The following is a 72,089-nucleotide window of genomic DNA, read 5'->3' as shown; positions in this document are numbered from 1 at the left end:
ACTCTCCCAAAGTTTGGACGTTAAAAGTTTGCCATACGTCGCACGCATGCGCGTAATCGTCGTCTGATATATTCCGGTCGTTCAATTTTGAATAAAACTGTTCTTTGGCTGGTAAATGTTTCTCCTCGAGCTTCTCCCAACTGTCTATGTATTCGTACGGGAAGACACCTTGCCTAGTCAATAACCGAAATTTGTTCAAGCTACTGCAGAATTTACGTGTTATTGTTTTTCGACAATCGTCCAGATACGATGATAATTTATCGAGGCTGCTAGGCATGAAACGGTACGAATCTATGAAACGGAACGTTACATCCGTTCCCTTAACGAATTTAGTGAAGGAAATGTACTTTTCTTTGTTGACAGGTAATAGTTTAACAGTACCTTCGAATGACGTACCCAGGGCTTTGATCAGAAAATGCGAATCGTAACCCGAAAGATTGTGGAATATCACTGGGATGGTGTGCGAATTTTGGTAATTTAGATTACAGCTGCGGTGAGCAGCACCACGGTACTTTCCTGTGAAATGACAGTGATCCCGATGTTTCACGTCTGCGAGCGTAAACGGTTTTTCACAAATATGACAGACCGCCGACAAATCAAATTCGTTGATCTGATTGAAATTTAGTGGTTCCATCGGTACAACAGTCTTGTAATATCCCTCTAACGAAAGTGCCAATTCCTTTAACTCGTTCACAAACCATTAGATGCAAGTTTCTCCACGATTAATTTTGAAATTTTGAAAGCGAATCGTCAAACGCGCAATGCAGATAGTAAGCTATACTATACGGAAGATGCTTCTGATAAATTGTTCTATTTTCCCCAAAACTTTCATGTGTGGGTTGCAGTAAACATTCGAGATCCGCGTAAATGCAGAATGGAACGGTTCCTTTGTGCTTGAAATTTTTGAATTTCAGTATTTTTTCCTCATCTGTAGGTAGAATAACTTTGGTTTTGTTCAAATTCATGCAATCAGCTCGGTGCTTCAACAAACATCTTTCGAAATTGAAATGAGACAGACACCTATCGCACAACCACGTCTGATGTGAGCGTTTGGAAATTTGGGAACTTGTCAATCGAGACAGATTTCGAATACAAGTGAAATGAAAGATTCTATTTTTTTCATAATTTACCATTTCATCATCATCGTCATCGTCAGTGGTTTCAGTTTCTATCGCCAAAAGATGAATTGTAGGTTTATCAGACTTATTCTGACTCAGGTGAATCGGTACTATTTCACTTTTTTTCCGATCACCTTGGTCTATACCGTAGACGTTAATTGAAAGTTTGTTGAGTTTCTCAAATTTTGAAATGGTGTTTTTGTCCAGAGACATAGGAAACGTTATACCATCATACCGTAGCACTGAGCTGAAATGTGGTTACGAAGTAATTTTACTGGGATTGTTGTTGTCGGCTGGGAACAGAGCTGCGGTGACCGACCAGAGGAAGCAATACGAGTCGCTGTTACGGATGTTGACGACAGCCTTCTTATCTTGAATATCTTTGGGTAGTGGTGTGTATGTGAAGACACCGCCTCGTAGTGGCACGTACTTGTTGATATTCACAGTCAAATTGATTATTTCGGTCAGCGACCAGCCCGAATCCTTTTCCTGGAAATCTTCCACCTTTTTCAACAAACGCTCCGTCGCGTTTTCGATGAACCATTCGCTGATATCCGTTGTCTGGAGGATGATTTCATTTCTCGTATTAAAAAATTTGATCTCTTCCACCGTGCGATCAACTTTTCTGAGTTCAAATTTACAAGCCAGGATAACGTTGGCTTTCAAGCTCCCGTCTTTCTTCAGAGCGTTTTTCAGTCTCGTCACAGCTAGTACCTTTGCGTCTTCTAGAAATCTCTCCACATCTTTATGCTTCAAATTGACGATGGATCCAGTTCGAATTCTACTCTCGAAAGCTGATTCCAAATCTTCCCACCGTACTCGATCGCTTCTTCGTCGGCTTCGTAATCCGTCACCCACTTTCTGCAATTGTTGAAATTTGACTGTCAACGATTTCAGAATTCCAATTGTAGTCAAAATTCTTGTCTTCTCCCCGATCGTTGAGGCGTTGTTGCGTAAGATTTTGTTCAAAAGCCTGATATTTTGGGTTCCGAGTCGAATCCATTTTGCAATTTCTGCCGGCGACGATTTTTCCGATAAAATCTTGAACGCCGATTCCATAATATCGATCAATCTCAAACACTTCGCGGATTCCATCTTGAGCTCTTTTCTCACGTATGCTTGACAGGTTGTGACGTAATGATCGTTTGCAGTGATGAGCGTCCTTTTTATAGGGCAGCTGTACGGATGCGCGCGCACCTTTTGGCATTCTAAGAGCGATAGTAACCCGACACCGCAGGCTCTGACCGCGACTATCGGTCGACCTTGGATATCAAACCGAGTAAGTGAAAAACAATTCAGCAGTCCTACCGTGGGAAAGGAATTCGGAGTGGTTCATGTTACACATCAGCAAATTCTCGGAACCATTAATTTTGGAATGTCACGTGGTTGATAAGGTGGGTAGACAAAACAATGCGTTCGACAAGTTTCGACGGCGAGCGGTATGCGGTCAAAGGATTTCGGTGCGACGTTGGGACAAACAATTTTCGGAACCATTAATTTTGGAATGTCACGTGGTTGATAAGGTGGGAAAGGAATGTGAGGTGGTTGACGTTACACGTCAGCAGTCCTACCGTGGGAAAGGAATTCGGAGTGGTTCATGTTACACATCAGCAGTCCTATCGTGGGACAGGCGAGCACTACAGACCTTCGGTCAGTAAGATTGTCAGTAAAACAGCACGATTTTGACCCTCGATCGATACAACTGTCGGTAAGATTGTAGGTAAAACAGCACGATTTTGACCCTCGATGGATACAACTGTCGGTAAGGTTGCACGGTTTCGACCTTCGGTACGGCAGACTGTGACGTCATCGCGGAAAAGGGTTTGAGTCGGAGCTGCGCGGAGCGGAGAAGGGTTTGAGTTTGAGCTGCGCGGAGCGGCTTGTGGGCTGCTGGGAGCAGCTCGGTCGGTAAAGAAGGTGTTTGTACTCAGAACCGGCCTTGCATATCTACTCGTATTGTTACTGCGAAATTTTCTGCTGAAACAAAAGCCGATTGGTATCTACTCGAACATTTCTTCATTCCCATTGTCTAGAGCATGGTTACAATACCGTTGAGTAAGAAACATGTGAATACACTCATATAACAGCGTTACGAATTCTATGTACAACTGTTATCTTAGTTTTTTTTCAATAAAATATTTTTCATCAATATCACCCGTTGATTCAGAACCTCTGTACTACTAGTTAAGAATTTATTTTATAAACGTCCAGGTTTCAACGTCGCACCGAAATCCTTTGATCGCAGATCGCTGAACGCCAAGTCGAAACACGTCGAACGATTCCAAGAATTGTTTGTCAGCCTCAAATCTGCGAATTCGTTCAGGGTCGTTGCATGAGCCTCCCAATGTCGTACCTCCCCCTCGAAACTTCTGGAAGCTCAACCTGACGCGTGCGAGGAGTCTCGATCGAACGTCCGAGGATTCACAGAGTACGCTCAAATGTCTGCAGATTTACGGAGTGCGCTTGGTAATGCTGTTACTCGATCCCACTTGATGAACATGGTAACAGAGAGAGCTTTTCATCTGGTAAGAGTTGGACGTAAGGTGACTGATAGCTAATTTCAAACACTTCTTACCGACGAAGAATGCACGAGGGATAAAAACTACGGCAATTTCGGAGATCTTTTACCGAAGATCATGGTCTGTTATTGAATCTTAGTGATCGGTCAATTATGTAAACGTATTTTTTGTTAACGTTTCGGCCCGGATATGGGCCCTCCTCAGAACGATTTATTTACTTAACTGTCAAGAACAACATAAATTTTTTATAATAAGAGTACAATCAGACATTAGATACTGTAGATGTAATACTCTTAGGGCTATTATATATTATTGGTTAGTGAGTACATTTTGATTAATTGAAAAAAAGATAGACTTAGAGTGTTATTTACCTTTTTTTTATAGTAAGCGGACTAAGATACAGTCGAATTCATAATTTACAATTTGTGGAGACAATGTTCTTTGAGTAACGGTAGTCATTGTCGCCTCCTCTGGTTGTTTAACGTGTAGGAGTTACAAGTTGGAAGTCATTAATTAAAAAGATTAAAAAACTATGTATCTTCACAGTCTATATGTCATTGTATTAAAAGGTTTTAAAGAAGGTCTTTTTAGCAGTAAAATTAGTTTGCACAATGTCCAAGAAGTGGAGCTGGGATCTTTATGACTATGTTCTCCATGTCTAACAAAAATTATTTTTGGTTGAACCGATTGGGTCAACTGGTGAATAACGACTGATGGGAGAAACAATTATAATCCAGAGTGAAGGTGAACCAAATATAAACAAATATACAGTAAAACAAAAAAATATTATGTGAAAAAATTATGTAGAAAAACTGTGCTATGAAGACAATAATTTTATGTGTCTAGTTAAGGTAAAACAATATGTGGTGTGTGGGCAGAGATTAGCGGTTTGTAAATATTACTTAAATGTTCAACATCTTGTCTAAGATTAACGGAATTGGTGTGTCCTACAATATTGCACATTTCTAGTAATAGTCTTTTATAATAATTAGGTTCTTCACAGAGGATGTTTGTATTGTCGTAGGTAAAAGTATGTTGTTTATTGGTCATATGTTTTGTTAGAGCAGTGTGACGTTCTTCAATCTCATGTACATTGCGTTGATGTTCTTTGATTCTGGTGTTTAGATGGCGGCCAGTTTGTCCGATATAAGCTTGGTTGCAATCATTGCAAGGTATTTTATACACAACATTGGATCGTTTGCCCTTGGGGATCCTATCTTTTCCCGTGTCAAAGACTATTTGTAAATCTTTTGAATTTTTTCCCACAAACTTGACATTATGTTTGGTAAATAGACGGTTCAATGACTCAAAGAGACCAGATACATATGGGATGGGAATAAATGTAGTAGCAAGTCTATTGTTGTCATCTGCGGGAGCAGAGTCAATATTATTGTCAAGTAAGTTGTTGATATGGGAGCGTCTCTTATTTATATGTTTGTGTAATAGGCCATGAGGATAATCATTCCATCTTAGTATATTATATATGAGTGATAGATTTTTTTCGTGGAATGCTGTACTTGAAAGTTTGATGGCTCGGTCAACGAGGTTAAAGATGGTGCCTATCTTGTAGGACATCGGGTGGTGGGAATTAAAATTCAAATATCTTTGAGACCAGGTTTTTTTGTGGAACCAATCTGTTTTGATATTATTGTTGTTGTGTATCAGCAATAAATCTAGGAAATTGATGGCGTTATTATCTTCTATTTCAATAGTGAATTGTAGTCGTGGATGATATCTGTTGAAAATATTCAGTGTGTAATCTATTTTTTCTTTAGGGACTGCAGTTAGAATATCGTCAACATATCGGAAATAGACGGGTATATCAAAATCTAGATTGCTAATGCATGACCTTTCTAAGTCTTCCATGACAAGATCTCACAGGATTGGAGAGAGAGGGGATCCCATGGGCAACCCGAATTGTTGTGCATACGTGTCATTGTTAAATTTGAAGATTTCCGAATCAAAACAAATTTTTAAAGCTTTATCTAGTTCACTAAGTGGAATTGGGATCTTTTCTTCTAGAGAAGCCCAACGGTTGTTTACTGCGTGCATAGCAAGGTCTGTCGGAACGTTGGTGAAAAGAGATATTACATCTAGCGATATTAGAGTATAGTTGTCTGGAATAATCAATGTTTTTATTGTTTCAACTAAAGTGAAGCTGTCTTTAACTCTGGAGGTGGGAGGTGTGATATTTGTGGTGAGCCATGAATTAATTAACTTGGATAAGGCATAAGTCGGGCTATTGACAAAGGAGACTATAATTTTTAATGGGACTTCATTGTGGATTTTAGGTAGCCCATATGCACGTGGGGGGGGACACTGTTGTAGGTAGAAATGCTTCTGTGTAAGTTTTTGTTTATTAATTTGGAGTTGAACCAATTGAACGTGAGTTTGTTCACCCTAGTTTGTAGGGAGTTGCAAAGGTCGTATCTAGCAATTCTGTAGGTGTTAGTATCCGAAAGCTGTTGCCGCATTTTGTTATTGTAAGAATCTCTATGCATGGCTACTGACGTATTGCCTTTATCCGCTTTTAAAAACATGATGTTCGGGTTGTTTTTTTTAAATACCATTGTATCACGAATTTTTTTGTCTGTAACTGAATTATTGTTGTTGTTTTTGGGGTACTTTGGGAAATTAAGAACTCTGTTAGTGAAATCTGATCTTACTTGGTTTCTTGAGTCAGTTGGAAAACTCGTTACTTTTGCTTCAAAATTGGAGATGAGGTTGAAGACAGGAAGATCACGATAATTATATGGACGTCCAAATTTATGACCAAGTTGTACTATTTCAGCAACATTTTCAGGAATAGGAGTGTCACTTAGATTTATTAACCAATTATTTTTTCCATTTGAAAGCAAAACTTTGTGGTTGTTAGAAGGTTTTTTTTGAGCAAGTAACATGGTGAATTTTTTGATATTACAATTTTTGATTACGATGAACTTATTGTTTAACATCCGATGTTGGGATTCAAAGAACTTTTTTCCTGAAGTACTCCCCAGTTTATGGTTGATTTGTTCTGTTAAGTTAATCAATATCTTTTCGGAATTGATAATATGTGTATGAACATCATTAATTTCTAAATTCAGTAGTGATATTTGGAAATTAGTTGCTAGTTGTTTAGCTTTGGTTTTAGATCTTGACAACTTAAAATTAATACTATCAAAGGTTGTCTTTGAGAAACTTAAATGTTTGGGCATTATTCCTTGTTTCGTACATCGAAGTAGAAAGATCCTGTGGTTCTTCATCCTCGACATTTTTTCAGCTATGCGGATCCAACGACGTAGATAGTCAGCTGTCACTTTCCCGTGTGAAAGCTCGATGTTGTGAATAAAGCCTATGTTCTCAGAAGTAATCCAATTTCAATATGATGGGTAGGAATTCTCGACCTCGTATTTAATCTGTTATTGAATCTTGGTGATCGGTCAATTATGTAAACGTATTTTGAACGCCCATGGGATCCCCTCTCTCTCCAATCCTGTCAGATCTTGTCATGGAAGACTTAGAAAGGTCATGCATTAGCAATCTAGATTTTGATATACCCGTCTATTTCCGATATGTTGACGATATTCTAACTGCAGTCCCTAAAGAAAAAATAGATTACACACTGAATATTTTCAACAGATATCATCCACGACTACAATTCACTATTGAAATAGAAGATAATAACGCCATCAATTTCCTAGATTTATTGCTGATACACAACAACAATAATATCAAAACAGATTGGTTCCACAAAAAAACCTGGTCTCAAAGATATTTGAATTTTAATTCCCACCACCCGATGTCCTACAAGATAGGCACCATCTTTAACCTCGTTGACCGAGCCATCAAACTTTCAAGTACAGCATTCCACGAAAAAAATCTATCACTCATATATAATATACTAAGATGGAATGATTATCCTCATGGCCTATTACACAAACATATAAATAAGAGACGCTCCCATATCAACAACTTACTTGACAATAATATTGACTCTGCTCCCGCAGATGACAACAATAGACTTGCTACTACATTTATTCCCATCCCATATGTATCTGGTCTCTTTGAGTCATTGAACCGTCTATTTACCAAACATAATGTCAAGTTTGTGGGAAAAAATTCAAAAGATTTACAAATAGTCTTTGACACGGGAAAAGATAGGATCCCCAAGGGCAAACGATCCAATGTTGTGTATAAAATACCTTGCAATGATTGCAACCAAGCTTATATCGGACAAACTGGCCGCCATCTAAACACCAGAATCAAAGAACATCAACGCAATGTACATGAGATTGAAGAACGTCACACTGCTCTAACAAAACATATGACCAATAAACAACATACTTTTACCTACGACAATACAAACATCCTCTGTGAAGAACCTAATTATTATAAAAGACTATTACTAGAAATGTGCAATATTGTAGGACACACCAATTCCGTTAATCTTAGACAAGATGTTGAACATTTAAGTAATATTTACAAACCGCTAATCTCTGCCCACACACCACATATTGTTTTACCTTAACTAGACACATAAAATTATTGTCTTCATAGCACAGTTTTTCTACATAATTTTTTCACATAATATTTTTTTGTTTTACTGTATATTTGTTTATATTTGGTTCACCTTCACTCTGGATTATAATTGTTTCTCCCATCAGTCGTTATTCACCAGTTGACCCAATCGGTTCAACCAAAAATAATTTTTGTTAGACATGGAGAACATAGTCATAAAGATCCCAGCTCCACTTCTTGGACATTGTGCAAACTAATTTTACTGCTAAAAAGACCTTCTTTAAAACCTTTTAATACAATGACATATAGACTGTGAAGATACATAGTTTTTTAATCTTTTTAATTAATGACTTCCAACTTGTAACTCCTACACGTTAAACAACCAGAGGAGGCGACAATGACTACCGTTACTCAAAGAACATTGTCTCCACAAATTGTAAATTATGAATTCGACTGTATCTTAGTCCGCTTACTATAAAAAAAAGGTAAATAACACTCTAAGTCTATCTTTTTTTCAATTAATCAAAATGTACTCACTAACCAATAATATATAATAGCCCTAAGAGTATTACATCTACAGTATCTAATGTCTGATTGTACTCTTATTATAAAAAATTTATGTTGTTCTTGACAGTTAAGTAAATAAATCGTTCTGAGGAGGGCCCATATCCGGGCCGAAACGTTAACAAAAAATACGTTTACATAATTGACCGATCACCAAGATTCAATAACAGATTAAATACGAGGTCGAGAATTCCTACCCATCGAAGATCATGGTCATTTGGGAGATTTTTTTAACGACGGTAGATAAGCAGAGCCTATTTTATCGTACGAGGGGTGCGGGGTAACCTTCAAGGATTTGCGTCTGGGGAAGCTTGCCGGTAAAGTAGGTGTTTGTATCCAGCATCCCCCTTGCTATACTACTGCCGGTTTTGAAAAGATCTGGAATGAAGAAGCCTGCACACAATGACTTAATGATTCTGACTTTCGTTTTACTTGATTCAACTATTATCGTATCTTTCTCAACAATCGTGCAACTATGGAAATTTGGTTTGGCAATAACAGCTCTAGCACCGTATCTTACATCCCATTCCGTGATGAGCCTGATATTTCTGTACTTCCTAACATTTTCTATTGTTTTGTCGAAATCTGCGGTATTCATTGGTTTAAAAAAGTTTTTTTTGAATTCGCTGATGGATTTTTTCCGTAAATCGGTATTCAAATTTATATAATTTTTGAGCAACGGTGTTTGCCGGAATTTAGGAACTTTGTGAATATTAACCAACCTTAAGCCTAATTGCAAACGTTGTTTCAAAACGCGATTATGAATAACATATTTTCGCTTGGAAAGTAGCCTGGTCGTTAATTTCGACAGTTTATTATTCGAAATCTAAGGTACGTAATGCTTCTGACACAGTGGTAAATCTTCATCTTCAAATCTTTAAGTACCAAGGTACGCTGTACATTTTCGTATTGACAGAATCACCCAAACTCATATGATATTTACAAACACGATAATAAGATGAGGATGGAGATAATAACGATGTTGTAACGATGCATGTTTGCGAAAAATCGTCACTTTGCACTCTTGAGAATGAACAATATTTAGTAAACCATGATGAATAACACATACTCCCACTTTGAAAAGCCAACTCCTACAAAAGTCATTCTATAATTGAGCAACAATACTTTTTTTTCTTGATGTTTTGTTATAATAACATTATTAACTCCAGCCTCATGTAATAAGCCAAAAAGTATTTCCTTTGTTTCAGCTTCATACGTAATAAAACCCTGTTTGTTTTTCGTTTTATGTTTCGCAGTCACCTGGCCCATTCTTATCCAACCGTTGATCTGTTAAACTGACTAACATTACGCTGCGGCATAACTAGGGCCTAATACAAAAGGACAGCTACTTGAAAATTGGCACTCTATGTATCAGTGACTCGAACTTCTGTCATTGACTTGTCAATTATTAACTCTATCTATCTATCCATCAGAAACAATAACCTTCTAGTAACAAGCATTAAGCGCTGACAACAATACTATTACTGAAAAACCACCTGTTAATATACGAAACAAACTACAGACTTTATAAACATATATAATTTTTGAACTACTGGTAAATTCGAAAAATTAACGACGGAGCCAGGAATCGAACCTGGTATCTAGCGATGCTTTACCGGAGCCTTACTCCACTAGACCACCTAGCCGCCCTGACTCTGATGTCGTTAATTCCTCTCATTACCAGTAAGTTCAAATTTGTTTTCTTGTGCTGTGATAGTATATGTGAATATAGAAAGTGTTCTTCCTCTTCGAGCACATTTGTAAGAATGTCTGAAAGTGTTTACATTTTGGTATCTTACGCTTCTTGGTGCGAAGCTCGTAAGACAGTCAATGACCGTCTAATATTGAAATGCGGATATGCATCATCAACATTAATATTAATCACGAGGTAATTTTCATTTTGTGAAACGTATATAATTTTTGAACTACTGGTAAATTCGAAAAATTAACGACGGAGCCAGGAATCGAACCTGGTATCTAGCGATGCTTTACCGGAGCCTTACTCCACTAGACCACCTAGCCGCCCTGACTCTGATGTCGTTAATTCCTCTCATTACCAGTAAGTTCAAATTTGTTTTCTTGTGCTGTGATAGTATATGTGAATATAGAAAGTGTTCTTCCTCTTCGAGCACATTTGTAAGAATGTCTGTAAGTGTTTACATTTTGGTATCTTACGCTTCTTGGTGCGAAGCTCGTAAGACAGTCAATGACCGTCTAATATTGAAATGCGGATATGCATCATCAACATTAATATTAATCACGAGGTAATTTTCATTTTGTGAAACGTATATAATTTTTGAACTACTGGTAAATTCGAAAAATTAACGACGGAGCCAGGAATCGAACCTGGTATCTAGCGATGCTTTACCGGAGCCTTACTCCACTAGACCACCTAGCCGCCCTGACTCTGATGTCGTTAATTCCTCTCATTACCAGTAAGTTCAAATTTGTTTTCTTGTGCTGTGATAGAATATGTGAATATAGAAAGTGTTCTTCCTCTTCGAGGACGACATCAGAGTCAGGGCGGCTAGGTGGTCTAGTGGAGTAAGGCTCCGGTAAAGCATCGCTAGATACCAGGTTCGATTCCTGGCTCCGTCGTTAATTTTTCGAATTTACCAGTAGTTCAAAAATTATATACGTTTCACAAAATGAAAATTACCTCGTGATTAATATTAATGTTGATGATGCATATCCGCATTTCAATATGAGACGGTCATTGACTGTCTTACGAGCTTCGCACCAAGAAGCGTAAGATACCAAAATGTAAACAGTTACAGACATTCTTACAAATGTGCTCGAAGAGGAAGAACACTTTCTATATTCACATATACTATCACAGCACAAGAAAACAAATTTGAACTTACTGGTAATGAGAGGAATTAACGACATCAGAGTCAGGGCGGCTAGGTGGTCTAGTGGAGTAAGGCTCCGGTAAAGCATCGCTGGATACCAGGTTCGATTCCTGGCTCCGTCGTTAATTTTTCGAATTCACCAGTAGTTCAAAAATTATATACGTTTCACAAAATGAAAATTACCTCGTGATTAATATTAATGTTGATGATGCATATCCGCATTTCAATATTAGACGGTCATTGACTGTCTTACGAGCTTCGCACCAAGAAGCGTAAGATACCAAAATGTAAACACTTACAGACATTCTTACAAATGTGCTCGAAGAGGAAGAACACTTTCTATATTCACATATACTATCACAGCACAAGAAAACAAATTTGAACTTACTGGTGATGAGAGGAATTAACGACATCAGAGTCAGGGCGGCTAGGTGGTCTAGTGGAGTAAGGCTCCGGTAAAGCATCGCTAGATACCAGGTTCGATTCCTGGCTCCGTCGTTAATTTTTCGAATTTACCAGTAGTTCAAAAATTATATACGTTTCACAAAATGAAAATTACCTCGTGATTAATATTAATGTTGATGATGCATATCCGCATTTCAATATTAGACGGTCATTGACTGTCTTACGAGCTTCGCACCAAGAAGCGTAAGATACCAAAATGTAAACACTTACAGACATTCTTACAAATGTGCTCGAAGAGGAAGAACACTTTCTATATTCACATATACTATCACAGCACAAGAAAACAAATTTGAACTTACTGGTAATGAGAGGAATTAACGACATCAGAGTCAAGGCGGCTAGGTGGTCTAGTGGAGTAAGGCTCCGGTAAAGCATCGCTAGATACCAGGTTCGATTCCTGGCTCCGTCGTTAATTTTTCGAATTTACCAGTAGTTCAAAAATTATATACGTTTCACAAAATGAAAATTACCTCGTGATTAATATTAATGTTGATGATGCATATCCGCATTTCAATATTAGACGGTTATTGACTGTCTTACGAGCTTCGCACCAAGAAGCGTAAGATACCAAAATGTAAACACTTACAGACATTCTTACAAATGTGCTCGAAGAGGAAGAACACTTTCTATATTCACATATACTATCACAGCACAAGAAAACAAATTTGAACTTACTGGTAATGAGAGGAATTAACGACATCAGAGTCAGGGCGGCTAGGTGGTCTAGTGGAGTAAGGCTCCGGTAAAGCATCGCTAGATACCAGGTTCGATTCCTGGCTCCGTCGTTAATTTTTCGAATTTACCAGTAGTTCAAAAATTATATACGTTTCACAAAATGAAAATTACCTCGTGATTAATATTAATGTTGATGATGCATATCCGCATTTCAATATTAGACGGTCATTGACTGTCTTACGAGCTTCGCACCAAGAAGCGTAAGATACCAAAATGTAAACACTTACAGACATTCTTACAAATGTGCTCGAAGAGGAAGAACACTTTCTATATTCACATATACTATCACAGCACAAGAAAACAAATTTGAACTTACTGGTAATGAGAGGAATTAACGACATCAGAGTCAGGGCGGCTAGGTGGTCTAGTGGAGTAAGGCTCTGGTAAAGCATCGCTAGATACCAGGTTCGATTCCTGGCTCCGTCGTTAATTTTTCGAATTTACCAGTAGTTCAAAAATTATATACGTTTCACAAAATGAAAATTACCTCGTGATTAATATTAATGTTGATGATGCATATCCGCATTTCAATATTAGACGGTCATTGACTGTCTTACGAGCTTCGCACCAAGAAGCGTAAGATACCAAAATGTAAACACTTACAGACATTCTTACAAATGTGCTCGAAGAGGAAGAACACTTTCTTTATTCATTTATAAACATATAATTGTAGTCAAATGCATGGCTCATCGAATGTTGTTTGTTTTGTATGTGTATTGTCTGTTGTTCTGACTGACATGTTCGTGACAGAAGTTTTGCTCAGTCATAACGAAAGCGAAAATTACGATGTGAATCAACTGGATCTTTTGAACGAAGAAGTTGAACCCCTATGAAATATGGTGAATGCCCCATTGAGAATTTGTGAATTTCTATGCGGATCGTGTGCCGTCTTTTGGAATCATATTTTTCAAGTATGTCTATCTGCTTTGAATGTTGCAGCACACAAGGCTGTAGCTAGCAGCATGAATTAGCATTCAAGATTCTAATGTTCATTCAAATAAGGTGGTGAAGTATGACGTTCAGAATGTGGTGAAATAATTAGAACTCCTAACTATTTTATAGCACCATGACGATAAAACTAAACTGCATTATTTTATTTCGAAAAAGTTAAACACGTTTGACTGCTTACTTCAGCTGCTACCCTAAGCTTCATTTGAAGTCATAGAGTTGAACTATAAAGTACCACAAAGTGACTATATTGTTATTAATCTATGCTCTCATATTTTTCTAAACTCTAAAATTGTTTCAGATATATGACGGTATCAAGTTGACTATTCTACCTTCTCTGGACCTCAATAGACATGTATCCAGTTGTATCAAAATTTTCAATTTAATCTTAACAGCACCTCAATGGACTTGAATAACTCTCAGATTCAGAAGTGAATCCTAAAATAAGACACGATGAATAGAAGTCAGTATTTCGTACAAACTATTGTTTGTCGATATTGACGTACATCACTCATCAATGACAATTATTTAATGCAATAAAATATTATAAAATAGCGTCTCCCAAATCTCAATGGAACAGAAATGTAATCTGCGGAGCCTGTTGATGTAAAATTGTACAAATAATTTGAGGGCAAAAGTGGGCGAATATTCCAATAGACTAACGTTAACATCAAGGTATTGTAAATGGCGTATTATATTATGCTAAAGATTTCGCGTTTCGACCAGAATACGTTGCTGGCTTTCAAGCAACTCAGCGCTACACGCTTCAATGTTTGGCACTTCACGCAGCACATTTCGACAACTAATATAACTTTACCAGCATGAATTCCATTTTCACTCAAGTAACGCTTATAATCAACGAAAATGGGCTCCAAACCCAATGCATTTCATCACCCACAATGTAAGCTCTATATTCTCATCAATTTCGTGTAACGTTAAAAACAATACTTTTGCTTACCTGTGCATGGTTCTATCAGGTACTGAACAAGCAGTAAAATGCTGCCCCGGACAAATAACTACCATCTGGAACTTTTAAATCACTTTCAGTTTAAGACATAAATTTTCCCCTATCCTGATAACACGAGGTTGGCATATAAAAATTGTAAAGAAATAACTTCGCATGTCTTGTTATACCGCGGGTCACCTCTTAATGTTTTGTAGATATAGAGAGATTATTTTGTACGAAAAAGTAAACGCATGATAGATGAGTCTCCATTTCATCTGCGTTAACAATCTGTCACCTTCGAAAAAAGGAATATTTTGGTGTCATGAAAAATATTTAATCACAATGGTATTAATCTACACAATCTTAGTGCAGTCCATATATATGTTGACTTACATTATTTACTTGCTCAGAACGGCGATTACAATTCTCGCAATGTTCTGAGCGTTTGCTCCAAATTTATGTTCGACCGGCAACATGATTACCAATCGGTATTCATGAACATTTCACGAATAATCAAGCGTCACAGTTGTTAACCGATCCGTTTGATTCGTTTATTCGAACGCGACACGGACCCGTAATCCATCGGTGATATCTCGAACAAATGTTTCACAAAACACAACATGAAATTGCATCTACTGCATCTTTTACTTTCGAATTTGCACGAATTCCCGAAATAACACATTATATCAAAGATCTTGCACCGTTGGTCTGAGCTTGCGACATGCATTATTAATTGATAAATTAGTGTTAAAAATTGAAGACTGCATAAAATAGGATTATTTACTGAAACTGACAAATGTTAGCTATACTTGTTGTGCTAGGCGGTTGAATAAAATGTTAAAAAAAAGAATTATTATTCACCTTGCAATGTATTCATTACTTGTTAGAAAATTGAGATACATTTTTGTGGTTACGGATTATGCCGTTCCGGCGCTGGATCAGCGAATTGAGGCTTGAAGGACCTCGGTCCGGCTACATCTAGGTAAGGTTGCCTGCAGTTTTCCTGATCCTGCATGCGAATGCAGGTCTTTCTATTGAACATCTCGACACAGTCTACAGACGCGTCATATGATCCGGTGCACTATACAAGTCTTCGAAAGATTACTGCCATATTATTAATATTTATGTACACGTGCGCAAATTGGATCAGCCGTATCACTATTTGCACTCTTATGATGGTCATAAGTCAAAACGTCCTTAACTACGTATGCTACATATCTGAACAGGTATGAAAGCGTGGTTCCCTTACAATTACTTTATTGTTTACTACGGTACAGCAGTATCATTCCCGCATACTCACAAAAAGTAACGAAATCTAGGCAAAAACATCTAAAATGTAAAGAAATCCGCCAAGTTATCGAAACCATATCACAATAAAAATTCAAGAACAACTTAGATATTGCCAGTCTCTGTCGTGAAATCAGGAAAGAACCCAAAGCCCTACGATCCCTCAGCACGTAGGTATACGTCGTGAAGTCGGACCTCGCTGTTTCGTGTAGTGATATGGAAACACCGTTCCATTCACCACGTACTTGGCGGGCACATTTTTGTTGAAAAGCAGTTATAAATCCCAAAGCAACAAGGAAATCATGGAGTTCAATCCATCGCATTAATTCGCGGAATATGACATAAGAATATAAACTGTACATGTTTTTACGGCGCGGGATAATATTTATTCAATCACGCCGAATACAAACTCGATGCTGTATGGAAACAGTATACTCGATTAAATGTTTGGCATAAGCAGCCAAAGCTTTAGTAAGTCCAATTCACTTGCCAATATCTTCTCCTTGCTAGCTAGCTGAAAAATATTTTAATTTTTATGAACCATGTTCAAAAATGCTTATGATAACGTGATAAAGGACAATCTAAGAATTGTATCGAGAGGAATTAATGGGTTCGCCGTGCGTAATGAGCACACGCCGTATGGAAGAAATCTCACAGGAAAGAATATGTGTGCAAAAAAGCGAATATATTTGGAATCGAAGACCTTATGTTAGAGTCTGGAGATTGACTATTATCATAGTAATATTCGCTGACTCCATGACGCAGCAATCTTATTTATTTGTGGACAAATGGTTAAACATTTGATGACTCAGATGACTGAATATTATATCGGCATCAGCCGTGTCAGGGTATATAAGGAGTGTGAACGTAACTTCGTTACAAAAAGTATACGTTTTCTGAAAATCGTTGCGTGCGAGTGTACGGGAGTGATGGGGTGCAGGCGCCGAAGCGCCAGCACGTATGTACACTCGTAAGCAACGGTTTTTGGACTGCAATCAACAACAAATGATTTTGAATAAGTGACTGAAGCGCACATATGCATTCCAAAATTGAAATTATACGATAATATTACTGTTCAAAGCTAACTAATCAATAGACTGAATCTCATGAAGTCCTCAATTCTATAAAATATGCAATTAAACTACAAGTGTACAAGACTCTGCGTGATGTTTCCAATGCTCCCCGCAAGATATCTACTTTGTTCCCCAGCCACTTTGTCAAACACCTATTTCTGCACGAGGCATTTTTTCAAATGCGAGAGAAGTTTCAAACAGCTATTCGAATTTGTACAAAAGGAGACACGCCCACCCTCCACCGAGCAAAAACCAACCAGCCAATGGTTTGTGGGGTGTACACCACGTGATGTGCAGGACAAAATGTAACGCGGCAACAGTATAAGCTGGGAAAATGTTCTCAAGAGCACGCTACCGGCTTTTTTATTGAACGATTTTTTTCTCGTCGCATATCCGACGCTAATATGGTTGGGGTATGCAGGCTTAGACCTGTTCGCCATAAAAAGTCATAAGCCCCAAAAACGGTATGTACACAAACGACCTGGTCAAGAATTGGCAAGACCAGATTTTTCTCCCCTCAAACGCCGCCCGCTAGCTGCTTTTTCGTTGACTGATTTTCCCATTGTTGAAAATATAAGTGAGAGAGGAGTAAATTGATATGTTTGCTCACACACCTCTCCCGTATAATCTATATCTGTCTCTTGTTGTTATCGCTCATAGAGCGAACGGTCATGTGATGTATACACACCGATACCTACACGCATACACTGCTGCGGGAAGCCGGGCAGTACTGTACAAGTGAAGGTTGTCTTCGCTCACAGTCGTATGATAGCCGTATATAAGTATGTATCCTATATTGAATATTCTTTCTACATATAATATAACTGAGTACTTTTACTTCCAAATATATGAAAATTCAACACCCATCACAAGCCCCATGCTGATTAGGGTTGGGGTGTGCAGGCTCAGACTTGTTTGTCATGCTGTCAGCGACAGCAGCAGTGGCAGCAGCAGCACACTGTGGTAATGGGCGCTAATATAGGCAATCCTGCAGGCGTACAGTGGGACGATGTTGATAGTGCTTTTGCCAGCCGGATCTGCACGGGGGTTGTCACAAATCTCAGGCATAAGAAGTTGTAGGCCTTTCTGGACGACTCGCAGCGGGTCATCGTTGAGCGATTGAGGCTGGTACTACGCTAGGGGGGAAATGTGAAGGTTAACCTCCCAATATCATGCTAATTTGAAAACACAAAGCACGACGGGATTGCGGAAGAAGTTGAAAGCTTCAACACCTCCAACACCTCGATCCTCCCCTCGAGCGATATAGACGATTAGTTTAGACACGCAAGGAACGATCTCTTTGTGAAGGTTGAAGATTTTGAACAACGCGATTCTGGGTGGAGCATGATCGAGATCCTCAATACTACTGTTAACATCAACCGGTATCAGCCTCTCGCTGCGGAGTTTTCGACATTCGTTGAGCTGCCCAAGGATATTCAGCGGAAGAGAGCGGTGGTAAACATGAAAAACGATGACGAAAGATGCCTTCTCTGGTCCATCAGTGCAGCCCTTCACCCAGTCAACACAAACACCGATAGGACTCACCACAATCATCGGTATATTTCCGAGTTGGACTGTACAGGTATCACATTCCCTGCTACTCTACAGGATGAGGAAAAATTTGAGAAATTGAATAATTTGCGAATCAATGTATACGGTGAAGAATCTCAAATTTTTACACGTCATGCAACATCGGAAAAAAGCGTAATCGTGCTAATTTATTTGAGTAAAAATTTGCATAACGTAAACATAAACACGATTCATCTTCTAATGGTTGGGAGTAATGACTGCCACGAAACTAATACGACTCGCGAGTTCACATCAAGATTCCACTTTGCTTGGATTAAAGATCTTTCCCGATTGGTGAGCAAACAATTGTCTGATAGTCAGCTATTTTTATGTGACAGATGTTTGCGTTACTTTACCGTGAAACACGCCTACGACAACCATCGATAAGATTGCATTATGTTAAATGAAGTACGTATGGAATTTTCCAAGTCTAAAGATTTGGCATTTTCAAATTTTCAAAACAAAGGTACCGTCCCATTTGTCGTTTACACCGACCTCGAATGCATATTAGAGTCTGTACCGGTTGATCAAATCCAAAATCACGTTTCAAACCATAAAACGTTTGAATTTCAAAACCATATCCCGCACAGTGTAGCGTACTATGTACATTGCCCGTACGATGAGACTTTATCGGAGTTCGACAGTAAACGCGGCGTTGATTGCATAGATGGGTTCATGCAGCAGCTTGAAGATTTATCGATTAAAGGAGAGTCACGCATCAAAAACATAATTCTGATGAAGTCTCTTACCCAAGTGCAACGCGATCGTTACATACGCGCAAAGAATTGTTATATTTGCGAACAGCCGTTTACTCCTGAGGAGAAAAAGTGTCACGGACACTGTCACTTTACGGGTAAATATCGTGGTCCTGCTCATAATCGGTGTGATTTGAATTTCACAGAGACGCATACGATTCCAATCGTTTTTCACGATTTGTCCGGTTACGATTCGCACTTTTTGATTAAATCCCTAGCGTCAACTTTTTCCGGTGAAATTACACTGCTGCCCATGAATAAGGAAAAATATATAACGTTCACAAAACGTGTTGATGGGACAGTGATGCACTTGAAATTCATCGATTCGTTTCGCTTTATGGCTAGCAGCATCGATAAACTTTCTTTATATTTGGATGATGCCGACAAACACATAACGCGTAAATTTTATAATAGTCCTACACAGTTTAGTTTGATGATCCGCAAAGGCGTTTTTCCCTATGAATACGTCGATTGTTGGAGGAAACTCGATGAAACGCGATTACCTGCAAAAAAGCATTTCTACTCACACCTATGTGATGCCAATATCTCAGACGCCGATTACGAGCACGCTAAAAATTTTTAGGGGGAATTTCATTTGGAGTCATCGGGGGGTTATTCAGATTTATATTTAAAGACTGATGTTCTTTTGCTTGCCGATATTTCTCAGAATTTCCGAGCCAGCTGCTTCACAACATACGATTTAAATCCGTTGTACTACTACACAGCGCCGAGACTTGCTTTTGACGCGATGCTCTAACATACTAGAGTAAATTTACAACTTTGAGACGACCCTGAAATGGTGTTATTTATCGAAAGGAGTATTCGAGGCGGTGTAGCACAATGTTCTAATCGACACGCTCGGGCCAATAACAAGTTCATGGGGAAAGATTTTGATCCTAGTAACGTGGAATTGTATCTCATGTATTTTGACGTAGACAATCTATACGGTGCGGCTATGAGTGCACATTTACCAATCGGTTCTTTCCAGTTGGAGCATAATCACATCGATATATCAACCCACCCGGACGATTCACCGACCCATTACATCCTGGAGGTGGATTTAGAATATCCTACAGAGCTTCACGAGGATCATAAAGATTTACCTCTATGCCCCGAGCATTTCAGTCCTCCGTTTGATGAAAACGCTGAACTCGTTACCACCCTTCACCCCAAAACAAAGTATATATTGCAATATAGAAATTAAAGGCAGTGTTTGAGTTTAGGATTGAAATTAATGAAAGTGCATAGAATTTTGAAGTTTGTACAATCTCCATGGCTCGAGCCTCACATTACTATCAACAACGACATGCGCAAGCAATCTAGGAACGAATTTGAGAAAAACTTTTATGAACTCATGAATAACGCGGTGGTTGGCAAGACTATGGAGAAGGTGCGAAATCACACAGATGTTAAATTACTCACAAAATGGGAGGGAAGAGGTAGTGCGAGACCGCTTATCACCCGAGCAAACTTTCACAGCTGCACCGTATTTGGCGCTGATATGGTTATCATTGAAATGAATCGTGTCTAAGTTCACTTCGCTAAGCCTAGATACATTGGCGCCGCAATCCTGGATCTATCCAAAATTATTCTCTACGATTTTCACTATAATCATATGAAAGCCAATTTTTTGAACAAACAAGCTAAATTGATGTACACCGAAACCGACAGCGTTATTTCTCAATTCAATGTGCCTTATATCTATGATATCATCAAACGTGATGTCGACGCAATGTTTGACACTTCTGACCGTCCTTCAGACAACGTGTGCGGTATTCCACTGAAAAACAAGAAACGCCTGGGTCTAATGAAGGATGAGAACAACGGAAAAATTCGGACCGAGTTCATCGGGTTACGAGCGAAACTGTACACATCTACCACCATGGGTGAGGACGAAACGAAACACATCAACGACATCAAAGTACGCAAATGTGCCAAGGGTGTCAAGAGTTCAACGTTGAACACATCTACGTTTGACGATTATAAGCGCTGTCTGTTAGCCTACAAAGAGTTGGCCCGTCCTTAATGCTTAATACATAGCAAGAAACATCAAGTTCGCATTGTCGTTCCAAAAAAATTGGCTCTGAGTTGGCAAGATCAAAAGCGGCAATTGATACCTGGGCAGACCGCCACCGTACCTTAGAGGTTTGTCGCCGCCCTCCAATAGCTATAGGATAGAACTGAGGGCGTAGAACCGTTGTAAATATTTGCGTTTGATGCCACTGACGATTCACCATCAGGCAGAAACGTTCCACCATTAATACGATATTGAACAGATTTGAAGTTTCAAATGTGAATTCATATACTTAACAATTATTTATTTATCATCAATATATTGAGCAATTATTCATATTTATTCGTTCACCACAGAAAAAAAGTTTTCAGAAAATGAAATGTGTAATAATCGTATGGAAAAATAGCAGATTATTATTATTATTATTGTAATTGTCATTGTCATTGTCATTGTCATTATTATTATTATCATTATTTGGCTGGTTCTCATAGTGTACGCGTTTTTCTTTGAGGTCGTAGTTTTTCTCAAGGTGTGTAAGTGGTTTGTGGTGAATGCAAATAAAACTGGTATCATCGTGATCGTGGAAATTTCCGGTTTATGCTGGTTATTGAAATATTGACTTCAAATTTTTGCTTATCGGAATAAACTTAGTTTCTTCTTGGTCTTTTGCGGCTAGGTTAGGTTAGCCGTGTAGTTTGCTTTGCGTCGGTTTGCAGAACGCTTTATTATCAAGAAGTGCCATCTATTGGTTCTGCTCAGAAGTTCTTATCAATATGACTAAGGTAACTTGTGCACTTTGCTATGAGTTCATCGACCTTTCCTCAAAGGGACCTACCACAGGGGTATCATGCAAGCATAGCTGTCGTACAGAATGTGTTGTTGTTGGACTGAGTGTTGAAAATGCGTGCGCTGCTCAAATTGAGCTACAAACAATGTGTCCAGTTTGTGACGTTACTGATAATAGAGTCGTCACATTATTAGAGTCAATTAACCAGAAGATGGATAGTTTTGGAAAACAGCTTACCAAAGTTGCTAACGAAGTTAAGTCACTTCGCGAGGACGTTACTAAGCTTACTGCTAATCAAACTGCTACTGATACTAAAGTTGAAACTATTTCTGCGCGGACTAATGTCTTCGAGAATCGCCTCGACGCCGTTTAATCGAATGCAGCTGAGTATAAGCTGTCAGCAGCTGATGAGGCTGTCCTTCTTCGTGCTGCTTGTGATCAGGTTGCTCATCAACTCGTCAGTGGGGTACCTGAGGTGGACGGTGAAGATGTCACGAAGCTGTCCACGTCTTTGATAGGAGTTCTTAATGCTGCGCTGGATAAAGATGAGCTTGTAGATGCCTTCAGGATCGGAAAAAGGCGCCGTGTTGCAGGATCACGTCGTAGCGGCCTTGTTGGGCCTCGCTCGGTCATCATGTCTTTAAAGAGCAAGGATACGTCCAAGAAACTAGTTGAAGCTAAAAAGGGTGAGCCGGATTCAAATGCGAAGCAGTTGGACCAATATCTGCCAGAAGCCAAGGTCTATGTTAATTTTCGTCAGCCAGCTCAGCTACATCAGCTCAGAGATCGTGTGTTAAGAGCGTTTTCTAATGTGGACCGTAAACATATTTGGTTCTCTGATTGAGCTGTTTTTTCTGAGAAAATCAATAGATGATCGGCCGGTAAAAATTCTATCTTCCACGGATTTGCAACAGCTTGCTATTCAACTATTTGGGTCTCTTCCAACGTCAATTGCTACTAATAACGATAACAATGGTGACCTTACGGTGGTAAACATCTGCTCACTTAATATTCAATCATTGATGGTGCATTTCTGCGAGTTTCAAGAGTTCTTCAGGGTAAACCCATACCATGCGATAGGAGTTGTCGAGACATGGTTTTGTGATGCGATATTGGACTGTCAAGCTGACTTACCGGGATTCACAATGCTGCGCATTGACCGTCATAGCAAGCGTGGAGGCGGAGTGGCTCTTTACGTGAGAAAGGAGCTCAATGCTCGCCTACTTAATTCATCAGCTGGAGCTGGAGAAGTTATATTGCCAGAGTATCTCATCCCAGAGGTACGGGGTTCGTCGCAATTTAAAATTCTGATTGCTATTGTTTATCGGCCGCCAAAAGCAGGCTATACAGTCTGGAGCACAATATCGTACGGTGCATAATTCCTAGATGCAGCATCAGGTGAGAATAGGAATTTCGACATTGCAATGTCAACCTGGTGCATTGAGATGCATTTGGCTCAGAATGCAGTTGAATTTTTTCACCACAAACGATGGTCGCCAGCCTCCTGGCACGCTTCTGGATAAGGTCTATGCATGAATCTGTGCAAAATAAGACTCTCAGGTGTTGCAGAAAGATAAGAAGATGAACGCTGCAGAGCTAACGAACACCTTGGCGCAAAACTTTGACTTCTAGTAACGTAACGTCGATCCTAAGGCTAGTGTCAACGTCAACAATCTACCATACCTGAGCCAGGCTCACCTGCTCTCGGACCTCTGTTACACACATTACTTTATCTTGAAACGTTCCTGACCTTTACTGAAATCATAACACGGTTTCCTTGTATGCGTGTGCGTGTGTGTGTTCATGTGTCGTACACGTACACAAGATTGACGCAGGTCATAACTGAACATGACATGAACAATGTCTTTGTTACGATCCGTCGCCATGCCGGCACTCAGCAATGATAGTGACGTTAGACATGCCTTTGCTTGAGGCAGCAAGTATGAACGTCCGATGTGTTCTCTGTATGCTGTAGTGTGAAGCGATGCTTGAGACACAATGTTATGTGATGTTGCACAAACATTATGAAACCTCCGTCATCTTGGTGAAAACCATAGTCACTTCTCTTATTCTGTGACCATAGCAGCCAAACTATTCCAAATACCTTATCTCGGGATATTACAATAACTACACGGGGTAGTTGCTATGTGATTTTGTAAATCCCGGTGGAATTATTCTTCTAGTCGGACGATAAGGTAAATGTAAAAATTTAGTTCCGTTGCAAAACGTGGATAACGGTAACCGTATCGCTCGGTATCAGCTCGGTCAGTGGTTTTCCAGTATGATATTAACGGGAATGTTGAAAAATTGAAAATATAATATCGTTCCGATGCGGAATGAAGATAACGATAGCTGTATCGCTCGGTATAAATGTTAGTGGTTGTTCATTATAATATTATTGAGAATTTCATGGAAGTTCAGAGCGTGTGCGATATGTGTGGTTTATAAATTAAAAAATAAGGAGAGGCAGTGGCACAGTGGTAATGGGCCCGGCTCCCACCCAGCGAGCCCGGGTTCGATTCCCGCCGACACCAATTGATTTTTCTAAGTGTCCCAAGCTGTACTCTCTGTGGTTCGGAACCCACGTTAAAAATGTAGGTCCATAGTGGATGATGGAAAACAGTGGAAATAAAGGAAAACAATAGAGGAAATAAAAGAACCATATAAAAACCCGAGAAGGGTATGCATGTAAAACTCCATTACTACTACTAAATTAAAAATAATGTCTACACGCGCGTTGCTATGTGCAACGGGCTTTCAGGCTTGCATTCTACAAAGTTGAGAAATCCGTTGCGAGCTCAACTTTTTGTATGTTGCGACGTGCTCTGTAACAGGCTGAAGCCACTGTTGATACGCCTGAGTAGAAATACATGATTTTTTCTTCAAAGATAGCGCACTCGTCGCAACTCGTTCCATTGGGTTACCGAGATCTCGATGCAGCCTTGGATAGTCACGTACGGTACGGTCTTATCGGTAGCTCGATGGTGCAGCCAAGCAAGCACGAAGCAGCGTGCAAGTTAATCTGCTTGTACGAAGTTTGAAAATTATATTATGCAATACTTCTTGGTATCATTGACATAGTATAAGCTGACGCGACACCGCGTCCAGTACGTATCCCAACTCACGAATCTACTTGGATGAGCTTAGGTCACGATCGGTCCGTTATCAGGCTGCATGTGCATTGAATGTGCGTCGGACCGACGTGTAAATGTAGGCGTTACGGTGCAACTTGTGCAACAGTTACTGCACTCTAATGGGTCCAGCGTAACGGCTAAGGAGTTGACATCGTTGCATGATAGATTTATGTCTCCTGATTCCAAAAGTATCACCTCCCCCGCTACCCCCGAGCCCTAACTTTGAAGTTACAGCCTGTAGTGCGCTCTTGTGTTGCACTGACTGTATCGATAACACGATGGTGCGGCCAAGACACGGAGCACCTGGCTGGCACACAAGGTTATCTTGTACGGAGTTCAAAAAAGTTAGCATGTCCAGACGTATGCACCTTGTAGTCCTCGATTACTGACCATATTAGGTACAAACTTTACTCCAGTTTAAAAACGAATAGATTACAAATCAACGTCAAGATTATAGGAAAACAATTGTAATCGGCATTACAGTTGATGTAGTTATGGTAAAATTAATCGTGGTTAGACCACAAGCAGGAAGGTTTGATTTTATTTTAAAATTAGCCTCCATTTACGTCAGTCAGTTAAAATTTTTCCTTTAAATATCCTGGTTTCGGTATCGCCAGGCCACTATATACAGGGTCAAAAAATTTCTCATTCCATACATATTAGTTCGAGAACCATCACAGACAGAAGACCTCGACATCAACGTTTATTCTCTATGTAAGTATCCAAAATTCAAATCAATTATATTATGCATTTTAATACTTCTGCACATTCCTTCCAGGGATGGAGCACCTCTTTAATAACTGAATTTCATATTTCGTTTCTTTCCATTTGCAGTTACTGGATTCCTGAATCGCACGTCGAGAAAAGCCTATAAAATATGGCGGAGGTGTTCGTAAGATGTGAGTATATCATTTCTTCAAACTCATATCAACGGTACGTCGACCAAGTTGTCGTGTGCGCCCTTCGGAACGTCTTGTAAGCTCCAACGAAATTAATGTTAATTTATCTATTTTCAGCCCACCAATCGCACTAAGTTAGAGAGGGACAAAACGACGGTCCACGAAGGGTTGACAACCGCGGGGATGGAATACTCCCTTTAATTATTTTATTTATCAGCTTATACATTGTATTCCTAGTGTGGACAATTTTTATGGTGAATAAAATATTACTGCCATACTTCTTGGTATCATTGACATGGAATAAGCTGACGCGACACTACGTCCAGTAAGCATCCCAACTCACGTATATACCTGTATGAGCTTAGGTCTAGATCGGTCCGCTAGCAGGCTGCATGTGCATTGAATGTGCATCGGACTGACGTGCAGATGTAGGCGTTACGCTGCAACTTGTGCAGCAGCTACTGCACACTGATAGGTCGAGCGAAACAGCTTAGGAGTCAACATCGATGCATAATAGAGTTGTGTCTTCTGATTTCAAAAATACCACCCCCCGCTACTCCAGAGCCCTAATTTTGAAGTTATAGCCCGTACGTTTTTGTGTAACTGACTGTATGTCCGTGTTTGAGAATGACTTTGCGCCTAAGATGGTTAGTTACAAATTGGTGTGTGTTCTTGGTGACTTCAATGCAGACCTTCCAGTCAATAACGACAAGGCGCTTAGGTTACGTGACTTTTTTGTCAGAACTGGCATGAGTATTGTTCCTCTTTAACACACTAATCACACTATGGATGCAGATACTTGGATTGACGTCTGTGCTGTCAGTCATCTGGCAGCTCATGACTCGTGGCGGCAGTCAGGTCAGCCTTTCCTGTCATCTCATGATCTGATTTACTTTTGGCTCAAGTATAATCATCCCAAATCTGAAAGGCGGTTGATAAAGTGTTTATCGTGGAAGGAAGCGGATTTTGCTGCAGCAACTGAGTTGGTTGCTGCAAGGTTGCATGAATCCGACGAGGATCAAGACAATTCGCTACAATCTGTTGACTCGCGACTAAGCAAGCTGAATAACTTGTTTAAGGACGTTGTAGATCAGTGTGTCCCCGTTCGTGAATTTATTCCTGAGCGAAGCTCAGATCCGTGGATTACGTGGGAGCTGCGTGAGGTCCGCAGACAGCGTGATAGGTACTATCGTCGGTTCAAAAGGAATGGTCATCGCCTTGCTTGGGAAGAATATGTTTCATTGCGTCGTGAAGCCCAGTCTCTTTGGAGAAAAAACCAAGCGAGTTACTTGCAAACAGTTTCCAATCGTGCGGGAAACACGAAGCAATTTTGGAGTGAAATGAACAGGCTCGGACTAACAGTGAAAGCTAGAAAATCGCGAGATGTGTTACGGTTTGGCATTGAAGAACTAAATGACTATTATGCTACTGTAGTTGATGGTAGGAAACATCCATCGCTTGACGAAGTAGTGGCTGGTTTGTCGAGACAAAGAGCAGGTGTGCTGTTTGACTTTGCTCGTGTTCGTGCTAGTAACATTATCGAGTGTGTCTCGGTTGGTACTTCGCGTGCAGAGGGAATTGATGGTCTCTCAACTCATATCCTGAAGACCTTTAAAGATTTGTTCGGGCCATTAATTGCTGATTTAGTGAATTTATCTTCAAACAGCGGGTACTATCCGACGCTATGGCGTTCGTCGCTTATCACACCGATACCTAAAACTCGTGGTCCGCAGTCTGTCGTAGAAATGCTTCCGATCTCAATACTTTGTGCAATGTCTAAGGTGTGTGAGCGTGTTGTGCTGGATCAAGTTGTTTGCTTTTTGAACGATTACAATGTCCTAGATTCGCGTCAAACCGGTTTCCGGCAAGGCATGGGTACGCAGACTGCTGTAGTTAAGGTTGTGGATGATGTGCGGTTTGGGATTGATAAACAGTTAGTCACTCTGGCGGTGTTTCTTGATCTAACCAAGGCATTTGATTTTGTTGATCATCTGCTTCTGTTGAGCAAACTCTATGAGCTTGGCTTCTCGCTTAAAGTCATTCGTTGGATGTATTGTTACTTGGCGGAAAGGAAGCATGCAGTGAGAGACAGTGATAAGGTGTCTACGTGGCGGAAGTATGTAACTGGTGTGCCTCGAGGTAGTGTCCTTGGCCTGTTGGTGTTCTCACTCTTTATCAATGAGCTTCCAAAGTGCTTGCGACTTTGCAGTCATCTTTCCTTTGCTGATGATCGTGTTGTTCATCTTACTTGCAAAGTTTCTGGACGAAGTAGTGCTATTGAGAAAATGAATGAGGACTGAGCAGCAGTAGCGGACTGGTGTCGTCAGAACAAGTTGAAAATCAATGCCTTAAAGACCAAAGCTATGGTTTTAGGCAGTGCGTTCAATGTGAATTCTATTCAGCCTGAGCAGATTCCAGCTTTAGTCCTCAGTGGTGAGGATATTCAGTATGTGGTCAGCATCAAGTATCTTGGTGTCATGCTTGATCCAAGGTTATCTTGGACCGATCAGGTTGCGAGAACATGAAGTTCTGCATCGAGGATACTGTATCGTCTTCGTCATTTAGTCAATGATCTGAACACCCACTCGAAACGGTAGCTTGTCACTAGCTTAGTCCTTCCAGTCTTCGATTACTGCGCGGTAGCGCTTACAAATTTGAATCTGAACCTTGAAAAGAAGTTAACAGTTGCATTGAACAATTGTGTAAGGTTTGTATTGCGTAAGAGGCTTGGGGAGCATACCAGTAGTCCTCGGATGGATCTCGGGTGGCTTTCGCCGTATAATCGCTGTTTATATCTGTTAGGATGTATATTCTATGGAATGTTGGTGTTAAATGAAAATGCTTTGCTGTATAAGCGTATCAGATTAAATCCAGTATTGCTCTGCATAGAGATAACAACCGGACTGATGCGCTCCTCGCACCAATTCCTTGCACGTCAATCTTGCAGCACTCGTTCCTAGTTGTTGGCACTACCTTTTGGAACTCTCTACCGCCAATTGTTACTACTTCGATGTCATTGCATGTGTTCAAAGCAGCTTGCTTCAATCATTTTATGGCAATTAAGCGAGCTGAAGTTGTGAGCGCGTTGGATTGATGTGCAGTTAGATGCTTGAGTCTAATTTGACTCCTGAATCTGTAAATCACTATTACGTGCTAATGTGCTTTTTTATTTGAGGTAGTCTAGTGCAATTCAAGCTTTATTATTTTGTTTTTTTGTGATTATTGACAAATGACGTTGACAGACCACACACATATATATTGTGACGTGGTATTTCGTACCCCGTCACTTTGTTTAATTATCGCATTCCCCTAGGTGCAGATATCGCTAAAAATAACAAGAGCACGTCTGAGGCCAATACTCCAAAAATGAACGACTAATTATCTTTAAGTTGAATTCTCTTTACTAAGCTCATTGTATGCTATTTTCTAATTCTGTAATGCTCTACGAGAACCATCTGCGAGACCTTCGCGTCAAGATACCAGGACACTGCCTGACAGGGGTCACGTACCAGCTCAACATCGACCACCACCGACTACAGACAAACGAATACCGCTGAAACCACTCCCGATGGATGCCTATCTAGTTGTCGAACAGGGTCGTGCGTGATGCACAAACAGCACCTCCAACTATTTGAGACTTATCGGCCAGGAGCCGAACCACGAACGAATGCTTCTACCGCTCGGATGCATCGTTAGGCGGCGTACAGGGCTGTGCGTCAAAAACACAACGAAGCCTCCCGTCGACGATACTTATCAGCCTGGAGCTGAACCGACCCTAACATCTACTAAGTCGTTGACTATCCAATAGAAGACGGTTTTCTCTTCACGAACCGTCTTATCGAAGGACTGCGGCGTGGAATAGGCTAATGATATGCTGACCACGTGGATCTGGTGGATCTAGTGTGGGGATCCGGGTTGAGGGCCATCACCACCAGATCGTTCCGGCATGAGGGCTTCGATGAGCGAGGGCCGGGATGCAGCGCCGACGAAATAGCTACAACGGGGAGTACCAGTAAAGCAAGGAGTGAGTTACAGTCTGTCGCAAGTCCAGGAGACCGGTGACGTAACATTGCCGCACACCTCAATATCGCAACACATGAGCAGTACTACCCCCCCCCCCCTCTCACCAACGATACCGCATAGCTGAAGGAAAATATCTCTCACCACCTTCCGACGTCCCGATACCCCGATACCTGTCGTCGAGGGAAAAGAAAAACGAGCGGCGAGGGATTATCGCCGCCTATCCGTGGACCAGGCCACGCGACCTGCTGGTCCAATTAAAATACCGCAAATTTGAGGAAGAATCACGTGATAGCAGCTCGACGAAAATCAGGATCATCGCTCATCTCGTCACTCTACGTTCAGTTACTAATAACAGCAGACGTGCTTTTAGTGACCGCTCTTTTAGTAACCGCTCTTTTAGTAACTCTACTATCAGTTTTGCAGTTGATCAATCTTACATTCAGCTTTCGTGAATCAGACTAGTGTCCTTGTCATCGCTAATTACCGCTACCTTATCGCATCCTCTCGCACCTGTTATATCTTCTTTTACGTAAGTGAGGTTCCTTTTCTATTTTGTGAAGCCACGAGATTACTTGCAATATATCCTACCTTTACCTTTATCTCTTGCTCTCTTTACCTTGCAGTTGGTCTGCTTGAGCCAATTGGGCTCGTATCTTTTCTCTTTATCTTGCAGTTGGTCTGCTTGAGCCACCTGGGCTCGTACCTTATTCTCTCTTATCTCTTACTTTGTCCCTTTCTCTGTCTTATTGCAAGTAACTTCGCGACTAGTTGACTATTATTTACGCATTGTAGTGACTACTGCTTATTTTATTATCTTTCTCTTATGGAAAATTTGAATGTCTAATATCGCTGTCTAGCAGCGCGTTCCGTTGAAGGATCAATTTTTATCTTAGCTACTGAGCATTGCTATTTTGTTATATTTTCTCTGATTAGTTTCTATCTGTCCCTTTACCTATTACCGCTGATTATCGTATCTTAGTGAGTGTACCGCGGGAGCGATCTTACATCGCTGCGCGGTCCCGCTCGTCGTTCATTTGACATTGGAGTATTGTGCCGTATCGCATAACATCTTTTTCACTATTTTCTTCGCTAATATCGCTGATCGTAGTTGTCCGTAGTCTATTTGGTTTGCCGTACGTTGCATATTAATTATCTTGAATATTGTTTGCCTTATCTTGAATTACCTTTTATCGTACCGAATATTATCTCTCTTTCTCTCGCACTTACCGCAAACTAGAGACTACGTATTATCTGTTATTCTCTATATCTTATAATAATTTTCTATTTGACCTGTCGCTTGAATTTACCTTGTAATTCATAATTCCCTGTTTGCGTATTTCTGATCATTCTGGTAATGTGATAACCATTACAATTGTTGTATTTCGCATGTGGTTATAATCGCTTCTCATATTTTATGATTTATTTGCTTACCGCTTAATTTAAGTACAGTATATCTTTTTCTGTTCTGCCCATCTATCATAAAACCGTGTTAATCATTACCTTTAGTATCGCGAGCTTGCGCATATTTCCCGCTTATTCGGAAAACGTTCGGTTATTTGTTAACTCTCTCGCTTAACCTTTCTCTGGCTGTAAATATTGTTAATTATCGCACTTATCGTAATTGTATCTCAATCTCTTCAGCTGCTTGTTGTCATTAAACTTATCGCTTCTTGCTTAATATATTTGACATTATTCCTGCTTCACCTGTTTCTTATTTCATCTATTGGATTCGACTCCGCCCCTCTACCATCATCTTGTCTCTCTGAGCGAACTGTGCAAAACCGTCGTAGAACCTGACCTTACCTTTATCTATTACCTTTACCTTTACCTTTGTCTTTTTCTCTAATTATCTATTTTTGACGCATGTTTGTCTGGCGCCCAACAATCGTATCTTTCTCCCTTAGTATCTCTCTCTCTATCTAATTATTCAGGTTAGTGACTGCGCCGTAGGGTAACCAATTATTGTTCTATCGTTTTACCCTCAACTTTATATAAGAAAATATTGGTTACAATATACATGTAAAAGAGAAACTCTTTCACCACACGGCTACCACGATAATAGCATAGACTCCCTTACCAACTGCTACACTGCTAGACTTGAAATCGAGAAATACAGCAGGTAGTAGAGACAGTCAAGGAACGTGGGAGAAGAAGCATCACTTTCGATTCCTTTTTATAGGTGAGGAACGAAACACTATTTATAACAAAACAACAATATCACTTCTCATTTAAATAAAATCCTTTTCATAGGCATCAAACTGCTCGATCTCTCTCTTGATTTCAACCGATGTGATTCCCATCATTACAAATCGAAAGTTTAAACTCTACACGATGACTACTCAATTTCACTTCTATGCGATAATGGAGGAAGCAGCAGGCAAGAAAACGAACGTGTACAAACTGAAATGGATACAATCAGTTGGCACGGAACTATACTACGAATTTCCAGAGGAACTGCAAAATCCAAACAAACACCCAGAGATCTGCACTATAAACAAGGTAAAAACAGTTTTATCTGCAATGAAAACTAGAGGAACATACCGTACATTCACGCTTACACTACCATCAGAGATAGCAACATTATACAGCGACGCCGAAGGCAATATAATGTATAAAGACAACTACCTGCAAGCAACAACGACCCCGGAATATGACATGAAAACTACGGAAAAAGAAAAGGAGGAGAATATATCAACGTTGGTACGACAAATAATCCTCGCTACAAGAAAAGGAGAAATGTCGACGCCAACAAGAAACTTAAGGAAAGTCCGCGAAGACTTTATACTGGAAAACTTCAACGGAAAAAACTTCCCAAGTACCAGTTGGTTCCAAACATTCGAAAAAGAATGTGAGCGGTGCCAGGTAACTTCAAACGAAGATAGAATTTTGACATTACGCCTATTCCTAGACGGAACAGCAAAAGATTGGTTCTCGTCAAAGGTAATTACAATCGGTTTAGAGGTAGACTTTGACACATGGAAAAAGTCATTCCTAAATAGCTTCCGGGAAACAAGCTGGCAAAGTAAAGAGGCATATTCTTTTCGTTATATTGGGGGCAGCTTAGTAGACTACGCGTTACGTAAAGAGAATCTATTGGTAAACATCCAAGAAAAGTTCCCAACGGACATACTAATAGATTTAATTGTGACCGACTTACCAATAAAGATACAAGATAAGATCGAAAAAACAAAGGTCACGACAATCGAGGATTTAGTAGCAGAATTACGTACGCTAGAAAGCCTAGTTCGAAAAAAGAAAACATTTACGAAAACAAACTCAGGAGTCTCAAACCCTAGTCAAAAAAACCAAACGCAAACACCAACCACGGAAAGAAGACCATGCTCATTTTGCGACAAAAGAGATTTCCCAGGAAGATTCCACCCCGAGGCACTATGCAGACTCAAACAGAAAGAGCAAAATGAACAACCGAGAAACATTAAGACAGTAAATAACGTAACAGTACAGGACACGTTGTACGAAACGATAACCGACCCAAAAAACTAGTACTGCCGTCACTGATAACATTAGAAGTGTTGATAAATAACAACAAGATACAAGGAATTTACGACCCAGGTGCGAACATAACTGTTCTGAACTTGAAAATTACAAAAAAATTGGGTCTGATTACACGAGAAGATAGAAACACTTTCAAAACGGTCGGTGGCAGGCAAAGTTTCACAGGTAGATTATCAACTAAAATGAAAATTCACAAAATAGAAAAAGCAGTGGAAATCTTTGTGGTGAACGATGAAAACTTCGAGTATGATATTCTACTCGGTCTCGAAACAATAAAGAACTCCTGTTTGGAACAAGACTACGATCTAAAATTCTACCGGAAGATAAAAGGGGAAAATAAGGAAGATGAAATCAAATACTTAAATACCGACGTCGAAACTCAGGAACATTTGGTAAATTTTAATGAAGGAATTCCCACCGAGCAATTTAAAGCAAAACTAGAGCATTTACCGGAAAAAAAAGAAAGAATTCAAATTCTAATAAACAAATACGAAACGATCTTTGCCAGAAATAAATTTGATGTAGGTCAAGTTAAGGATCACGAAGCGCAAATAAAACTCCTAGAGCATAAATTTGTAACAAAAAAGCCATACCGTTGCTCGGTACTCGACCAAAAAGAGATAGAATTTCAGATAAAAGAGTTACTGAAAAAAGGACTAATTGAAGAATCATGCTCCCCGTTTGCATCCCCCGTGACGCTCGCGTACAAACGAGAAGAAGAAACTAAAACAAGAATGTGTATCGACTTTCGGTAGCTGAATAAATTACTTATTTCGGAACCCCAACCGTTTCCTCTGATTGAGGAAATCATAGCTAAAACACGAGACTCAGAATGGTTTACCACACTGGACATAAATTCCGCGTTCTGGGCGATCCTTCTGAGAGAAAAAGACAGATACAAAACAGCGTTCGTAACAAAAGATGGCCACTGGCAATGGAAAAATTTGCCATTCGGCCTAAAAACATCGCCGGCAATATTTCAACGAACACTGAGCAACATAATTCGAAGAAACAAATTAAATATCTTCTGCATAAACTACATTGACGACATCCTTATTTTCTCGAGATCCTTCGACGAACACATGGAACATTTGGAAAAGTTAGCGAACGCTATCTGGAACGAAGGATTTCGCCTAAAATTCGTCAAGTGTAATTTTGCGAAAAACGAAGCGAAATATCTCGGCCATGTGATATCAAAGAATACCGTACGCCCATTGAAAGATAATTTGAGGTCAATCCAAGAATTTCCAACGCCAGACTCCAAAAAAAAAATACGGCAATTTCTTGGAAAAATAAACTTTTACCATTAATATATTGAAGACTCCGCGCGACTCCTGGAACCATTACACAATTTACTCCGTAAAAACACCCAATTTTTATGGTCACAAGATTGCGAGACATCATTCACGGAAGCTAAGAGCCTACTGTGCTCACAACCAATATTAGCAATTTATAATGTCAACGCAGAAACAGTCATTTATACGGACGCCAGTATCGACGGTATCGGGGCGGTACTGAAACAAAGAAAAACAGACGATGAATTAAAACCGATTGCCTTCTTTTCAAAAAAGCTGAATAAATACCAGAAAAAAAGCAATCTTTTTGGAATGTCTAGGAATTTGAATGACACCATATTTTTTTGAGTTGAATTGATTGAATTTATTCATGTAATACGACTTCATTTTTCTATTCCGAATAATAATTATCATTTTACCTCAACTTCGGATAGATTTATTAAATTCAAATTGCTTCATTTGAATTCAGGTATTTAGAAATTTTCTTCTTCTTGATTTAAAATCACTTTTTTATTTGAATTTGATTATTTTTCTCTCTAAACATAAAATTTTGGCACGAATCTAAAGTTATTCAAAGTAACTTGACTTATTACAACTCTTCCTAATTCAGTTATATCTCAAATAATTCTCATGATTTCGGTTATCATTTTTAGTGATTCAGTAAATTCTCATTTATTCAGTTATTTTGTGTTAACTCAGGTGAATCGTCATTGATTTACAAACCTATTGACACGTCAATTCAGCGAGTTACTTTTCCCTCGCATTATTGAAAAATCGGATGTCAATGATGAATTTAGACCTAGTGGAAAGATTATGTTGTAAAGACAAAAAAAATGTTCAGAAAGCATAATTCAGATTGATTGAATGACTAATTATGAACCCTAACGGCATATCAACCGTCTAAAATCTCTAGTTTTATGCATACATCGATGATTGGAAGTGTTTTATAACATTAAATCTTAAATCCGCTGTTTTATTTGGAGATTTATTTTTATTTTCACTCGTAGATGTGTGTTTTGTAGTATTGTGTAGCTGGGCATTCTCTTATTTTCACACACTCGAGTGTGCGTCCGTGGGTGTGCGGCCGGCAGCGTGTGCCGCGGCAACAATACCGAGGTCAGCGCTCGAGAAGGGGGACAACAGGGAGAGAGGGGAGGTGCCGATATTTAATTCGTAAACGAATAATAATAATTCACCCAGACGAACAAAACAGCAATTTCCATGGCGGCAAATCCAGATGAAACGGTGCACTCTGATTGGCCTAACGCTATCGCTTATAATTCAAAAACTATGCGTCGGACGAGCTTGCGGCAAAGAAATTCTTGGTTGGATTTGAGTCAGGTATCACGCTGGCTGGTCCGGGTCCCCCAATTTAGGGACATCCTGTATATATCGGAAATGCCACGTTACAATATATATATATGTATATATATATATATATATATATATATATATATATATACAGGGTGTCCCTAAATTGCCTCCCACGGACTAGCCAGCATGATACCTCGTTAAAATCCAACCGAGAATTTCTTTTCCGGAAGCTCGTCCGACGCATAATTTTTGAATTATGAGCGATAGCGCTAGACCAATCAGAGTGCACCATTTCATCTAGATTTGCCGCCACGGAAATTGCTGTTTTGTTCGTCTGGGTGAATTATTATTATTCGTTTACGAATTAAATATCGGCACTTCCCCTCTCTCGCTGCTGTACCCCTTCACGGGCGCTGACCTCGGTATTGTTGCCGCGGCACACGCTGCCGGCCGCACATCCATGGGCGCACACTTGTGTGTGTAAACAGAAGCGCATCCTCAAGCATAAGGGGTACAGCAGCGAGAGAGGGGAGGTGCCGATATTTAATTCGTAAACGAATAATAATAATTCACCCAGACGAACAAAACAGCAATTTCCGTGGCGGCAAATCTAGATGAAATGGTGCACTCTGATTGGCCTAGCGCTATCGCTTATAATTCAAAAACTATGCGTCGGACGAGCTTCCGGAAAAGAAATTCTCGGTTGGATTTTAACGAGGTATTATGCTGGCTAGTCCGTGGGAGGCAATTTAGGGACACCCTGTATATTGTAACGTGGCATTTTTACTGCGCGTTCCACACGGCTTCCCGAACTCTAGACGGACCATAAACTTAGGGAGCACGCGGAGCAGACCGCGGCTCATTTCGAAAAAGAGCGCCAGGACAACAGTCACGCATCCGAGACTCTAAGAGGGGACCATAGTCGGTCTAGCGAATAAGACTTTTCTGGATTTTTGTTTGTTTTTTTTTGGGTGGCGAGTAAATGCGGCCTGAGACAGGGGATCGGCAGGAAATTCGAACGACGTTACTGGATGGCAATCGCGGCGGATCACGACGAAAGGAGGGCCTCACACGAGGCTACGGAGAGAGCGTCAACGGAGAGCTCTGCCGCGAGGGAATCCAAGGCGGACGAGATTCCCGTTGGTGGCCGGCGAGCCGTAGCCCCCCCCCCTCCGTCGCCCAACTGACAACAGGTACCCTCGTGAAGTCGTCACCACGCCACTGTCAAGCTACGGGGTACCAGAGACTGGCCAGCCAATCAACACCCCGCGACAGCGGAATTCAACGATAGCGATACGCTAGGCTGTAAGAATTTCGTAACGAGAACCCCAATTAGATCGGGGGAATTTTGACTACGGACAGCGCCTATGTTCGGGGCATGTTCGAATTGCGGCTGCGATTTGCAGGACTCGTCACTTGAGTCCTGGCGACGTTGCGTAGTGGGTGGTCGTTGTATCGAGTTATAGTGAAAAGAAAAAAGGGGAAAATCGCGTGCCATGGCAGCAACTGGAGTCGGGGAATTCCTCGGGTGGCTACGAAGTGGTAAGCGCTTGTAATTCTTTGCGGGCATATTTCGAGCGCAAGTTAGATTGGCACACTGATAAACGGTCGGCCCACTTAATCTTAGAGTTAGAGTAGCGCTCGTAATCTGTTTGCCGATCTTTTTTATGATGACCGTAGCCTGAGTTTTCGCGATAACGCGTAGAGTCAAGTTGATCCCTGTAAAGTCTCGCGTAGAGTCACGGTTTCGAGTGGGGAACAATTTCGGTTCGAAATTGAGTGCGGCCAAATTCCGCTGCACGGGGTCTCGTCGAGTCTGCGTACGTAAAAAGGGTCACCTCTCGGGGGGGGGGGTCGCGTGTTACTGTGCGTAGATGCTCGGTTTAGCGGGAAGGGTTGCGAACTTTGTGGAAATAGTGACTACGACTGGAGCTCGGATGCGTCATAATACGCTACACACCCGCACGATCAGAAAAGCTTCCTAGAGTTATTAATTCGGTCGCGATTAGCGCGTCGAGTCACGTCTTTTTGGTTTAGTGTACGAATTCTTGTGCATCAGTAAGGTGGCAACTAGCGCCCGTAGAAATAAGACATCACCTAGATTTAATCACGATGGCGATTAGCGCGTCGATCATGATCTAGATCACGTTTTTGTTTAGCGGTTTATGAATAAGTGACAATTAGCGTCGTAGTCGAGGACGATCGCGGGCAGCGCATCGAGTCCAAATTTTGTTTTTGGTTTCTGCGAGTTGGGGTATTATTAAAACGGCGACTAGCGCACGTAGGCCGTAGAGGTCCCCTAGATTTATTCACTTTTTTTTATTATTTTGTTTGTTCCACCCTTTCTTGTTTCTTTTGAATTGAATTTAAGCATTTGTACTTGGAATCGCGAAGAACGACTTTCGCAGTAGTATTATTATTTTTATTTTTATTTTTTTTTGTATTATCGCTGACGAGAAATATATTATTGGAATTTTATAGTGATTTGGCCAAACCACGCGTTGGCTTACTTGTGTTGCATCTCTCTCTACCCAAAAATTACCCCTCCCCTCTCCGCGCTACTGAGCTGCCGAGTATATGGTCGCGGTATATTACATTACCGATCTCGAGGCGTGTTGATCACACCAGGCGCCCAACAAATTTCGCGATATCGTTTTAGATCCAGGATACTTCGCGGACACCGAATTATTGTGCACGCGGTAAGTTCCCGGTCATTTTCTCCGAGTGACCGAGGTGCAAGAAAAATCCACGTCACAATATATATACATATATATATATACATATATATACATATATATATACATATATACATATATATATATACATATATATGTATATATATTGTGACGTGGATTTTTCTTGCACCTCAGTCACTCGGAGAAAATGACCGGGAACTTACCGCGTGCACAATATATATATACATATATACATATATATATGTTGGATTTTCTGCCGCTGCTACTGAGCTGTGAGCACGGGCCGCCGCTGCGCGCGCAGCTCCTGTCTGGAGTCGTACGGCCGCCTGGCTTCGCTGTGGCGTCAGTCCTCACTCCGTCACGCTGAGCTACGTACGCTGCCTTTGATAGCGCCTACTTAATCTTATATTCTTTAAACATTTTGAGATCTAAGTTCTCTCTTGTATATGTCAATCAGAGTGATTCAATTTTCTATTAAAATGAACCTGAACTAATTTGGAGCAACTCAGGAGTTTTATTTATTCACCTAGCCAACATCGTAGTTTATTCATGGTCCTTCGAGCCGAATAATTGCTGAATAAACACCCTCAGATAGAAATCTCATCCACGTAAGCATAACTCATGTGTGAAAGAAAGACAAAGGCATTTATACGGTAGCACTGGCCGTCATATCAAATTTAGAGCAAAAAAAAAAAAAAACGGAGCAAGCGCCATGCTTGTTTCTCTCACTAATGTATTCTCTATATTGTACTAGTTCGAGATCGAATACGTGTACGCTGAACACTACGAATTGGTGAAGGGACATACTTAAACTGCAATACAGCTCAAGGTAACTAAAACAAAAGAATGTAACACCAAGTGCTGTCTATCTATATCTCTCTCTCCCGCTCGCTCATGCATGGGTTCGAGATCGATGCTCGCTTTATAGCTGTCAATGCTATCTAGCTCAAGGTGCTGAAAACGTGACAAGGTTTGATAAAGGCGTCCAATGCCTGGCAAAGTGAACCGTAAATGGTTGTTCCTTCAAAATCGCAACGATAATCCTTCATTTGGTGTAAGAATTTTACAGCCGCGTCATTCTGAGTTTGCACACCTCACTGTCCATGGACGCCGCCATGTTGGATACACGGCGTGCCGCGTCTACTTCTCTCCCTTCCCTTTCTTTCTTCTACTCAGGCGACGAAACTACACTTTCGACTGCTACTGCATCAAATAGAGACATGAATACAATGCGGCGGCCAGTGCCTACTTCAAGCTAAAGATTTGTGAACCTACGATGTCCCTCCGTTTCTTGATTTCAGAGCAAACCATGGAAAACAACAATCTTCTTGCCGCTCAGCAGGCGCTGCTTACAGTAATTCGCAACTTCACTCAATTTGTGATAAATACGCCAAATGATCAATGGAGCCTAGGACAGGTGCAGGTGCAATTTGAAATGCTGAACGCCTATTGGGCAGATTTCCAAGGCAACCATCTCGCATTGATCGAGGCAGGTGCGAACGCAGCAGATGGCTACAACGGCGACGCAATCTACGCAGAAATCGAGAACCTCTACATTGAGTCGCAATCAAAACTCTACAACCTTCGCGATCAGCTGACTGCAACTTCGTCTAGAACCCCAGTCGCCCCAGGAGAGGTAACACTATGCTCCCAGCACTCAAGGTCTAATAATAGCCGTTTAGCACCGATGAACATACCTACGTTTTCCGGACGCAGAGAAGACTGGGAAGCATTCCGCGACGCATTTTTCGCCATTGTTCATGAAGACGACCAACTCAGCGACGTGCAGCGATTATTTTACTTACGCAATCATGTTGAAGGAGAGGCCAAACAAGCCGTATACAGTTTCCCAGTCACTGGAACGAACTACGCTGCAGCCTGGGAATTGCTGACTACTCGATACGAGCACCCGAGGCTATTGGTGTATGATCATCTCAACTCCATACAAGACCTACGTAAGCTCACCAATGAAAACTCCAGTGATCTTCAGCATCTATGTGATTCTCTCGAGCGCCATAGAAAACAACTAGAAGCTCTAGGCCGTCCAGTCTCTCATTGGGATGATTGGTTCATTTCGATCGCAGCCAATCGTCTAGATCCAGAAACACGCGGCAAGTGGCAAGAAGAACTGGAAAGATTAGATACAGCTACCGTTGATCATAGAACAAGAATGCCGACCTACACCACACTGATCAACTTCCTGAACAGTCGATGTCGAACACTCAAATCGATGGAGGGTCCAAAATCCACTCTAAAACCTTCGGCGAGACACCCATCATGCTTCGCTTGATGGGAGTGGGCGCAGATGCAGGTGGCACTGCTCGATTCTGTCCATCTCGACTGGCTTGCTCTGTGTGCGGAGCACTGCACCACACTTCTCTACATGAAGAACAGAAACGAGCGGGGCCACCTGTATCTGCGCCTATTCCTATCAAGCGAAGCAAAGAGAGTGGAAATTCAACCAATGATCTGAAGTCAACGACTCCTCCATCCACCAATATGTGACTAGCCATCCTGCCAACAGCGATGCTGCAAATTGGAAGCGATCGTGGAAGAACCATCTCTGCTCGAGTAATGCTAGATTCGTGCTCTGAAATATCAATGACTTCGATTTCTTTCATTCACCGTGTCAGTGCTTTGGCAGAACGTGTAGACATGAGCATCAGTGGTGTTGGCGGAGAATTCATCGATCGCTCGCAATTCAAATCACGTCTACAGATACATCTTCCCGACTTGGACAGCCCCGTTGATTTTGAAGTATACTGCATAAAACGCCTCGGTCTGAGTACGCCAACTACTCAGATCCCTCAGAATGTTCGAGAGCTTTGGCGTCCCTTGCAATTGGCAGATGAACATTTCGATACACCAGGTCCTGTGGATATACTTATTGGGGCAAACCTTCTCCCGACCTTAATGCGGTCCGGGGTCCTGCGGAAAGACACGACAATGGCACAAAACACCGCAGTCGGATGGATCATTTCGGGCTGCATCGCTCAACCGACGACGTCGACCACTACTCGACTCTGCCTTACACAAGCTGGTGTCGAACCTCATTGGTATCAACAACTATTTCAACTTATTCAGCGATTTTGGGAAATTGAGAACGTGCCCCATGTCGTAAGACAGTCGCCAGATGACAAGATTTGTGAAACTATCTTCAGTCAGCATCGACGTGACGCTCAAGGGCGTTACATTGTACCACTGCCTGTTCGGACAAACCTCCTTCATCTGCTCGGCGAAAGCTTACTCGGTGCTCTGGCTTCACTAACTGCGCTTCTCCGACGAATGAAAAGAGATTCAGCACTGGCTCGAGCCTGCATAAATTTTATGAACGAGTATTTAAGATGTGGCCACATGAGAGAGCTACCTGAGGAAGAAATACATCAAACTGACTCACCGATATACTACATACCCTTTCATGGGATTTGGCAGAGAGGAGATCTCGAACAGAAGCTGCGCGTAGTATTCAATGCGTCACGGTCTACGTCTAGTGGGTACAGTTTGAATGACGTTCTGTACACCGGCCCTAAACTCCAGACCACCTTGTGGCGCGTGTTAGTTATATGGCGTATTTATCAAATCGCCTTTAGTACTGACGCTCAAATGATGTACCGTCAAATACGCATAGCAAAGGAGCACTTAAACTTACAACGAATTGTTTGGAGCCCTCACGAGGATTTACCTGTCAAGCATTATCAGCTCCTCACCGTCACTTATGGCACGTCATGCGCGCCCTACCTCGCTCTTAGGGTGATGAAACAATTATGTGACGACGAAAAGGAGGGTCGTGAGGATGCAGCGAGAGCTTTACTCCACGAGAGGTACATCGACGACATTTTCTCTGGTGCCGATAATATTCCAGATGCCCTGCGATTGCGAGACCAAATGATCCAACTCGCCCAAGCAGGAGGCTTTCCCCTTCGCAAGTGGGTTGCCAACACTCCCGAGCTTCTACAAGATCTGCCTCCGGAAATGTGTTTGCGTCCATCATGGGTTCGCATCGGTGAAGACGGACCTGTAAATGAGCTGGGAATTCACTGGGATCCTCAGGCTGACAACTTTCGTTTGGCTCCACCACAACTCGCGCCTGTGCAACGCACAAAACGCGAGATACTTGCCGCGGTCGCAAGCATCTTTGATCCATGTGGATGGCTTGCACCCGTCACTTTATTGGCCAAAATGTTGATGCAGGATCTGTGGCGGGCTGGTCTGGATTGGGATCAACCGTTGCCGGCGTCAATGTCAAGGCGCTGGGACAGTTTCAAAGAGAACTTGGGACGGATTTCGGAAGTCAGTATTCCTCGTTGGTTAAAGACCTCACCTGGGCATGCTGTAGAACTGCACGCCTTCTCTGACGCCAGTCGCCGCGCAATGGCTGCAGCTGTAAACATTAGAATTTCTCAAGATCAATCTGTTCATACTGCATTGTCAATAGCCAAGACCAAACTGGCTTCCGAAATCCGTCCCAAGTTTCCTTTGAAACTGTCCCAGCGCCTTGACATTGACGCCGGCAACGGTTGATCCCAATTCAGACCAGCTGGTCCTTCGAGCCGGATTCGCAGCGGCGGCCCGTGCTCACAGCTCAGTAGCAGCGGCAGAAAATCCAACAAACCGCCCGCCTCGTTCCGTGAACAAAAGTAGATGTCCAAATGCCGCCCGCCAAAGCCAGACTCGTTTAGCGGTGAGAACCATTTGGCCTAGCAGGATCGGCGAGTGGGATGAGAGCCAACTCAACGATAGGTCTGACGTATTCGTCAGTAGCAGCACGAACGGTCACGGTGCGGACGTTCCCATCAGGTCCCGGATGAACTTGAATTACGCGTCCCAAAGGCCATCTGTCATTGACACGTAACAAACTCGGATCCAAGATGAAAACTAGATCCCCGACCTTTAAGTTGGGGCGCTGACGCAACCATCTGTGGCGTTGTTGTAACATGTTTAAATACTCTCCGCTCCATCTTTTCCACAACTCGTCCCGCATTGCTTTTACGAGCTTCTAGTGAGTCAAGTGGTCTAGGTTGCTGTAATCTGCAGAAACTTCGGGTATTGACCCAAGGTGTCTTCCAACTAGCAGATGGCCAGCTGTTAAAACTTCTAGATCACCGAGATCGCTAGAGAGCGGAGAGAGAGGCCGGCGATTCAGTACGGCTTCAATACCGATAAGCAACGTGGAAAACTCTTCATATGTCAAATTTCTTGGGCCGGCAACTCGTTCGAGATGTCTCTTGAAGGACTTAACGCCAGCTTCCCACAGCCCTCCGAAGTGAGAAGCAGCAGGGGGAATAAATTTCCAAGTGATACCTTCAGTGGCGAGAGCGTCTGCAACCTGATCCCAATTGAGAGAGCGGAGAGCTTGTTTCATCTCACGGTCCGCACGATGAAAGTGCGCGGCGTTGTCGCTCCAAATTTCTTCAGGTTTGCCACGTCGCTTGGTAAATCGCTCCAATGCCGCTTGAAGGCTTTCTGTTGCGAGGTCACCAACGAGTTCCAAGTGCACTCCTTTTGACCAAAGGCACACAAATACGGCAACATATCCTTAGGTTGCACGACAACCGCGACCTTTGGCCGCAAGAACTTTCAATGGGCCTGCACAGTCAACACCGGTGTAAGCGAAGGGATCACTCGGAATGACGCGCTCTGGAGGCAGGGGAGCCATAACTTGTTCCAATGGGCGGGGAGAAGAGCGGATGCAGATCACGCAATTTTGGATGAAAGTCCGAATTTTTCTTTTACCACCGATGATCCACGCTCGACGGACGACTTGGACGTATGTTGATCGAAAGCCCCCGTGAAGTGATTTCTCGTGCGCCCAGTTGATGATCAGCCAAGCCAGATGATCAGTGCCAGACAATATTGGTGGGTGACGTTCATCGTAGGATAGTGGGGAGTGCTGCAAGCGTCCACCTACGCGAAGAATGCCCTTGGAATCAACGTGAGCGGCTAATCCTCGTAGCACGCTGTGATTGGGATGATTGTTCCCGCTCCGAAGACTCGCAATTTCAGAAGCAAAGTATTGGCTTTGACTGAGTTGAACGCATGCGAGGAAGGCTTCGTGAAGCTCAACGGCAGTCATGGGCCCCAGAACAACGGCAGTGGGCGTGCGTTGAAGCCGAATTCGTATCCAACGACGTAATCTCACTAGGAATCGCAGCAGAGTCAGTAGCCTTGAAAATTTGTTCACGAAAGATGGATTCAAGTTCAGATTCTCGCAAACGACGGTAGCATGGCTGGTCACTGCTTCTGGAGTAGGATGTGACGGGATCTCTTTCCAAGTAGACGGATTTGAGAGCCAGGTGGGTCCGTCAAACCATGAACGTTCGTGCAAGAGTTGAGTCAATTCAGCTCCTCGTGTGGCGACGTCTACTGGATTTAATTCGCTGAATACATGTCTCCAAGCGGCGCGGGGAAACGTTTCTTGTATCTGATTTACGTAGTTGTCCACCAGCGAATTGCCGACAGGCTTGTCCGAGCAAATCCAATGAAGGGCGATTTTAGAGTCGGTCCAAGCGTAGCAATTGTCACTGGGAATCTTCAAGTCTTTGGCTACAGTTCTTAGTAATTTCACAGCTATTAGAGCTGCTCTTAATTCCAGTCGTGGAATAGTCATTCGAGGCTCGGTTTGTTCCTTAGGACGCAAGCTTTTGATTGAAGCCAGTTTGGTCTTGGCTATTAACAATGCAGTATGAACGGATTGATCTTGAGAAATTCTAATGTTTACAGCTGCAGCCATTGCGCGGCGACTGGCGTCAGAGAAGGCGTGCAGTTCTACAGCATGCCCAGGTGAGGTCTTTAACCAACGAGGAATACTGACTTCCGAAATCCGTCCCAAGTTCTCTTTGAAACTGTCCCAGCGCCTTGACATTGACGCCGGCAACGGTTGATCCCAATCCAGACCAGCCCGCCACAGATCCTGCATCAACATTTTGGCCAATAAAGTGACGGGTGCAAGCCATCCACATGGATCAAAGATGCTTGCGACCGCGGCAAGTATCTCGCGTTTTGTGCGTTGCACAGGCGCGAGTTGTGGTGGAGCCAAACGAAAGTTGTCAGCCTGAGGATCCCAGTGAATTCCCAGCTCATTTACAGGTCCGTCTTCACCGATGCGAACCCATGATGGACGCAAACACATTTCCGGAGGCAGATCTTGTAGAAGCTCGGGAGTGTTGGCAACCCACTTGCGAAGGGGAAAGCCTCCTGCTTGGGCGAGTTGGATCATTTGGTCTCGCAATCGCAGGGCATCTGGAATATTATCGGCACCAGAGAAAATGTCGTCGATGTACCTCTCGTGGAGTAAAGCTCTCGCTGCATCCTCACGACCCTCCTTTTCGTCGTCACATAATTGTTTCATCACCCTAAGAGCGAGGTAGGGCGCGCATGACGTGCCATAAGTGACGGTGAGGAGCTGATAATGCTTGACAGGTAAATCCTCGTGAGGGCTCCAAACAATTCGTTGTAAGTTTAAGTGCTCCTTTGCTATGCGTATTTGACGGTACATCATTTGAGCGTCAGTACTAAAGGCGATTTGATAAATACGCCATATAACTAACACGCGCCACAAGGTGGTCTGGAGTTTAGGGCCGGTGTACAGAACGTCATTCAAACTGTACCCACTAGACGTAGACCGTGACGCATTGAATACTACGCGCAGCTTCTGTTCGAGATCTCCTCTCTGCCAAATCCCATGAAAGGGTATGTAGTATATCGGTGAGTCAGTTTGATGTATTTCTTCCTCAGGTAGCTCTCTCATGTGGCCACATCTTAAATACTCGTTCATAAAATTTATGCAGGCTCGAGCCAGTGCTGAATCTCTTTTCATTCGTCGGAGAAGCGCAGTTAGTGAAGCCAGAGCACCGAGTAAGCTTTCGCCGAGCAGATGAAGGAGGTTTGTCCGAACAGGCAGTGGTACAATGTAACGCCCTTGAGCGTCACGTCGATGCTGACTGAAGATAGTTTCACAAATCTTGTCATCTGGCGACTGTCTTACGACATGGGGCACGTTCTCAATTTCCCAAAATCGCTGAATAAGTTGAAATAGTTGTTGATACCAATGAGGTTCGACACCAGCTTGTGTAAGGCAGAGTCGAGTAGTGGTCGACGTCGTCGGTTGAGCGATGCAGCCCGAAATGATCCATCCGACTGCGGTGTTTTGTGCCATTGTCGTGTCTTTCCGCAGGACCCCGGACCGCATTAAGGTCGGGAGAAGGTTTGCCCCAATAAGTATATCCACAGGACCTGGTGTATCGAAATGTTCATCTGCCAATTGCAAGGGACGCCAAAGCTCTCGAACATTCTGAGGGATCTGAGTAGTTGGCGTACTCAGACCGAGGCGTTTTATGCAGTATACTTCAAAATCAACGGGGCTGTCCAAGTCGGGAAGATGTATCTGTAGACGTGATTTGAATTGCGAGCGATCGATGAATTCTCCGCCAACACCACTGATGCTCATGTCTACACGTTCTGCCAAAGCACTGACACGGTGAATGAAAGAAATCGAAGTCATTGATATTTCAGAGCACGAATCTAGCATTACTCGAGCAGAGATGGTTCTTCCACGATCGCTTCCAATTTGCAGCATCGCTGTTGGCAGGATGGCTAGTCACATATTGGTGGATGGAGGAGTCGTTGACTTCAGATCATTGGTTGAATTTCCACTCTCTTTGCTTCGCTTGATAGGAATAGGCGCAGATACAGGTGGCCCCGCTCGTTTCTGTTCTTCATGTAGAGAAGTGTGGTGCAGTGCTCCGCACACAGAGCAAGCCAGTCGAGATGGACAGAATCGAGCAGTGCCACCTGCATCTGCGCCCACTCCCATCAAGCGAAGCATGATGGGTGTCTCGCCGAAGGTTTTAGAGTGGATTTTGGACCCTCCATCGATTTGAGTGTTCGACATCGACTGTTCAGGAAGTTGATCAGTGTGGTGTAGGTCGGCATTCTTGTTCTATGATCAACGGTAGCTGTATCTAATCTTTCCAGTTCTTCTTGCCACTTGCCGCGTGTTTCTGGATCTAGACGATTGGCTGCGATCGAAATGAACCAATCATCCCAATGAGAGACTGGACGGCCTAGAGCTTCTAGTTGTTTTCTATGGCGCTCGAGAGAATCACATAGATGCTGAAGATCACTGGAGTTTTCATTGGTGAGCTTACGTAGGTCTTGTATGGAGTTGAGATGATCATACACCAATAGCCTCGGGTGCTCGTATCGAGTAGTCAGCAATTCCCAGGCTGCAGCGTAGTTCGTTCCAGTGACTGGGAAACTGTATACGGCTTGTTTGGCCTCTCCTTCAACATGATTGCGTAAGTAAAATAATCGCTGCACGTCGCTGAGTTGGTCGTCTTCATGAACAATGGCGAAAAATGCGTCGCGGAATGCTTCCCAGTCTTCTCTGCGTCCGGAAAACGTAGGTATGTTCATCGGTGCTAAACGGCTATTATTAGACCTTGAGTGCTGGGAGCATAGTGTTACCTCTCCTGGGGCGACTGGGGTTCTAGACGAAGTTGCAGTCAGCTGATCGCGAAGGTTGTAGAGTTTTGATTGCGACTCAATGTAGAGGTTCTCGATTTCTGCGTAGATTGCGTCGCCGTTGTAGCCATCTGCTGCGTTCGCACCTGCCTCGATCAATGCGAGATGGTTGCCTTGGAAATCTGCCCAATAGGCGTTCAGCATTTCAAATTGCACCTGCACCTGTCCTAGGCTCCATTGATCATTTGGCGTATTTATCACAAATTGAGTGAAGTTGCGAATTACTGTAAGCAGCGCCTGCTGAGCGGCAAGAAGATTGTTGTTTTCCATGGTTTGCTCTGAAATCAAGAAACGGAGGGACATCGTAGGTTCACAAATCTTTAGCTTGAAGTAGGCACTGGTCGCCGCATTGTATTCATGTCTCTATTTGATGCAGTAGCAGTCGAAAGTGTAGTTTCGTCGCCTGAGTAGAAGAAAGGAAGGGGAGGGAGAGAAGTAGACGCGGCACGCCGTGTATCCAACATGGCGGCGTCCATGGACAGTGAGGTGTGCAAACTCAGAATGACGCGGCTGTAAAATTCTTACACCAAATGAAGGATTATCGTTGCGATTTTGAAGGAACAACCATTTACGGTTCACTTTGCCAGGCATTGGACGCCTTTATCAAACCTTGTCACGTTTTCAGCACCTTGAGCTAGATAGCATTGACAGCTATAAAGCGAGCATCGATCTCGAACTCATGCATGAGCGAGAGGGAGAGAGAGATATAGATAGACAGCACTTGGTGTTACATTCTTTTGTTTTAGTTGCCTTCAGCTTTATTGCAGTTTAAGTATGTCCCTTTACCAATTCGTAGTGTTCAGCGTACACGTATTCGATCTCGAACTAGTACAATATAGAGAGTACATTAGTGAGAGAAACAAGCATGGCGTTTGCTCCGTTTTTTTTTTTTTTTCTTGCTCCAAATTCGATATGACGGCCAGTGCTACCGTATAAATGCCTTTGTCTCTCTTTTCACATATGAGTTGTGCTTACGTGGATAAGATTCCTATCTAAGGGTGTTTATTTAGCAATTATCCGGCTCGAAGGACCATGAATAAACTACGATGTCGGCTAGGCGAATAAATGAAAATCTAATGTATACAGCTGCAGCCATTGCACGGCGACTGGCGTCAGAGAAGGCGTGCAGTTCTACAGCATGCCCAGGTGAGGTTTTTAACCAACGAGGAATACTGACTCCCGAAATCCGTCCCAAGTTCTCTTTGAAACTGTCCCAGCGCCTTGACATTGACGCCGGTAACGAAGGACCCTATTTTCATAGATCCCTCTCACCTTCAATTGAAATTGGAAGAATATGACCTTCTAAAAATATTACACCATTTAACCCTTATGATATTCCTCTATTAAATACAATTATTTTAGTTTCTTCAGGGGCAACAATTACATGAGCCCACCATAGATTGATAAATAATATTAGAAAAGAAACACTAAAAAGAATATCATTAACAATCATTCCAGGTATTACTTTCTCAATATTACAATGATACGAATATTTAGAAGCACCATTCACAATAGCAGATTCAGTTTATGGATCAACTTTCTCTATTGCTACAGGATTCCACGGAATTCATGTCTTAATTGGTACAACATTCAATATAATTAACTTATTTCGAGTATATTTAAATCATTATTCTAATTTACATCACTTTGGGTTTGAAGCAGCAGCATGATACTGACATTTCGTAGATGTAATTTGACTTTTCCTTAATATTTCTATTTACTGATGAAGAACATACTAATATATTTATATAATATAACTTAAGTATAATTGATTTCCAATCAATAAGTCTAACAAAATTTAATATAAATAATTAAATTGATATTTAATACCTTAATAATAATTATAATAATTACTATTATTATATTAACTATTTCAATAATCTTATCAAAAAAAACATTTTATGAGTTAGAAAAAAATTCACCATTTGAATGTGGATTTGATCCAAAAGGATACCCACGTATATCATTTTCTATTCGTTTTTTTTTAATTGCAGTTTTTTTTTTAATTTTCGATGTAGAAGTAACATTAATATTACCAATAATTATAACCTTAACAATTTCAAATATAAAAATTTGACTATTTATGGTATCATACTTTATTTTAATTTCATTATTAGGATTATATTATGAATGAAAATTTGGGGCACTAAACTGAATTTAAACCTACAAAGTTGAAATAAAATTTATATTCAGTTTCGGCCTGAAATTATAGTTATTTAATCATAACTCTACTTTATAGGATAATAGTTAAATATAACATTTGATCTGCATTCAAAAATTATTAATATTAATTAATTCATCTTAAATAATTCATATTAAAATTAATTGAAGCCAAAAAGAGGCTTATTATTGTTAATAATAAAAATGAATAGAAATTCCAATTAAATAGAAATATAAAATAAAAAAGCTTCTAACTTTTTATTAAATGATGAAAATTCATTTATATTTCTGATTTATATAGTTTATAAAAACATTACATTTTCATTGTAAAAATAAATTATTTAATTTTATAAATTAAATGTTTAAAGATTTAAATAAATCATCATATTATCTTCAATAATATACTTTGAATTTTAAGCTATTTAAACATTTATAATATACAGAAATAATAAAAAAATAAAAAAGCAAATAATAAAAATAAATTTAAAACATTATTAAAATAAAAAATTAATAAATCTATAAATATATAAAAATTTTTCATAAAAAGTATAATTATTCTTCTTTTATAAAATTCTAATCAATTTTGATCAAAATTTAATTTTAATTCTTTATTTATAAATATAATATTTTTAATTAAACCATAAGTAGAAATAACAGGTAAAAACCATATTGTTCTGAAAAATAACTTTAAAAAATAAAACTTTAACTTAAACATTTTAACATTTAAATAATAAACAAAAAATCCAAATAATATACCTAAAAAAATAATTAAAATTGGTAAAATTTTTATATAAAAAGGCAAAATAATGACATATCTATAAGGAAAAATTAATCAACTAAATATAGAACCTCCTAAAATTACTATCAATATCATAAAATATATTGAATTATTTATATAAACATCATAATCATTTAAATAATTTAATCTAATTATATTATACCAACCTAATATAGAAAAATAAATCAAACGAAAAGTATAAGAAACAGTTAAAATAGTTGAAATAAAAAAAATAAATATAATAAATATATTATAATTGAATATTAAAACTATTTCTAAAATTATATCCTTAGAATAAAATCCAGCTAAAAAATGAAATCCACATAAAGATAAATTAGAAAAATGAAAACAAATAGAAGTAAATGGTATTTGATTAAATATTGAACCTAACAAACGAATATCCTGAAAATTATTTAATCCATGAATAAACACTCCTGAACATATAAATAATAATGCTTTAAAAAATGCATGTATTAAAAGATGATAAAAAGCCAAAAACTTAAATCCTAAAAATAAAATTCTTATTATTAAACCTAATTGGCTTAAAGTTGATAGAGCAATTATTTTTTTTAAATCAAATTCAAAATTTGCATTTAATCCAGACATAAATATAGTTAATCTAGATAATAATAAAAATATAATAATAAAGTTCTCTCTATTAAATAAATTTTCAAATCGAATTAATAAATAAACCCCCGCCGTTACTAAAGTAGAAGAATGAACTAATAAAGATACAGGGGTAGGAGCGGCTATTGCTGCAGGGAGTCAAGAAGAAAAAGGAATTTGAGCACTTTTAGTAAATGAAGCAATCAAAATTATTAAAGTAATTACTATTATAAAAGAATTATATTTTAAGACATCTATATAAAAATAAAAATTTCAACCTCCAAAATTTATTATTCAAGAAATTGATAATAATGAAAAAATATCACTAATACGATTAGAAATAACAGTTAATATACCAGCATTAAAAGACTTAACATTTTGATAATAAATTACTAAACAATAACAAATCAAACCTAACCCATCCCAACCTAATAAAATACTCATTAAATTTGGACTAATAATTATTAATATCATTGATACAACAAATAAAATTACCAGTATAATAAATCGATTCAAATTTAAATCATTTATTATATAAGAATTTCTATATAAAATTACCAAAGAAGAAATAAATAAAACTGTTCTTATAAAAATTAATGATATCCAATCAAATAAAAATGTTATTACTACGCAAGAAGAATTAATTTCAATTAAATTATACTAAACAAAATAAACTAAATCATATAATAAAAAATAAATACTTAATATAAATAAAACTGATCTGATAAAAAAAATTATAATAAAGCTAAATAAACAAATATTTAATATAAAAATAATTTAAAAACTAAATTTAATTTTCTTTGACACCACAAATCAATATTTTAAATAAACTATTTAAATTAATTTATATTCAAACAATAAAAGATTCTCTGTTTAAAATAATTAAATTTAAAGGAATTCAATGTAATATTAATAAAATATACTCACGAACATTACCTTGAGAAAATGAATGAAAAAAATAATTTATTTTACCATGTTGAGTAAAAGAATATAAATATAATGTATAACAAGCTCTAAAAAAAGATAAAAAAATGATTAATAAAAAAATTATTTTACTTCATATAATTAATCTATTGATTAATATAATTTCACCTATTAAATTTAAAGAAGGAGGAGCTGCTATATTTGAAAAACATAATAAAAATCATCATAAACATATTGTAGGCATATAATTTATTAAACCTTTATTAATAAATAATCTTCGACTTCTTAAACGTTCATAAATAATATTTACTAAACAAAATAAACCTGAAGAACATAAACCATGAGAAATTATCAACAAATAAGAACCATAAATTCCCCATCTTATTAAAGTTAATAAACCAGATAATATTATTATTATATGAGCAATTGAAGAATAAGCAATTAAAGACTTTAAATCAACTTGAAATATTCTAATTAAACTAATATAAATTCCTCCTTTTATTCTCAAAACAATCAAATAAACGTTTAAAAAAATACCTATATTAATTAAATATATATAAACTCGTAATAAACCATACCCCCCTAACTTCAATATAATAGCAGCTAAAATCATTGACCCACAAACAGGGGCTTCTACATGAGCTTTAGGCAACCATAAATGTATTAAAAAAATAGGTAATTTTACTAAAAAAGCAAAAATTAAAAATACAAATAAATAAAAAGAATAAACTTGAAATAAATTTTCTACAGAAAAAATTTAATTTAAATTTTTAAATTCAAAAAATTAATGAATAATTCTTAATAATAAAGGTAAAGAAGCAAATAAAGTATCAAATAATAAATGAATACCTGCTTGAACCCGATCCAATTGATTACCTCAACCTAAAATTAAACAAAAAGTAGGAATTAAACTACATTCAAAAAAAAGATAAAATAAAAATAAATTATTTACAGTAAACGTCAAAAATAAAAATAAAATTAAAAAAAATATCAATAAAATAAAATAATTTGAATAAATTTTTAATTCATAAATAAAATATCTTGATATAATTATTTTTTTTTTTTTTTTTTTTTTTTTTCCGAGGAGTTGCGGAATCCAAGTTACGGATTCGCGCCAGTCATACGGGCTAGCGCGGATGTGGGACTCCAGGGTGGCCTACCCACTAAACCGCCACCTCCTGTGCAACGCTCCCAGCCAGGAACTATGGTGATATTACTTCTAGCTGGGAGCTCTGTCGGAGTGTGTCTCGTCAGTCTGTCCGTCCGTCCGTCCCGTGCCGGCAGTCCGTCAGTTGCGTTACGTCAGGCAGCCGTCCGCGTTCTTACGTCGTAGGATTGTCTCTGTGTAGGTAGCAACAAGTTGCCACCTTTCTGTACTATGGAGCATCACCCCGACAACGTTGTCGGGAGTGATGCCTCCCACGACCGTCTTCAGTCTGTATCTTAGTTCTGTCCAGCGGCCACATTCGAAGAACGTGTGTTCCGCGTCGTCTCGTTCGTGTCCGCAGTACGTACAGTTGGGCGTCCGTACTCGGTTCAGGTTGTGTAGGTAGCGTCTGAAGTAGCCGTGGCCCGTCAGAAGCTGGGTGACGTAAAAATTCACATCCCCAAACCCCCTCTGGATCCACGGTCTCAGGTCCTTAATGAGTCGTCTCGTCCAGTTTCCCGTTGTTTCTTCCGTCCACCGTTCCTGCCACGTCTGTATCGTCGCGTCTCTTTCCGTCGTTGCCGCGTCCCGTCGGGTCACGTCCGCGTCTCTTCCGTAGACCCTCTTGCGCTCGAACGCGAGAAGGTCTATGGGAATCACGCCTGCCACCACCAGAACGGCCTGTGCTGAGACCGTCCGATAGGAACAAGCGATCCTCAACGCGCTTCGTCTCTGTACCGTCGTCATTGCGTGACAGTATTTTTTAGTCTTCAGGAAGTCTGCCCAGATCTCCGCACCGTAGAGGAGGATCGAGTTCACCGTCGACATCAGAAGTCTCCGTTTCCCTGGTCTCGGTCCGTTCGTATTTGCCATCAGGCGGCTTAGGGATGCTATCCTTTCAGCCGCCTTCTGAGCCGTTCGTCGTATGTGAGGCCAGAAGGTCATCTTCGTATCCAGGGTCACCCCCAGGTACTTGACTTCCCCTCTGGTCTCGATCTCGTCCGTCCCGACCGTCATGCGTAATGTTGTCGGTATCCGTCTCCTGGTAAGAAGCACCAGTTCTGTCTTTTCCGTCGCGAGTTGCAGTCCGTGGTCAGTCATCCACCGTCCAACTCGTCTCATTGTCTGATTCAGTGCGTATTGTGCCAGATTTAGAGTTCGTTCGACTATCACTGCCGCCACGTCGTCAGCGTAAGCGACCAGGCGAACGCCGAGTGGAAGCTCCAGTCTGAGCAGGCTGTCGTATATCCCGTTCCAAAAGTCGGGTCCTAGTATGGAACCTTGAGCGACCCCCGCGGTAATCTGTCGCGTCACTTGGCCTTCGGTCGTTTCGTACGTCAGTCGTCTGTTCCGAAGGTAGTCTTCAACAACTCGGAGCAGGTGAAGCGGGACCCCGAAGTCGCCTCTCAGCGACCCTAGGATATCCACCCACCTGGCCGAGTTGAAGGCGTTCTTAACGTCCAGTGTCACCAGCAGCGCGACGGGTCGCACAGCGTGGCAATGTCTGTCTGTCGACCGGAAGGAGTCAACCACCTCTTGGATCGCTCCAATTGTTGATCGACCCCTCCGGAAGCCGAACTGCTGGTCAGAGAGGCCTCCGCCGTCCCGTATCGCGTCCGTAAGTCGTGGTCGCAGAAGCTGTTCGTACAGTTTACCTGTCGTGTCCAGTAAGCTCAGCGGCCGGTAGGCCGACGGCGTGCTGGGGTCACCCTTACCCTTTGGGATAAGGACCAACCTCGCCACCTTCCACCGTTCGCTGAATGTCCCTGTCGTAAGGCACGTGTTGTAGAGGTCGAGAAGTATCTCCGGCCTCAGGCTCGCCATCAGCCGAAGAACCTCCGCCGGTACCCCGTCCGGTCCTGGCGCCTTACCCCTCTTCATTGCTTTGGTCGCTCCGACGAGCTCCTCGGCGGTGAAGACGGGGGGTGCCGCCGTCTCGTCGTCGTTCGTCGCGTCCGTACGCGTCGGGTGCGTCGGGAACAGTCCGTCGACGATCCGTCGTGCGGTTTCAGCATCCTTGAGTTCTGGCGGGATCCGGGCCCCCAGCCTACCGGTCACAATCTTGTAACCGGCACCCCAGGGGTCGCGGTCCACCTCCTCGCAGAGCTTCTTCCAGCATCGCGTCTTGCTGTCTCTGATGGCGTACGTCAGTCGTTTCCGTTCAGTCTTGTACTCGGCCTGAAGGGTTTCCCTTTCGGGTCTCCCTCCAGCCCTCGTAACCCGTCGTCGTTTTGCCAGGCAACTCTTCCGCAGCTCGGCTATCTCGTCCGTCCACCAGTATTGTGGTGGTCTGTTACGTCCGTACCGTCGTTTTGGCATTGTGCTGTCGCACAGCCGCGTCGTCAGTTTGGCCGTCTCGTCCGCTAGTCTTTCCGCCCTTTGCCGGCCAGTCAGCTCTGGGGGACGTCGGTAGTTGGGGCCGGCGCTGCCGCCAGCTCCACCGAGAACTTCAGTACGTCGAGTTTGTCTACGTTCCACCGCGGGGGGTGCCGTGTCCTCGTCCGTGTCGTTCTTGTCTCTCCTGCCACTTCGAAGGCGATGTACTGATGATCGCTGGCCGTGTAGCCCTCGAGCACCCGCCACCGCCCTATCCGTGGCAGAGTTCTGTCCGTCGTCATCGTTACGTCCGGGATGAAGTCTCCAAATCCCGGCCGTCTGTACGTTGGTACATCTCCTGTGTTTGCCACTACTAGGTCCAGCCTTGCGGCCATCTCCAGCAGCAGCCGTCCGCGTCTGTTCGTTGCCGTCATGCCCCACTCGACCGCCCTCGCGTTGAGGTCCCCCGCGACCACGAGGTCCCCGGGCAGGTCCCTGAGTCCGTCCTCGAGGAGCGCAACCTTCGCCCGGAACTCCGCCGCAGCGCAGTTTGGGGTCAGGTAGACGCTGACGTAAGTGACAGCGCCCACCCTAGCCCAGACGTAGTCGTCCCCGACGCCACGAGCGGTTATCCGGGCTCGGGCAGCGCCCCTCACCCAGATAGCCGCTGTCTTAGTCTCGTTCGTTATCCAATCCTGCGTTTGTCGCACCCTGTACGGCTCGCACAGGATCAGAATGTCGGCGTCGTGTTCGTCTGCTATCTGTGGTAGTAGCATGTCTGCTGTCCTACTACGGTTCAGGTTGCCCTGAACCATCCTGTCCGTCTTCCGGCCTGCTTCTTGCACTCCTCCAGCGCAACCCGGTACACCGCGCACCTCCCGGAGCCCGCGAGATGCGCCGCATCGCCGTGTCCCGCCTTGGCGCACAGTGGGCAGGCCGGTCTGTTTTTACAGTCCGTGGCGTAATGTCCTGTCTCGCCACATTTCCTGCAGCACTTCGTCCGGTCTGTATTTTTACATTTCGTCTTCGTGTGCCCGTATCCCAGGCACTTATGGCATTTCGTCACCGTCAGTCGTGGTTGGACGCTGCAAGCTACCCATCCAATCCCGATCCGTCCCCGGCCAAGCAGCGCTCTGGCTTCCTGCGACTCTAGGTCGCATACGGCCATGAACTGCTCCGCCCGGTTCGGACCGAAGATGTGGACCCCAAAGTCCGCGTCTCGTCCCGTCTCTCGTCGCAGTGCCTGTATCACGTCGTTTCCGGTCGTGACACAGTCAAGATCCATGATCTCCAGTTGAACCCTGGAGGTCCCGGTCCTGACGTAGCCTGCGTCGCCGACCGCGTCCTGCAGGACGCGTCGGAAGTCGTCTCGTCCGTTGGCGTCTGTCTTTATCTTCAGAAGACACAGACCATTCTTCGTCTTCCTGAGAGTCGTCACTTTGACGTGACTCTTCGCAGGGTCGACCGTGGTCCGTATCTTCCTCACGATGTCGGAGTACGTCGTGTCGTTCCCGGGTTTGACGAGCACCGCCGTCCCCCAGTGTTTGGGAGCCGCTCTGCGCACCTCAGCCCCGGCCGTCGTGTCCGTCGTCGCGTTCGTCCCTTCCGTCCGCGTCTTCCGTTTCTTTTTTTCCTTTCTTGTCCTTGTCACTGTCTGCCAGTCAGCGACCGGTTCCGCAGCCGTTGCCCTCTTCTGAGAGGATTCCGGGGTGGTTCCAGTCGCCTCCCGTTTCCGTTTCGTCCGCGGAGTGTTTTGTGTCCGTTGTTCAGTCTCAACGTCCGTCTCCGTCGTCTCGTTGTCCGTCTTGTGGTCCTTCGGGGCTGCTTTAGCGCGCCTGTTAAGCGCAACGTCGGCAGCCTCGAGAATAGTCTTGATGCCCAGTTTGACGGACATACTCATGTTTTTTTGGATGGCCGCTGCCTCGGCCATCCTTGTCGCCGTACTGTGAATCAGTAACAATACGTCCGTCAGGTCCATATCGTCCGTGATTCGTGTCTTTGTGCCGATCGTGGATACAGCGGAGGCGCAACTCGCTCCGCTGCCCGTGCTCGACACGCTGTCCGTCCTGTCTCGTCGTTGGAGTCCCAGTGTCGTCCTGTCCGCTGTTCCAGTTTTCGTGTCCGCTGTCTTTGTTGCCGTCTTTGTCACCTGGTCTTTGCACAATTTGCGGCTCTCAGAATCCATACCGCTGCCATGAGCCACCGGGGCTTTCACCCGATCGGAACCCAGGGTGGATTTCCCCTGTGCTGGGGCTACCACCTGAGGTATATCGTTGTTTACCTTGTGCATCTCCATAGAGTTCCTAAGTGCTACGGGTCTCTCGGGGGCGCGACTCCCCGTACCACGCCGGAACATAGCACGGCCCCTGAGGTCGCCTCGGGGGCCTTCCGTCGGACTTGTGCCGACTTCCGTCCCCTCCGACTTACTAGAAAACCCCGGGGTCGTCACTTCCCGAGCGGACCAGGTTTTTACGCCCAATCCGCCTCCTGAGGCCGCCTCGGGGGCCATCCATTGGGCCTGTGCCAACTTCAGTCCCCCTTGACTTACTCGATGTACGCGGGGTCGTCACGTCCCGAACGAGGGATTTAACCCCCCCGCCACCTGCGGTATTGATATAATTATTAATGCCCCAATTCATAAAGTTAATAAAACTAAACCAAAAGATAAATTATCACACCCCAAAAAAATATTTATACCCTCAAATTCAAATCTATGATTTCCAGAAAATATAAAAAGAAATCTTAAAAAAAATAAATCAAACTGAAAAAATCAAAAATTATTTTTAGAAACTATAATGAAAAACAATAAATAAAAATAAAACTTTATCATTAAAAAATATTTAAAACTTGAAAATAATCATTACCATGTAAACGAATTATATAAATCAAAATAGATAAACCCAGAACTCCTTCACAAACTCTAAAAATTAAAAAAATTATAATAAAATACATCTCTAATATATATATATTTAAAAATAAAATTAATATTAAATATAACATTAAAATAATAAATTCAATTCTTAATAAAACTATCAATAAATGAAACCGATTCAATCTCAAACTTAAAAATCTAATTAAAAATATAAAATAAACTAAATAATAAAAATCTATTAAAATAATAAATTATTTATATATATATATGTCGGGGTGAAGCCTCGGAAAGGCGGAGAGGATGTAGGATTTCCAATTTGTAGATTGTCCATTATAGAAAGCGCGATGATCTCAACACGTCCGGTCAATTCGCTTGCTTTTCCGTGACTGTCGATTTCATCCAAGCGTTGTTATAAACAATTCATTTGTTTGTTCTATATTCAAAGCATGTTGAATAACGCTTGACGCTTGATACGGCGGACTCATTCAAAGTTCAAGTTTCCAATTCACTTGATGATGCATCCTCTTTATTCTTCTCCGACACGGCCATCCTGACAAATCACATGTCCCCATGTGAAGTGATCTGCAAGAAATTCAATTCTCCAGCAGTAAAAGTTCGTTTTAAATGAATTCAATCTTACTTTAATCATTTATATTGAACAGAAAACTTAAATTTCAGTTCCAATCCCACATTTATTGACAAAGCAATTAATTTCGATACATATGGATAATTTTAAAGACTAAATACATTTTTTACATTTCGTTCACTTCCCTTGAGTGACCAACATTTCTATCACTTCCCTTGAGTGACAAATGTTCTTGACCACTTCCCTTGAGTGACCAACATTTCTATCACTTCCCTTGAGTGACAAATGTTCTTGACCACTTCCCTTGAGTGGTCAATGTCTAATCACTTCCCTTGAGTGATTTTTCTGACACAACTGTTACATGAAGCTGCCCACCGCACACTCTCGGTTTCATTGAAGAAATTCCGATTTCGACCGAGCTACGGCTACAAACTTTCAAGTAAACAATTTTTCCAAAAGTAATCATGTATTTAGTTTACACTTCAAATATTTACACACTTAAATATTTCATTATTCAAAATTTTCTTTACTCATTTCCAATTCTTCCAGAATGTTACCCTCTGGCATTTTTCGCATCCGGTCATGTGCGTATTTAAATGTACGATTGGAATTCAAAGCTTTCAAAAGATATCTGTTGCCCTCTAACACTTCAATAATTTTATACGGGCCTTTGTATTTTGCATCTAATTTTGTTTGATTTCTCTCTTCATTCTTTAAAAGAACAAATTCGTTTAAAGAAAATTTGATTACTTTTGCCTTTGTTCGGTCAAACCTTTCCTTCTCATATTCTGCATTTTTGTTAATATTCTCGATTGCAAGTGTTCTAATTTCAGATAAGTCCTCCACATACTCCTCCTCAGAAACAAACATGAGCTCAAGAGGTCTGGCGACTTTTCCTATCATTAATTCGAGAGGACTAGATTTTGTGACTCGGTTGATCGTGCAATTTAGTGCTAATTGTACATCAGGCAATGTATCCTGCCAAGACCGGTCGCCGGTTATTTCTACGGTAGTTAGCATGTTCTTTAGAGTGCTCATTACTCGCTCCACCTGACCATTTGCGCGCGAGCTTCCTGTTGCAATCAAGTGCAACTTAATATTGTGAGCCAAACAAAATTCTCGAAAATCACTATTCGCGAAACAACGACCCTGGTCCGCAATTACGCGAGTGGGAGAGCCAAATAGAGAAATACCAGATTTCAATGCTTTAATGCTATTGCTAGTATCAATATGCAATGTATGACGAAGAAGAACAAATTTGGTGAAAGAATCAATTAAAACGAAAACGTACTCTTTCTTATCATTTTTACCACTTAATTTGCCAGTAGCGTCGATGTGAATGGTATTCCAAGGAATTGCGACTTTAGGAATGGGATGCAATTCAGCCTGAATTTTTCCCGAATTTGTTTTGGAAATTTCACATGTCAAACAATTTTCAACGAATTTTCGAACATATCTTGACATTCCGTCAAACCAGAATGAATCATAAATTTTCTCAAGGGTCTTTTCCCATCCTAAATGTACCAATGCTTCATGGGTAGCGTTAATAACTGACCATCTGTACGCTCGTGGCAAAATAGGTAGAGATCGCGTTTTCCCGTGTCTTTGTATTTTACGAAAAAGAATTCCAGAGCGTGATTCGTGAGTTTTTGCTAATTCGTCATTCAACTTTTCTTCAGTTAAATTTTTAATTAATTTTGAAATTTCTTCATCACGTTGCTGTTCAGCAAAAAGCCATGTATTTGAGAGATTAGTTAAATTGACCTCTTTGTGCTCGGGTTTATTATAATTTTCTTTTATTGAATCTGGTAACGGATTTCTCGAAAAGAAGTCCGCATGACTCATTTTCTTTCCATTTCGGTATACTATATCGAAATCGAAAGCTTGAAGAAAAGCCCACCATCTATATGGTGCATTTCGAAGCCCGAATGGCATGGACAGATATTCATACTGTCCATTGTGAGTAATGAAAGCTGTATATTCGATTGAATTTTCATGGATAGGGATCTGATGGAATCCAGATGCCATATCTAAGCTAGAAAAGTATTTCGCCCCATGTAACCTATTTACTTGGTCAGAAATTAGTGGCAATGGGAATCTGTCAGGTACAGTATTATCGTTTAGTTCTCGATAATCTACACACATTCTGTCTGACCCGTCCTTTTTCTTCACGAGAAGGATAGGGCTAGCGAATGGAGATGAGCTTGGGCGAATTACGTTTGCAGCAAGTAACTCTTTGATTTTATTTTGAACTATTTTTTGTTCATCGTGGCTCAATCTATATGGACGTCTATATACCGTCTTATTTGGATCTTTCAGGCGAATTTGCATCGGGTCCGTTTTAGCAGGTTGCTTTGGTGTACCGGTTATAAAATGCTCTCTAAATTCTTGCAAAATTGAGAGCAACCGTTCTTTTGACTCAAAAGAAATGTCAGTCTCAATTTTGTCAAAATTTACTTCGATTGATTCTCCAATTTTGCAAGCATCGACACGGATTTCACGCATTAATTTCAATTCGTTAGAAGATACAAGCACAGTCAAACCCTGACTCAAAATTTCACGACCAATCGAAATATCACTCCTCAAATAATGACTTGGCAGAACATGAAGAAGAATTTCTAGGGCAATGTCGTCAATGTTTACTTTGGTAAGAATTTGCAAAGTACTATGGACACTTGTTTGTCCAATTCCAGTCATAGTGACGATATTATCAAGTCTTTTCCCGGAGAACCTTGACGACACTGATTCTTTTATTAAAGAACATTCGGCTCCAGAATCAAAATTAAATGAAAACTGCTCACCTGCATGCCTCAAAATGCCAGAAGGCGAATTCACTTCACAAATATCCACTCGTCGTTCGATATTGGATCCGTTGAAGCGTCCTGACGATGGCTTCTTATTCATTCCAGGACATTGCGAAGAATAATGCCCAGGTTCCTTGCACTTGAAACAGGTTATAGGCTTCCTCGTGTCACTGCTTGTAGATGCATCTCTCTGCCACACATTTGATGCTGCATTTTTCTCTTTTCTTTGATAGCACACAGACGATTTATGCCCGATCTTTCCACAGGTGAAACATTTCAGAAGGCTGGTAGACGATTTTTCTTTAAATCTTTTTGCTTCGCTGTGACGTTGTTCAGTGTAAAGTTCCAAGTTTTTCCTCTTCAAGTAATATACCGCCTTCAATTCTTTTTGTAATTTATTCCGTGTCTCAATTTCTTCCGTGAAAGCAAGGCGTTGAAGTCGTGGTTCAAATTGAGAAATGTGACTGAGGACGAAGGACACAGCAATCTGTTCCATAGAGAGATTCTTCCATCGGTTCATCAACGAGGTTATCACAGTGGCTGAATAAGCGGCAATACATTCTCCTTCCTTTGGCCTTCCTTGATTGATATTCATTAAGAAAGCAGCGAGGGTTTCCGGACATTCAAATCGTAGAGAAAATATTTCTTTAAATTCATTCCAATTTATTCCGGCAAATACGTTTTGGGTCAGCCAGAATAATGCCTCTCCTTTCATCGCACGGCTCAAAGCGTTCATGAGCGACGCTCCTTCTAACGGATACTCCGACATACACATGTCTGCCGTACGAATCCAAGCTCGAGTATCGCTCACTTTTTCTGGGTCAAAGCCAGGTAACTTGATTTTCGTCTGAGAAGGTTTCTTCATTGCCTCAATAATCTGCATGAAATTATTTTGCTGCTGTTGCAAAAGCATTTACCATTTTGCGTCGTCACGTCTCTCTTCTCGGTGAGAAGCAGATTCTGATCGGCGAGAAGCAGATTCTGGTCGGTGAGAAGCAGATTCTGATCGGCGAGAAGCAGATTCTGGTCGGTGAGAAGCAGATTCTGATCCCACTTCTGATGTCGGGGTGAAGCCTCGGAAAGGCGGAGAGGATGTAGGATTTCCAATTTGTGGATTGTCCATTATAGAAAGCGCGATGATCTCAACACGTCCGGTCAATTCGCTTGCTTTTCCGTGACTGTCGATTTCATCCAAGCGTTGTTATAAACAATTCATTTGTTTGTTCTATATTCAAAGCATGTTGAATAACGCTTGACGCTTGATACGGCGGACTCATTCAAAGTTCAAGTTTCCAATTCACTTGATGATGCATCCTCTTTATTCTTCTCCGACATATATATGTATAATTTCAAAAAAAAGAAAAAATTTCCTATCATTAATCTCTAAAATTAATATTTTGATAAACTATTTTTTGAAATTTTAATATTAAATATAAGTCTTAATAGTTTATTTAAAATATTGATTTTGTAAATCAAAGAAAAATATTTTTTTTAAAACTAATTAATATAAATTTATTTTAATTAATTAATTATAAAAATTTTCATACTACTTATATTAATTAATACTATAATAATATATTTAACAAAAACCCCATTTACAATAGGATTAATTTTACAATAGAATGATATTTTTTATTTGCATATGCAATCCTACGATCTATCCCTAATAAATTAGGGGGAGTAATTCTTCTTCTAATGTCGATTTTAGTATTATTAATTATACCTTTTTATAAAATAATAAATTTTAAACGATTAAATTTTTACCCATTTAGACAATTTCTATTTTGAATATTTATTAGAATTGTATTGATACTAACATGAATTGGAATAAGACCTGTAGAAAATCCATTTATTATTGTTGGACAAATTTTAACATTAGTATACTTCTTTTATTTTTTAATTTGTCCTATACTAACAAAAATATGAGACATTTTAATAAATTAAATTAAACCAACAAATCAATGAACTTGAATAAGTTTATGTCTTGAAAACATAATATAAAAGTTTTAAATCTTTTATTGATTTAAACTTGAATAATTAAATTTTTAATATATTTTATAATGAAAAACAATAAAATATAAATTTTAAACCTATAAATAAAATTAAATAATTTGATGAAACAGGTAAAATTTTTTTTTAAGCTATTATCATTAATTTATCATAACGTAAACGAGGTAAAGTTCCTCGAATCAAAATAAATAATAATCTAATAAAAATCATTATTAAATAAAAAATTAAACCATATAAATCACCCCCTAAAAACATCAAAACAAATAATATACTTATAAATAAAATTCTTGAATATTCAGGTAAAAAAATTAATGAAAATCCTACACCTCTATACTCAATATTAAACCCAGAAACCAATTCAGACTCCCCCTCAGAAAAATCAAAAGGTGTTCGATTTGTTTCAGCTAAACAAATAATAAATCAAACTAAATTTAAAGGAAAAGTTGAAAAAATAAATCAAATAAATTCCTGGTATAAACCAAATAAATTTATTGAATAACCTTCAATTAAAAATAAAATTGATAAAATCACTATAACTAAACTAACTTCATAAGAAATTGTTTGAGCAACAGTACGTAATAAGTAGTGTATATATGAGAGTTCTAATCCAAAGATGGCGGCGCTCCCTCCTAGTTCCCCCCTAGCTCCCCCCTAGCCCCCCCCCCCCCCCCCCCGTGGCTCACGGCGCACCCCCCCCCTGGTCATTTTCGGCGGCTATTTCCATAGGATTTGACACACACACGCACACACACACACACACACGCGCACACACACACACACACACACACGCACGCACGCAAAATAATTCCTGTCGAGACTTGTTTGGCGCCGGAAAGCCGCACATAAATCAGATAGGGTAAAAACTTGCTAGATCTATTGAAAAAATTCCAGGAAATTGCTCTTTGAGATAGTGCCGACAATGCACTTAAACCAATCTGGGATAGTGGGGGAGTGGTCCCCATAAAAATTCCTCGCACAATATACGTGTCGAGACTTGTCCAATGGAAAAATTGTAGTGGGGGTGGGTGGTATATAAAGCGTACGTCTATCGTGATCGTCACTCTGTTCTCATCGTATTCTCATTGTGAACTGTTCTCGCTCGTGAAATAACCTCGAAACGCGATGGATCTAGCAAAAGTTAACCACGTCAGCCGCCTGGAGAATCTGCCAACCAAGAAGATGTCGGAACTCGAAATTGGGGGAGTGTATGACGTCATCGGGTTACGACTGGTCGAAACAAAATTCGGGGTACGTGTTCTGGCGACAATCGATGGAGAATACAACGTCTTCTTACCACCGAGAATCGCAAGAGTTCTACAAGAAGATTCCAGTCAGCTGACTGAAATGTGTAGCATGGCCGGGGAAAATCGTCTGCAAATGAAATACCTTGGTGGAGAATTCAACAAGTTCGAATTTTCATGCAGTTATGCGCCTTGAATGAACTATGCGATCCCCCTCTACTTCCACAAAATTCATCCACGAGGGGGTAGAAGCGGGTGTGCTGGAGATGGAATAGTCAGTCTTCCACATACAATCCATCAGTATATAATCGAGCGCAACATTTCCACTCCTCAACATGGCGATGATCCTAGACGTGCAATGTTTTATCGGTCATAACATGAAGTTTGTACCCAAGGAAGTCGCAGTCGTGAATGTAAACGGGTCGGGTCTGGATTACATCATTTTCAAGCCGCCCTATGATTTGGCAAGCCTACCACTTGAATGTAGAGCTACCAATGTATGGTTGACGCGCAATCACCATGGAATATCATGGAACGCAGGCAACAAATCTCACGAGGATGTGACGAAGATTGTGAGAAAAATGGTTGAAAATGCGTGTTACGTATACGTCAAAGGGGCGGAGAAGAAAGCATGGCTGACGGAGATCGTCGATGGTACAACGAGGGTTATTAATATGGAAGATTTGCATATCATACCCCCTGCACTGGAAAAATTGAGGTATATGGAAGCGGCATCGTGGCACGACGCGAACCATGGATACTCTCCAGCGAATAACCTCCAGCAAGCAGCAGCGCCAGGCTCAATTTGGTATGATGACAACTCTGAATACATCCCGGCATACAATTGCGCCTTTGAAAATGTGCAGCGACTAAGGAGTTGGCATTCGAAGGAGTGTACCAGCTCCCTCGAGAAATCCTTCCGTCTGTACAAAGAATTGGACGGTTTAAGGGGAATGATGTCCGAGGATATAGCTTTTTTACCAAAAGAATTTATCTGCACGTTCGCATCAAACTCCATCAATGATGCGTGGGATAAACTACCAGAGAATATGAAAATGGACCACGCGGTCGCAAGGTTCCGCAGATGTAGCATACATTACACACCAGGACCCGATGGCGATATCGTGGATGGACCGAATCCTCTAATTAAAGACTGTTTAGCTTGCAATCGCGTGTATAGACAATATGGACAATATTTACCAAAATAACAATAGAATTTATTACGATATATACAATTATATTCGCGTTTATATGTAGAATATTTGATAGAATTAATCTCAATTATATCATAGCTTATACATGGAATTAAAAAAATGTACTATTCAATAAAATTATAATCTAGAAATAGGATACATTACAAATATATATCTTTATAACTTTTACCCATTCTCGTCATACAAAATGTAAATGTTATGAATTTTTACTGGTGAAAAATATATAATCAATAATTATGAATTTAGCGTGGTTTATTCCTCGAAATAATCCATAAAATCATTATCGCTATCCTGTTCGTTAACATTATCATCATCATCGCTATTTTCGACATCTATAATTATTACGATAGTTTCATTCGCCCATTTTTCTACAATTATTTGCATACATATATCACCGTAATTTATATAATATTGGCTGTTTGGTCTCACTCGAGCAGCTCGCGCATCCTCAACGAGATCCCGAAGCTCCTCCAACGAGAACTCGCGTGTTGCTTCGGAAAAGCCTATAATTATCTCTTCCTCAGCCTCCTCATCCTCGCCCCAATCAATGCTCGACCACTCGTCGTTATCATCACTCGAATGAGATGACATTTTTTTTCTTTCCAAAATTGATTCGCGATGAAAAATCTGTAAAAAGAGCTGTTAAGAATATTTGAAAACCACTAAATGCTACATATACTATACATGAGTATAGGCCCAGCGAGGGCGCTGTAGCTTAGCCTTAGCTACAGCACTATACCAGTTAGTCTGCGTCGAGCTGCGCTTACGCTCGCACGTCCAAGCTCGCGGTCCGTTCGGAGCACACGCATGTCTCCTCAATTCTGTAACTCACTCTCTAATACAATAAAGCTTCCTATATACAAATAACCGCAGTCCAGTTTATTATCAAGAGCAAGCCGAAATAGAAGCTTATATGTCGGCGATCGTGGTGGTGAATGGGGTGTGGAGTCTGATGGCCCCCTTTTCTGTCCGTTCATATTTTTTCGATATGATTCTAAAATTTTTCCAGAATTTTTATGGATACGATGATAGGGAATACAGAAAAGTTAAAACAAATCGAAAAAAACTTTTGTTAACATACTAATCAAATGCGATAATCATTACGGAATTCAAATCAACATTCACAGTATCGTAAGAGGATTGGCGTAGCACCATATACATATATATGTGTATTCTATAAAGTACTCACAAAAATATAAACTCGTTGAAGTCTTGAGATTTTTCCAATGAACACCGATTTTTTTTTCTTTCTCACAGCTCACTTTATCAAAAACGTCTGTTTTGACACGAAGGATTTTTCAAAATTACCAGAGAAGTTTTCAAACCACTGTTCGAATAAATACTAAAGGACTCGCACCCGCCCCCCACCGAGCAAAACCCAGCCGGCCAATCATTCGTAGAGCACGCATCACGTGACATAGAGACGAAAGAGTGACGCGGGGGAGGCAGTATAAGCTAGGAGAAAATTTTCTTAAGAGCTCGCCAGCTTTCCATTGCATACCCCACGCTGATATGGTTGGGGATGTGCAGGCTCGGACTTGCTCGCTATCAAGAGTCGTAAAACCCCAAAACTGCATGTGCACATACCATCCGGTGAAGAGCGGGCAAGATAAGATTTTTCTGACACCAAACACTGTTCGCCACTCGCTTTTCGTTGACCGATTTTTCCCACCACATGGCTCACGCTGCTTAACGACTCATAAAACCCAAAAATTTAGGGATGGTGGGAGGGGGACTGCGGACCCCGTCGCCTCTGACGTCATTTTTTACATGAATTTCATCTTCTCTGCAGAGTCGGGAGGGTGATGAAGAGCGGGCAAGATAAGATTTTTCTGACACCAAACACTGTTCGCCACTCGCTTTTCGTTGACCGATTTTTCCCACCACATGGCTCACGCTGCTTAACGACTCATAGTACCCAAAAATTTAGGGATGGTGGGAGGTGGACTGCGACCCCGTCGCCTCTGACGTCATTTTTTACATGAATTTCATCATCTCTGTAGAGCCGGGAGAGCAATAAAACCCAAAAATTTAGGGATGGCGGGTCGGATAAAGGGTGGGCCCAGTCGTCTCTGACGTCATTTTTCCCTCCGAGATGCGCAGAACGCAGTGCGCACCGCATCTCTGACGTCATTTTACCCTCCGATATGCGCAGAACGCAGTGCGCACCGCATCTCTGACGTCATTTTACTCTCCGATATGCGCAGAACGCAGTGCGCACCGCATCTCTGACGTCATTTTACCCTCCGATATGCGCAGAACGCAGTGCGCACAGTTCCCAAATTCTTGCGATCTATCGGTCTACATACATATAAGCTCAACGCATCCGATGCAGACTCGTCAGTCTTACACGATACGTGCAAGTCAAAAAAGTTATACAAAGTTCAGCTTACATCAACGTCAAAGTCATGGCAGTCGGAGCGTATATGGGACTTGCGGAGCAGATGGAGGGGACGTGCAATTTGCTGAGAGAGCAACCACCCGGAGAAGATAATGACGCCGTCATCAATTATTGGACTGATATTGGAATTGCGAATATCCAAGTTCTGCGCGATATTTCCATGCAACGTGGAACAACCGTTGGTGCGAAAATACGGATCCAACATACGATCGCACTCCTGCAATCTTGGGTGACGAAGATCAAGCAGTTGCAGCAGCGCACAGTGGTGACGGGTGGAAACATCGGTACTCCTGTGGGTGTACAATGGGACGACGTGGATAGCGCTTTTGCCAGCCGAATCAGAACGGGGGTTGTCACAAATCTCCGTCATGAAAATTTGGACGCCTTTCTGGACGATGTGCAGCGCGTCGTCACCGAGAAGTTGGAGCTGATACTGCGCGAGGAGGGAAATGTGAAGGTTAACCTCATATTATCGTGCAAATTCGAAAATGCCAAGCACGAAGAGATCTCCGCCGAAGTCAAGAGTTTCAACACCTCCAACGTGACGATTCTTCTCCCATCGAGCGATATAAATGGTTGGTTTATACGTGCACGGGGTGATCTGCAGTCGAAGGTGGAAGATTTCGAGCAACGCGATTCCGGCTGGAGTATGATTGAGATCCTTAACATCGCTGTAAATATCAATCGCTACCAGCCTCTCGCCGCGGGGGCTTCAACATTCGTCGAGCTGCCCCAAGGCATTCAACGGAAGAGAGCGGTGGTGAACGTGAGGAACAAGGACGAAAGATGCCTTCTCTGGTCCGTCACAGCAGCCCTCCACCCGGTCAACACCCACACCGATAGGACTAGCCGTTATCATCGATATATTTCCGAGTTGGACTGTACAGGTATCAAATTCCCTGCTACTCTACATGATGTGAAAAAGCTTGAGAGATTGAATAATTTGCGCATCAATGTATATGGAATACAATCTCAAACTTTTTCGCATCATGCAAAATCAAATAAAAGCGTCATCGTGCCAATTTATTTGAGTAAAAATTTGCATAGCGTAAACACTGACACGATCCATCTTCTAATGGTTGGAAGTAATCCGGAAGACGATATGACTGGCGAGTTTGCACCGAGATTCCATTTTGCTTGGATTAAAGATCTTTCCCGACTAGTGAGCAAACAATTGTCTGATCATAATGGCCAGCTGTTGTTATGTGACAATTGTTGGTGCCACTTTAGCGTGAAACATGCCTACGACAATCATCGACAAGCTGATGAATGAGAATTCTCGACCTCGTATGTAATATATTATAGATTCTTGGTGATCGGTCAATTAAGAAAACGTATTTTTAGTCAACGTTTCGACCCGGATATGGGCCCTCCTCAGAACGATTTATTTTAAAAAACTGTCAAAAATAACAAAAAAAGAATTTTATAGTATAAATTATGGTACTAGAAGTAATCGGACCTAAATATTGTAGATGTAATACTCTTAGAGCTATTAAATATTGTTGATAGTAAGACCTTATGATTAATTGAGATAAGGATGTTTTTTGGTGTTATTTACCTTTTGAATTAAGTAAGTGTAATAAGATGTAGTCGAATTCACAATTACAATTGGTGGAAACAGTGTTCTTTTGAGTGACGGTAGACAATGTCAATCTTCAAGTTATTTTATATGTGGGAGTTAAAAGTTGGTAGTCATTAATTAAAAAGATTAAAGAACTATGTTTCTTCACAGTCAGTATGTCATAGTGTTAAAAGGTTATTAAAGAAGGTCGTTTTAGCAATGAAATTAATTCACAGGTGTCAATTAAGTGGAGGTAGGCTCTTTATAATTAAGTTCTACATGTCTAACGAAAGATTGTTGGTTGAACCAATTGGATCAACAGGTGAATAACGACTGATGGGAGAAAACAATATAATCCAGAGTGAAGGTGAACCTATTATAAACAATTATACAAAAAACAATAAATATTTTGTAAGAAAAGTTATGTAGAAAGGACTGTAAATGGAGACGAAATAATTTTTTTTAAAAAAATAAAAATAGTTAAGGTTAAACAATATTTGTTGTGTGGGCAGAGATTAGAGGTTTGTAAATATTGCTTAAATGTTCAACGTCTTGTCTGAGATTAACGGAATTGGTATGACCTACAATGTTGCACATTTCTAATAACAGTCTTCTATAGTAATTGTTTTCTTCACAAAGGATGTTTGTGTTGTCGTAATTAAATGTGTGTTGTTTATCGATACTATGTTTCGTTAGAGCTGTGTGCCGTTCTTCAATCTCATGTATGTTGCGTTGGTGTTCCCTAATTCTAGTATTGAGATGTCGACCCGTTTGACCTATGTAGACTTGATTGCAGTCATTGCATGGTATTTTATACACGACATTAGATCGTTTGCCTATGGGGATCTTGTCTTTGCCTGTATCAAAAACTAGTTGTAGGTCTTTTGAATTTTTTCCAACAAACTTTACATTATATTTAGCGAATAAACGATTAAGTG

The 72,089-nt window shown here is 41.1% G+C and overlaps 6 protein-coding genes across 6 annotated transcripts; 3 read left to right on the top strand and 3 right to left on the bottom strand.

Annotated features, from left to right (window-relative positions):
• The first annotated feature begins 26,950 nt into the window (after positions 1 to 26,950).
• LOC124223676 (uncharacterized) lies at positions 26,951 to 28,465 on the top strand. The gene has a single exon (XM_046635904.1). It carries the CDS (start codon positions 26,951 to 26,953, stop codon positions 28,463 to 28,465), a length of 1,515 nt encoding a protein of 504 aa, XP_046491860.1.
• A 13,199-nt stretch (positions 28,466 to 41,664) lies between these two features.
• LOC138191305 (uncharacterized) lies at positions 41,665 to 43,530 on the top strand. The gene has a single exon (XM_069137950.1). The coding sequence runs from the start codon at positions 41,665 to 41,667 to the stop codon at positions 43,528 to 43,530; it is 1,866 nt and encodes a 621-aa protein (XP_068994051.1).
• Positions 43,531 to 44,005: 475 nt separating this feature from the next.
• On the bottom strand, positions 44,006 to 47,455 carry LOC138191304 (uncharacterized). The gene is made up of 2 exons (XM_069137949.1): positions 44,743 to 47,455; positions 44,006 to 44,508 (listed from the first exon to the last, which is right to left on the bottom strand). The coding sequence occupies exons 1-2, from the start codon at positions 47,453 to 47,455 to the stop codon at positions 44,006 to 44,008; spliced, it is 3,216 nt and encodes a 1,071-aa protein (XP_068994050.1).
• Positions 47,456 to 49,577: 2,122 nt separating this feature from the next.
• Positions 49,578 to 50,274, top strand: LOC138191303 (cytochrome c oxidase subunit 3-like). Its single transcript, XM_069137948.1, is given in 1 exon segment — positions 49,578 to 50,274. A coding segment is annotated over 1 exon segment (678 nt). The 3' UTR covers positions 50,256 to 50,274.
• Positions 50,275 to 51,119: 845 nt separating this feature from the next.
• LOC124223675 (uncharacterized) lies at positions 51,120 to 56,465 on the bottom strand. The gene is given in 3 exon segments (XM_069137947.1): positions 51,120 to 52,798; positions 52,932 to 54,126; positions 54,301 to 56,465. Coding segments are annotated over 3 exon segments (4,890 nt in total). The 3' UTR covers positions 51,120 to 51,268.
• Positions 56,466 to 56,536: 71 nt separating this feature from the next.
• LOC138191302 (uncharacterized) lies at positions 56,537 to 57,238 on the bottom strand. Its single transcript, XM_069137946.1, has one exon. It carries the CDS (start codon positions 57,236 to 57,238, stop codon positions 56,537 to 56,539), a length of 702 nt encoding a protein of 233 aa, XP_068994047.1.
• Between the last annotated feature and the right edge of the window lie 14,851 nt (positions 57,239 to 72,089).

This window comes from Neodiprion pinetum, chromosome 7, assembly GCF_021155775.2.
Source record: "Neodiprion pinetum isolate iyNeoPine1 chromosome 7, iyNeoPine1.2, whole genome shotgun sequence".
Lineage (NCBI taxonomy): Eukaryota > Metazoa > Arthropoda > Insecta > Hymenoptera > Diprionidae > Neodiprion > Neodiprion pinetum.
The sequence above is the reverse complement of the archived record's forward strand: the minus strand, read 5'-3'. Positions and strand labels throughout refer to the sequence as shown.

Coding starts and splice junctions, on each gene's coding strand:
- LOC138191304 (XM_069137949.1), bottom strand. CDS start 47,455: ATGAGCATCAGTGGTGTTGGCGGAGAATTCATCGATCGCTCGCAATTC. Junction 44,509..44,742: donor TCGAGCGTGGATCATCGGTG/GTAAAAGAAAAA, acceptor TTTGGTCAAAAG/GAGTGCACTTGGAACTCGTT.
- LOC124223676 (XM_046635904.1), top strand. CDS start 26,951: ATGGATGCAGATACTTGGATTGACGTCTGTGCTGTCAGTCATCTGGCA.
- LOC138191302 (XM_069137946.1), bottom strand. CDS start 57,238: ATGCTACTACCACAGATAGCAGACGAACACGACGCCGACATTCTGATC.
- LOC138191305 (XM_069137950.1), top strand. CDS start 41,665: ATGAGCATCAGTGGTGTTGGCGGAGAATTCATCGATCGCTCGCAATTC.